This window comes from Erpetoichthys calabaricus, chromosome 8, assembly GCF_900747795.2.
Source record: "Erpetoichthys calabaricus chromosome 8, fErpCal1.3, whole genome shotgun sequence".
Classification (NCBI taxonomy): domain Eukaryota; kingdom Metazoa; phylum Chordata; class Cladistia; order Polypteriformes; family Polypteridae; genus Erpetoichthys; species Erpetoichthys calabaricus.
The window spans coordinates 41,179,797-41,251,885 of record NC_041401.2 but is presented as its reverse complement, the minus strand read 5'-3'; the positions used below and the strand labels follow the sequence as shown (position 1 = coordinate 41,251,885).

Sequence of the window (72,089 nt, the reverse complement as noted above, 5' to 3'; positions counted from 1 at the left end):
GTGGCTATCATAAGATAAGGATCTGAGTTGCTTTTGTGACATTGCAAGACCTTGGCATTACATCACTGAATTTTATTCTGATGTTCTAGAAACAGTAACATATACACTCTTGGCACATTGTGGCAGAGGGTGGCACAGTTTATAACCCTACTGTATCACAATTTCAGGAGCGCAAGATAGTTTTTTTTTCCTCAGCTACAACCTGTGCAGAATTTGCCTGTTCCCCATATGTCTGTGTTTGTTTTCACAGGAAACTCCTTTTGTCTCCCCTATCCCAGAAACAAGCATGTTACAATGAGTGGTGTATCAAAAATGACCTGGAGTCATAAGGCATAGTCATGTGAGCAAGTGTGCCCTGACATTGGCTGGGCATACTGTGCTATCTAGTTCTTGCTGTGTGTGTAACACTGCAATGATAGATAAGAACTAAGTGGGTTAAAAATGGATACTCATGGCACAGTTTACAAGTGTTCCACTACTAGGCCTACTGACAGGTTTTAATGCAGGATTGAAAAAAATGAATTCCATCTAACCTTTCTGCTTTTCTACTTTCTGTCCAAATGACCTTTGAGTTTCTACCCAGGTGCTTGACATATGATGAACAGAACAGTAGCACCTGCCACAAAGCTGTTTCCTCCACCTTCTCTAATAACCTCACTCTCCTGGATCCTGTATATGGCTTTCCTGTTAAATATTAAGCATGTCATAAATTATAAATTTAAAAAAGCAATAATAAGGTAATAATAAAACACATAAAAGATTCATTAAGTCCCTTTATGCTATGTAAAAGCCATTGCTCATAATAACTTTATAATTAAAAATATGAATATGATTCTCTGAAACAAAAAATACTATAGATAGATAGTGAAGCGTGTAGTAATAAAATATTACATTCCTCATTCCAACAGGAGTTGCATCACAAACATATGTAGTAATAAGATGCAATGCAGTTTTCATTCCAACAGAATGAAAACATTAGCACTACTTTTACAAATCCTATACCAATTGGCAAATAACAGAGACATAGCAACCAGATGGACACACATACACACACACAGACACTTGACCTTTTATTAAAGCAGATAGATAGATAGATAGATAGATAGATAGATAGATAGATAGATAGATAGATAGATAGATAGATAGATAGATAGATAGATAGATAGATAGATAGATAGATAGATAGATAGATAGATAGATAGATAGATAGATAGATAGATAGATAGATAGATAGAACAATCATTGTGGGTGAAACCAGAACCAAAACTGCAGTAGTTTGCTCATTGAGCTTTGAATCTGATGGCTAGATCAGCTACAATTTCCAATACACTTTATATTTCAGATCAATCAATTGGGGGAAAAAAAACTATAAAATCTATAAGATAACTGTCTTTAAAGCATGTAATATAACTTTAAAGTTATATACACCTGTAAGCCTTAATAAGAACCTAATTCATTGATTATGAGATTATGGAAAACTGTGGTAATCTCCCTGCCAGGCATTACCAATTTAAAAGAAAAGTTCTAAGAGAAGTGTAAAAAGGATTTACACATGGAGAGAAAAAAAGAGAAGCACCTACCTGTTTAAATCATTGAAGTGCAGGGGTGCGCTTTCACAATGATTTTAACTTTGACTTCGGCAGGTTTGTGCGATGCAACACTAGCGGTATGGCAGGCATGCATCTACTTTACGCCTGGTGGAGGCTGTGCTTGACCCGCCAAAAATGGCAAGCATCTCCTTAGCCATCTGCTATGCATAAAGTAAAAAATGTAATGTAATTACCATGTAATTACTTATATAATTACCGTGTAACTAGGTGTTATTACCTTATACTTACTGTGTAATACAGTGTAACACTATAATTAATTACTCAGTTATAATTGTTTTTCCACAATTTTTAAAAGTACGTATGTACATAAACTGTACAATAACAATTACAATAGAGTGCTCAACCAGAGTATTACATTGTGTTACACAGTAAATACAAGGTCATAACACCTAGTTACTCTGTAATTATACAGGTAATTACATGGTAAGTACAGCATTATTAGGGAAACCTAATCTAAATTGATGCCATAAAAATTAGGTTACATGCCCAAGTCATTGTAATTTCTATTTTGAACATATTAATTTGAAATATTTTATCATTCTAATGTCTAATACTGTTGTACTTACGGTAGTAGAGCTGCTTTTTCATAGCCCCATGATATTGTTTTCTGTTTGTCACTGTTATTGTGAGTCTATTTACTCCATCCATCCATTCTTCCACCAATCCATCCGCCCGTCCATTCTTCTGCTGCTTATCCTGGTCCAGCACAGAGGGCAGCAGTGTAAGCAAAGATGCCCAAACATCCCTTTTCCCCACCACATCCTCCAATTCCTCCTGGGGGATATCGAGGCATTCCCAGCAAGGCTGAGAGGTATAATCATATCATATTCATATTCAATTGATCTCTAAGAAAATTCAAAGCAAGAACTCAGTAAATTTGGAAAAGGGACACTGGGGCCCTGTCCTAGAACCAGGCCTGGGAGGAGATTTGTTAGTGAGTGCCATGTGGTTGTGCCCTAACCTGGCCAGGCACAGCCTGAAGGAGCAACATGGGAATTGCCCTCCAGTGGGCCCACCATCTGCAGGAAGAGCCATAAGGGTCTGGTGCATTGTGGCTTGGGTGCCTTGGTGGATGAATTCCCAGCTGCTAAAACTAATTTTATTTGCTCTAATTTTGGAATTATTAAACATTTCTTTTTTGTGTTTATATAATATCATTATTCTAATGATGCCTTCTTTTGTCTTGATTTTTGTATGGTCATTGCCATTTTGTGCAATTTTTTGTATGATCGTTCATGTTGCATCTACTATGTCTTTGCATGGTGGTGGAAATGCCTGTTGCCTTTGACATAAGAGAGAGAGATCATCATGTTCTGCCTATATAAGGTGGCAGCACCCAAAGTATATAAAGCTGGTGTAAACAGAGTCTGACAAAATGAGCTACTGATAAAACCTTTGACACTGGGCTGTTTCCTGACTATAATTTTGTTTGCTCCTAAAACATTTTCTGGGTATTCTTGCGTGTTGGGTTACTTGATGACTCTAACCTGATCTTGATATAGATGTCTGTGTGATGGACTGGCAAACTGCCCAGGACTGGTTACCACCTTATACCCAATGCTATTGATACAGGTGCCAGCATATATGACACTGATGTAGGTCAGGAAGGTCAGAAAATGAATAAAAGGAACAAAATTCTTCCTTTAGACCAGGAAAATTGTAATGACTCAAATTCAATCGACAAAACAAATGGAACATAACACAGGCAAAGCAAATGTAGCAGATGATTAGCAAAAGTTACATTAACTTAAATAAATGTTACAGCAAAGAACGAAGGACATAAAAATAAGACTTTGAACCGCAGGCAGGTAAGGAACCTGGACTGAGATATAAGAAAATCAAGGAAATTTCAGAGCCAAATATGTGATAAAGAATGAGAAGGAATAAGAAAAAGTAAAAGATGGAGCAAACAAACAAGAAAAAAGTAATTCTGAATATAGTGTAAGTGCCAGAATGAATGGACTGGCATCCTAGCTAGGATGGAGAGTAATGCCTTACTTGTCCGGCAAGCCATAAAGGATGGACAACATAATAGGAGAAGCAACCTGGCCAGGACGGCTAGCACTTCCAATCCCAGATGGGGCACTCAGGCTATAATGGATAGACTGGGACAATTTATCCTTCAACACGGAAGATGGCAATGCTTCTCTGGTCCAGTCCCAGTTTGGACACCCACAAGGTATCATGGGACCTGTTGTTTGCAAGAACAACAAGGCAACCCTATTGGGATTCTTGAGGCCACCAGAGGGTGCTGCCGAGGGAGGTTCTCCCTACTGTGGAGAGTTTCTGCCTACGGGCTGTGCTCACGGGATTTATATAAAAGGAGCTACTCTGTCATACCCAGGGAAGTCAGAATCAGGAGGCAGAGGGTAAAACTAAGCTGGAGGAACAGAAGGAGAGAGGAAAGGACAGTTTATTGTGGTAGTAGTTGGACCCTGTGATTAATAAAAGAAGTATTATCTGAACTTGGAACTGTGTCTGGCCTGATTGTGTTTGGGATTTGGGGCCCAGTGACACCCCCTACTGGTTACAATACATAGAGCAATTAAACAGCAGGCAAATGCGATGGCTCATAGGCATGCAAGACAAAGTCCAGGATACAGCATACAAAAATGCTCCAGAGGCAGGAAATTACTGTGACAATCGAGAAGATTGTCCAGTAGTCAAAAGTTCTGACCATATGAAGCATTACTTTAACATCTTTACAATAGTGGTCTGTGAGGACCACTGCTTATAAAATAATAAAATGCATTATAAATTCTAGAGGAACTGAAATAAGTAACTATTTAGAAAATATAAGTATCAATATCTGCTTATCTTTATAACTCGGTTTTTATTTGCAAAACTGACCACACACTAAAGCAAAAACAATTCAATAAAGCAAGTGATTTATTAATTCCAGATTGCTGATAATAAGAAAAATTACAGATAGTCCTGGTGCATTTTGACCAGGCTGTTTTTAGTATAACTTGGTTATCACGTTCTAGCTACATCACCGTCTGGTATTGTAAATGCAGTGGGGCAGATCATGAGACTCTGCAGTCAGAAAATTAAAAATGGTCTGGCTCATCTCACTGTTGTCCACATAAGACTTTTAGAACTAGATCTGCCTAAAGAAAGACCTGTCAGACCTCACAAACCCCAGCCACAAACTGTTAGTCTCCCCACATCCAGCAAGTGATATACAGGAGCTTAAGCATCTGATGCCATACCACTAGACTCACCAAAATTGGGGCCATTAAACTGATAACTCATGTAATCATAATCATCAGCTTGCCCTGCGACTGAGAGTCCATCGCACAAGCAACTGCACTCTCAATCAGTTTGCTCTATCAGTTAAAACATACCGGCCATCTTTAGCTTATTGACTTGTATTATCTGAGCATTAATTATTTTGTCTGAAATATGTTGTATTGTTGTCTATTTGTGAGGATTGATATTTGTATTGAAGTTGCTTTGTTTAGTAGTTTGTGCCTACTGTGTCTTCCAATCTCCACTCATTTGTTACAGAAATAAAACAAAATTGACTTTCAGCCTTGGCCACCAATATCTGCTTCTATATTTAAATGTTGTTTTTTAATTTTCAAGTATTTATTCTTTCGCCTCCCGGGTTCTCCCTGCATGGAGTTTGCATGTTCTCCCCGTGTCTGCACGGGTTTCCTCCGGGTACTCCGGTTTCCTCCTACAGTCCAAAGACATGCAGGTTAGGTGCATTGGCGATTCTAAATTGTCCCTACTGTGTCCTTGGTGTGTGGGTGTGTGTGTGTGTGCGTGTGCCCTGCGGTGGGCTGGCGCCCTACCCGGGGTTTGTTTCCTGCCTTGCGCCCTTTGTTGGCTGGGATTGGCTCCAGCAGACCCCCGTGACCCTGTAGTTAGGATGTAGCGGGTTGGATAATGGATGGATGGAAGTATTTATTCTGTAAAAAGAATCTGTTTCAAACAGTACTTATCTATTTTGACTAAAAGTTATTTTGTGAGGCTTATTGCCTCACAAATCCCAAATTAGGACCTTTCTGGATTTTACCAGACACTCCCGGCTTCCATTTCCCCTTCATGGCCATACCAGGGGTTACACACATTGAGTTCCTCCCAGTTTGGACAGCCTCCGAATGACCCAGGTTTTTCAATCCCCTTTTTATCCAATCCCCCTGCACAGAGCACTTTATGAGTGCAAAGGTTTTTGGGGGAAATATTTATGAATGTTTATGAAAACATTTACTTTGTGGTTGTACTTCTAGCGTGAGTGAGACTGGAGTATTCAGCTGAAAAACCCAAACATACATTAAACGTATTAACCTCTTATTATCTTAAAGGCCTATTCATTCACAAGAGATAATGCTTTTCTTTTTGAGACCGTTAAGACAAAAATGTTCTATGCTTTTAGATAAAATAGAAAAGTGCACGGTATAAGTTCTAACTTTTATAAGCTGAAACCTTGGCCACTTTTAAGGAGTATCTGCATGACACATTGGGGCAGCTTAGCTACTAGCTAAACAAATGAGCTTAATGGACTGAATGGTCTTCTAATGTTTATTAAATTTCTTATGTTTCTTGTTAGAAAATAATTCTGCATGCTGCATTTTGCTTCGCCTTGAGTTGGTCTCAATGAAACGATTTCAGAGCCAATATTGGCGATATACATTTCAGTTCTGAGTCAGTGTGACTTTAGTAATAACATTAAAAGATTTTCAGTAATGCAGGTCACTCTTGAAGATCTTAACCTATGATTACAGCTCATAACTTGGACTTATGATAACCTTGATTATGTCTGTGCACAAAATACTACTGTTCTGTAAAAGATTTTCATTAAAAAATGTCAATGCCTGCACTAAATTAGAGTACATGGCTTTGAAAAGACGTCTTTGTTCTTTTTACTCTGTGAGAAAAATGGCACTAAGAAAGGTCTAAACCTTTTTAATCTTTTTCCTTTACTGATTAAAAGTATTTTTTAAGAGTGGCCTTCATCTTTTCAGTAACATCATACTTTTCCTGAATTTAATAAAGCTGTCACTTATGCTTCTGTCAGTCTTGTTGCTAAAGAGAAGCCCTGGGTTGCTGAACCCTTTATACTGAAAGGAAATGAAAGATGGTTTTCTGACAGAGTAATTTTATTCCCTTGTTGATCTCAGGCTTCAGCCCTGGAAACACTAAATAACACTCATGAGGCAGTTTCCTTTAACTGAAAATGGTTTATACAATATTCTGCAACTGAAATTGAGGCATTTATAGTGCTTCTTCAAAGAAAGCGTTGTTACATTATTATTCAAAATCCACTTACAAGCGTGTTTCAGCTAAGAATCCATTTACTTTACACCATGCAAATGCTAATAAGCATCATCAAAATATGGTTTATGAAGTTTCCTCCATGTTTTTATTTAGTGGCTCACTTCAGATTTCTCAATTGAAAATTACACAGATCAACATTAGAAAAAAAAAAATACATCCCCAACTAAATCAGCAATTGACTTTGACCAGACACTTTAGTATAAAAATGAATATGTTTCATCAATTCAATTGAATGTAGTGGTAACAGAATGGCTGATAAATTATTATGAGAGCATGAGGAGAAAATAGAACAAGGCTGTAGTAGTCGACCTCAGTTATCGGGCTTTCTAGGTTTGGTAATCACCTTTACGGACTTCTTAACTAATAAAGACAGCAGCTAATTTAAGGGCTACAGGAACTGTCCATAAAGTGAATGATCGTTTACAAGGTTTAGAAGGCATTGCTGTGCATGTAGTTGTTTCTCAGTAGAAGCTTAATAAAGTGCTGATGTGTTACATATTGATTAGCACATGTAAGTATGAATGTCACTGTACTTTATATATGTTAAAATGCGGTTGGCCTAGTGTTCTGTGTTCTACATTAGAACATTAGAAAGCCATTCAGACCAACAAAGCTTGACAATCCTATCCACCTAACTCTTCCAGAGTTAATACCATCTCAAATTCTGAATGTCCTTAGAGTTCTACTGTTCACCACACTACTTAATAACTTATTCCATGTGTCTATAGGTCTCTGTTTGAAGTAAATCTTACTAATGATTGTGCAAAATGTACCCTTGACAAGTTTCCATCATGTCCCTTTTTTCTTGGTTAATTCATTTTAAAGTAACAGTCTTGATCCACTGTACTAACTGCTTTCATAACTTGAAGCACTCCAATCATGTCAGCTCTTAATCTCTGTTTACTTAAACCGAAAAGGTTCAGCTCCTTCAATCTCTCCTCATAACTCATACCCTGAAGTCCTGGAATTAGCCTAGTTTCTTTTCTCTGGGCTTTTTCTAGTGCTGCTTTGTCTTTTTTATAGCTTGAAGCCAAAGCTGCACACAGTACACCAGGTGAGGCCCTTACTAGTACATTATAAAGCTTAAACATAACCTTCTTTGATATGCATGTGAACACTAATGACCCTTTGAACCTATAATGAAAGAGAGACAGTTAAATATGTCTATGACAGTATGGATTAGACGGAACACAGAAAACTTTATGAAAAATACTTGTGTTTAGTTGTGAAAATTTTCTTTTGAACGGTATCTATCTATCTATCTATTGTTTCCAAGAAGAATGTCCTTTATTACAACAAGCTTGATAGAGTCGCAGAAAAGATTAGGTCAGTTTATTATGACAGACTAAGTAAGGATTTTCTTCTTCTTCTTTGTCTTCTGAGTTTTTGTGGTGTTTGGTAGAACAATGTAATGGTGCATTACTGTCACCTGCTGACCTGGGGCCTCATGTATAACGCCGTGCGTAGAACTCACACTATAACATGGCATAAGCACAAAAGCGGGATTGTGCGTACGCACAGAAAAATCCAGATGCAGGAATCTGTGCGCACGCATACTTTCACGTTCTTCTACTACATAAATCCCGATTTGCGTGAAAAGTAACGCACGTGCACGCGCCTTCTGTCCCGCCCCAATTCCTCCCAGAATTACGCCTCTTTGAATATGCAAATCAATATAAATAGCCTTCTGTGAAAAGACAATGGGAAAAGCACGGGAGAAAATATAAGAATTTCAGCGAATACCAAGTGGAGGCAAAGGAAAAACGTACTATTTGTTGGTTTAAACAGTGGTATAATCAACAAAAGGAAGCTGATCGAGTGACAGAGTGTCGGAGAAACTCGAAGGCTCAACTTCACAAAGTCGCACAATGCCCGAAATAAAAAAGAAATCACATATCAAAGTCGCCGTGAAAAGGCGAGTTGTAGCCCACCGTCTGAGTGTCATATGAAAGCTTACTAGGGTACAGACAAAAAAAAAGGCACACAGTGGGGAAAAAAGCACGAAATGTCAACTTTAATCTCGAAATTTCCACTTTAATCACGTAGTTTATTTTGCCATTAAAGTAGAACATCATAAACTTCATCTTAAAATCGTTTAATTTACTAGTTTCTCAAATCCCATTGTAACTAAAGTGGCATGTTAAATGCTTTGTTCTGTATTTGATCTTCTATGTGCTCTATGTGTATGAATCACTACCTGCTTTTTAAACGGGCTTTCTCTTTCTCCGACAGGACACATAATCCATTACATTCGTGATATTACAGCTCTCTGAATAATTAAAATACTGAGATGTATACGTGATATCTTTTTCATGATGATAGGAATGAAAGCATGTTATTAAACATGGGAACACGGTGGCGCAGTGCTTGTTCATGTCTCATGCAAGAGGCTTGCTGCGCCATGCGCAACCTTCAATGAAATAATTTATCACAGCAGTACTGTCTCTTTCAAATGTACTAACCTCCAATTCCTGTCCTTACTTTTCTTTCTCCAAAAACTCAATCGCCTCACAATCAGCTATGTAATAGACGTGAAGCCATCAGTAAGCTTAGAACTTCGATTCTTCAAAACTTTTAAGGAACATTGAAATATCTTAGTAGTACGTGTTTAATTATTATATCCGTCTATCCTTCCAGTGTCGCGTCAGCACCAGCAAGAATACAGCGCAAGGCAGGAACAATCCATGAACTAGCTAGCGCTGCGGCACCGTGTCCTCACATGTTTAATTATTAACAATACAGATTATTTAAATGAAGTTAAAGTTTTATCTGTATAATATAATCAACATGTTTTGCTGCATTTCGTCTTAGAAATGAATACCGTCATCACATGTAAATACGCGCTTTATAAAGTGGCGCAGGTTGTGCAATATTATAACTATAGTGCAAGTTTACAGTGGGGTAATTGTACTTATAAGTCCAAACATTTCTACAAGGAGCACTTGATGGACTGATTTAGTGTGTTTAGAGTTCTTGGGATGAAACTGTTTCTAAACCGCGAAGTCCGTACAGGGACTAAAGCGTTTGCTGTGGCTCAGGCAGCATCTGCTTCATGCTGTATACCGATAATTCTCTTTCCAATCAGCTGCTGCTGTGATTTCCCACTCAGATACAGTGATATAAATACTCCGAGTGGTGCAGTTAGAGTAATGTGGAAAAAGATGATCCGCTGTGGCAACCCTTAACGGGATCAGCTGAAAGAAGATGCAGTGAGAGTTACAACGCTAAAGCAGTTATGGTATTTGGAATACTATGGCTATTCCCTGGACCATTATATTGCTACAGGTTAATTACAATCAGATGCATTACACTAATAAACAATATGCAGTTAATTTCAGTGTATTTATAAAGCCGCGCCAGGAATGTGGATTTAAGAAAGAAAGGGTGATCACACAGGAACAGTAGCACTGCTTTGACGCTGGGTGCCGCCAGTCTGCAAAACCGGGCGGATAAATTGCGTACGCCAAGGTATGAGTTACCGTGGAAATGTGCGTGGCTTTACGCCAAGTTTAGGTTTTATACATCGCGATTTGAGCGTGGAAAGGTTCGTACGCAACATTTCTGTGCGTACGCACCGTTTATACATGAGGCCCCTGGAGTGTGGAGCAGAAACTCAAGAAGCATACCCTAACTGGTGGAAGTTGGGAGCGGTTCCATTTTTAAATGACAGGATAATATGCATAACACAGTTAAGAAATACATTAGTTTGCACCGATCAGCATACATATAAATGGTATAATCCATACCTCACCTTGTATCTTTGTAGATCCAAAAACAGTTAAGATAGATAGAAAGTCTTTGGCAAGCACCCTATTATTAAATAGGATGTTGTTACATATAACACTATAGTTAAAGCCTTAAATCATATGATCTTCATGGTAAATGACACAGAAAGTATAGAAAAGGCTCTCATAACACTTCACAAACTAACACAGAAAGTTTACCACAACAATATGCTTATAACTATAAACATATACAGTACACGTACCATATATTATTAAGTACTCACAGATAAGGATTTGGGATCTGATTGGCCTCATTTAACGATGGTCAGGACTGTCATGGTCCAGGTATAAGCCTTGTTAATTGAGGTGCAATTGTGAGGCACAAGGTATGTCACCATCAGTTGCAGGTTCAGTAATGAATGCTGACTGCTGATCTCTCCATTTCTTAAATTGTCGGTGGAGAAAGTGACATCAGTTCTTTCCCTTGAAGTTGTCCTCCATTCTACAATTAAGGGAAGGAAACTGCATCACCCCCATTCTCCCATAGCCTGGTATGTACGATGGAAAAACTATTACTGTATATGTTGTTTTTACAATTGCACTTAATAATTCTTGTTTATCATGGAGCCAGAGAGTGGTGAAGTGTTGAATGGTCAGACATGAAAATAAGAATTTCATTGAACTCTGTATATACAGTATGAGAGTACTATTACTACCACCACTACTACTAGAGATGGGATAATATGCTTTGATTTAAATTAAATATTTGGTCCATAACTTAAAATTTTTCCATGATACCAGTAATTATAAGAAAGCAACAACACCGCTAAACATGTCCTCTCTCCTCCCCTCAAACAACACCAGCAGGGACAGATCAAAAACAGGGTCTGACTATCATTCTAGACTGAACATCAGTCCAACATGGACACAGTCATTCACATGCTTGAGACTGGATAAGAAAACCAGGAAATTTAACTGAAGTACATCATGTCAAAAAGAAATCTTTATTGGAGTCAGGACAGTACATCTAAAATATTACACCTTTTTGGGAAAATTCTCTTTAAATAATAGCCTGGATAACCACTGTAGTGTTTCCAAGATGGATGTCCTTTATAGCAACAGTATTAAGGGAGCCAACATATGATCAGTTAGATCCATTACACTAGATTGAATAATGGGGAGCATTTGGTTTTATACCAATCAAGATATGGATAAATAGTATTATCCATAGCCCAGCCTATATCTTTATGGAGCTAAAGCTCCAGAATAGTTAGATAGATTAAAACTATATAGCAAACATGTTTTTATTAGTTAGGAATTTATTATATATAAATACTACTGTTAATACAAATGCCATATAATGTCCTCATCTTCATGGTGTATGTGCAGTAAATGATAGGTGAAAGAAATTTTGATTACATAGAATGACACACTTGGAAGCTTACATAGAAAGTGTGTATTTTTCATGATATAAAACACATTTACAAAAACTGACCATAAATGTGATACAATCCATTTCAGAGGCAGATATACCAAATTGTATTGTATTGATAGGAAAATGATGGCTTTGAGATGTCTGACAAGTGACATCAAAGTATGTCAAAGAAGTATCATATTGAAGGTTATTTAGGCCTATATTGGCTTATGATTTACAGTTCAAAATAGGGTGGTGCCATGAACTTTTATCATACTGAAATATTATATTCATAAAACTTTTCTATCCTCAGCTGGGTGCTTTTTTAGGGATACAGGAGTATTTTTCTGACAGCTGCAAGTAATTCTCAAAATGATGCTGTCAATTGATTTGCCTCCTATCATTGTATTTTCATATACCTTAAAATGTGTCAGATTTAAGATGGGGGATTTAGAAAGGGGGATACTCAAAATGTTTATATTAGAATCTTGCATAGGAATTTATCTTATTTTATCCTTTATTGATTTATTTTTTAATAATTGTTGCAGGCATTGATACAATGATAGTGAAAGTGTGCAATATAGATGATATGATGCTCAGGTTTTGATTAAGACCCCCCACAGGCCCCTGGGTGACTTAGTTCCTTAAACAGAGAGTTAATCAGCACAGAATCCCTCACTCTTGATTTTGTTGCAAGACTTGATTCCTTCATTGCCCCTTGGATGTTTCAACTAATGATTACTCGATCATTTCATGGTAGTTTTGGTAATTTTGACCTGATGGGAGGTACTGGTGAGAAGGCTGTTTGCCATTATGGTCTTTTGGGTGCACACCCTGAATGCCCTGATGGCAGATCTACCCAGTCATGTTTTAGTGCAATGTTTCTTTTGTGATTTTTCACATAGCATGCTGATCCAAAAATGGAAAGAGCTCTAGTCCAGGGATCGTCAAATTTACAGTATATCTGTGAAAGATAAGGTATCATCAAGCATATGCTGCTTTGAATCCATTCTAATGTTGTTATCATTCCAAACAAGCAAACTTAGTCACTTGAATTCATATTTCTTTTTCAAGATTATCTGCAATAGTTGTAGCCAATCATATAACTTTTTCTTATTAACCAGGAAGCAATGGTCAATATTTTCATGACAAGGTAGCTATCGAAATGTATTAGCTTGAAAAAATGCTTCTTGTCAAAATATCTTAAGAGGAAAATTGATATAAAGAATCATCATTTCAGTATGTCTTTTCAATGCAATCATTCTGAAATGCTCAACCAATCAGTCTGATCTGCAATGAAACAGTCACTGTCATAAAAGAGTACATCATTATATGTCAGGATCATCAAAATGCATTGCACTTTTGATTAATCTTCTCCAGCAGAGTCTGGGGTCTGACAGAAGAAAATTGAGGCCTTGAATGCATGCTACAATCACAGCAGGAAAATACTCACCCATTTAATAACTCAATGAGAAAAGGCATCATTGGTTCCCTCCAAGCTATTTGGATATTGTCTAAGCACAAGAAAAACTTTTACTGATGCAGAGGTATTAAAGGTGTATGTTACAGACATTTATTTGGAGCTTGCTAGTGATAAATTAATAGATAATCTGTGAAACAGGTACCTTTCAGTCAAGCTGATCATATATCCCTAGCCACTGGTGAATCAACAGACAACATAGACGTGGATGAACTGTGAATGTATGTGTATTATTTTGATAAAGATGAATTTACAGAGGAAGAGCAGTCACACTGGAGGTGGCTAGCAGTGCTGTGGGTGTGTTGCTTGTGCCTCTTGCTTTTGAAGGGGGTACACCTACCGCTTCATAGCCCCTCCTACCTCATCTTTTGGGTGCTGACTTTATAATTAAAGCCAGAACATGAAGTGAATTATATAAATTCATTATGAGTTTTCTCCTGTGTCCTGTGTGAATTCAGCACCAATGCAGCGACAGGGAGGGCCCATGAAACTGAAAATGAAAAGCTGGTTTTCTGAAGCTTTATGGCAGCCTTACCATGAAAGCTCAGGGACAGAAATCAGTGGCCATAATTTTAATATAATGCAACAAATAAATACATTACATACTTCTCTATATATATAAAATCCAATGTCTGTCTGTCTATCTGTCTGTCTGCTTTCACGACAGAACTACTTAACGGATTTAGATCAGGTTTTTTTCTATAACTTGCTTGAACATTCCGGTTGATTTTGCGACTTCTCTCATCACATTAAGTATCATTATTCGCTTGCAGCAGCGATTTATTCACACTATTCTGAGACAGAGGCTGCGGGCCAAGGGGAAAGGGAAGTGTGACATCAGGAGGGGGAAGCCGTGCAGGGCCCTCCTCACTCATGCGCCCGATCTACCTCTCACCGTGTTTTGGAGTGTACCTTGCCTCTTGCTTAGCTAGCGGTACCTGTTTGTTTATTGATTTTTAAAGTTTGTCCTGTTTCACCACTTGCAGGCAGAGCCACGGGGGACAGCTAGTTTTACATAAAATGCACATTTACTGGTGGCTCTATATGCTTTGGTGTGGCATTAGTTAACTTGTGTTCATTGTATCTTTGCTCGTTTTTTGAATTTTGAAATTCTACTTTGTTGGTTAGATTTTTTAGAGCTATCTAAACATGTTCTCAGTGGTGAAGCCAACCGAGTGGCTGGGGACCAACCAAATGACAGGTTCAAGGAAGTTGTCTCCCACAAAAGGAAAGCACTTCCATACTGCAGGAAACCAACACAATCGGCAACCTAATCCTCAGAACACTCATCCACTCATGAAACCTTCCTCCACAACCTCCTCCATAACCAGAAGACTTTCAGATCAACCAAAATGGCCCCCAATATATATTTATATAGGGAGGGGGGACTTGAGAGAGGACCCCACTAATAAGGGTGCCGTCACACTTAAAAAACTTTGCTCCACCACTGTATTTACTGCATGATTCTTATGGAGTTTTTACATTTGGTCTCTGTTGTTTGATTTAGGATTTTGGAGACTGGCTTAGTTATTGTTTGGATTTTTTATTGTTTTTGACCTTCTGATTTTATTGTTTGTGTTTTTGTTCATTTTTGTGTTTTCACTTTTTTCTGGTGATTTTGCATTTATTTTTATTATCTCCTTGTACTTGCGCTCCTTTCTATATTTTGATATTTTATTTATTTCGTATTTCTTGCTTCTTTTCTGAAATGTTTATCCTATTTGTATTATTTACCATTAGTTCATTGTTTTCTCTACCTTTGCACAGCTTCTATTTATTTATTACCTTTTGGTTCATTGTTTGGATTAGTAGTTTGATTTTTTAATTAAATTTCATTAATTATGTAGATTCTACAATTTAGTTCTTACATGGTTTCCCTCTCCTTTTTGCATTTTCTGGCAGTAAAACAATTTTGACTCGAGTGTGTATTGAGTTTAAGCCCATTGTTCTTCTCCAATTGTTCCTATAACTTAACTTTTCAAAGACCTCAATATGTCAACACCCACTCAGTCCTAACAATCCTTACTGTTTCTTTCCCTATTTATTCTCTGATATATTTTGCTTAATAAAATGAACTTTTCTCCTCTTACATTTCATAATGCTGTCTGTCTGATCATGACATCCACAAAACAGCAGTGAAAGGATTGCTGCTATTGGTACATCATTTTTAACCAATCACTTTCAACAATGGTTTGGATAAGTTTTGTTTTGTGCAATGCCTGCTTTATTTAGTGGAAATTGACATCACAAGTGCACTGGACTGTAGACAACATGCAAGCACTTATTGATGTCCACAAACAGAAAGTATGCAGATTAATAGCTAAGAAGCTGGAAGAAATGGGCACTGTAACACAATTTTAAAAAATACCATTTCATAAAAAGACAAACTTAAAGAAAAGTATTGATAGAAAACTAGAGCAGTCTGAAATGATTGGTCTTGATTTGAGATTTTGCATTATGAAAAGTTTATTTAATCTAATCTAATATAATCTAATGTATTATATATAGTTAGAGGTGTATACGAATATATATATATAAGGTGCTGGAAACATTCCTTTGGGAATTTGGCACATTTTGACATAATAGCATTACACAGTTGCTGCAGATTTGTTAGCTGCACATCCATGATGCAAATCTCCCGTTCCACCACATCCCAAAGGTGCTCATATGGATTGAGATCTGGTGACTGTAGGGTCCTTTTGAGCATCAGAAACTCATTGTCATGTTCAAGAAACCAGTTTGTGATGATTTGAGGTTTGTGGAGTGAGTTATTCTGCTGGAAGTAGCCATCAGAAGATGGGTACAATGCAATCATAAAGGGATAGACAAGGTCAGAAAAAATACTCAGGTAGGCTGTGGCATTTAAATGATGCTCAGTTGATAGTTAGGGGCCCAAAATGTGTCAAGAAAATATCCTCCACACTATTGCACCACCACCACCAGCCTGAACCGTTGATACAAGTCAAGATGGTTCCATGCTTTCATGTTGTTGATGCCAAATTCTGACCCTACCACCCAAGAGTCGCTGCAGAAAACGAGACTCATCAGACCAGGTAATGTTTTTCCAGTCTTTTATTGTCCAGTTTTGGAGAGCCCGTGCAAATTGTAGCCTCAATTGCTTGTTTTTAGCTGACAGGAGTGTCACCAGGTGTGGTTTCTGGCTACTGTAGCCCATCTGCTTCAAGGCTCAACGTGTTGTGCATTCAGAAATCACCTGGATTTGATCCCCACAAAGTCTCCTCTGCCAAACACAGTTTACTCCCTGTGCCTGTCAGAGTAGACATATCCTTAAGTACTGGGATGCACTTGGTTGCTCTTCTCTGCATGGCTCAAAGTGCTGTTACAGTATGTCCTTTCATGGTGACCAGAACTGCACAGATGCAGTCTCACTAGGGCATTATATTATCAAAGCATAACATTCCTTGATTTACATTTAACAGGTTTATTGAGATAACCTAACATGTTATTTGCCATTTAAGTTGATTCTGCGCGTTACTTAGATGATGTCAATTTTGGGTCAACATAAACCCATAAATACTTTTCTGTATGTGAATGAGTGCGATTAGTGAACGAGTGGCCTTCCATTCAGAAATAGTCCCCATCTTTTGCCAGGTGCTAGGCAAAAGGCGATTACAAAATTATTTATTGCTGTTTTACAACTGAAAATATCCGTATATTTAAAAAGTGAACTATTTGCGAACCAAAAAGAAACGTCCGCTTCCCGCATCAATTTAAAAAGATGTGGTCCGCGCTGGAAGGGTGGTGAGACAATGGCACAAAAAGGGATACGAATGTGATACTAAAACTAATACATTATTAGTAAGGCAGACGAGTTTTTCAATTCCCAGCATCCATAAATCACTCCGGTTTGATCTAAGAAACAACGTGGTTCTAACGCATTTGATTAATGTCTCACCACTGAGATAACTTTCTTTTATTCCGCTTTGGGCTAAGTAAATAAATAAATAAGGAAGAAGAAAGGAGAGAGGCTGATAACATATCGTTCCTTGTGCTGTCGACGTTAAACGAGAGCCGTGGCGATCTGACAAGCAGCTCACCACCACACATCCGAGCTGAGCAATCTCCGCGCAGCGAAGCGAATAAAAGGTAGTGGCGGTGGCGTGCGTCGCGCACGCGCTTGCGCATCCGGGCACCTCGAACTCAGGCAGCAGAGGCTCGCACCTACGAAAAGGGGCGGTATTTTTTGTTTCATTCCAGACCTCAAAGCAAAGCAAAGGCACGTTACTTTCATCCTTCTTTTACGGTGACTTGGACGGCTGTCAAGATGAAGACATCGCGTTAAAACCTCGAGGTTGAATCCAGTAGTGTGTCTTGCGTCTCATCCCTTCCCTGTGGACAGCGAGGTACTTCTCTTCTTATTCATGTTGCCGTCAAGCTCATTGAAACGTGCATACTACAGGTGTGAATAACTCTACTGGAATCGTAATGGAACTGCATGCTGTTTTTAAGTCTTTTTAAAACGTTCGGTAATGCAAAAGAATGCGTGCATAATTACATTAAAATGATAAAGAGGACTGCTTCAAGATCATTTAAACACACGGTAAAAGTTCATTTTAGCAGTTGCATTATTGTGTACCTGTTGCCAGTATACAGTATGTTAACAATATATAACATTTTATAAATGCACAGTTCATAGGTAGATAAGAAATGTGCAATGAACATACGGTAGATACTTTACTACTCACAAAGGCAAATTTCAGTATTAAAATAGGCGACCCACAAAATCTGCACAAAGTACCGTACACCAAAGATGAAACAGTATGATAAGTATGTCAATATAATAATATCAATATTCTTAACTTAAAACTAGCACACATGTTAATATGGAATAAAGGATGGTACAGTAAAGCATTGGATAGAACTGTCGCATTTGGGTTCAGATTTGTTTCCCTGGTCCTTGCCCTCGCCTGGATTTGCATTAAGAGTCCTGGTGTTGAGCTTATTGGCAGGTAGACACTGGATGAGTGGAATAGACCGCGGTTTAATGCAGCTGTTACGTGGCATCCCATCCATTCGTGTTAATATTTACTTATTAGGGAGACGCCTTTATCCAAACATTGGTTACATTTGCTTATCCAACTGAAGCGCACACAGGTGAAGTGGCTTCCTCATGGTCACATAGTGTCTGTAGCGGGATTTGAACCAACCACCATACGCTACAATACAGTACCCGTATTCAGATGCTGTTGGGATAGGCACCAGCGTTCCTCGACCCTTAAATCAGAAATGGAGGGTTTATACATTTTTAGCAATGCATATATTTTGTTTTACCAGTTATTTAAATTATGTTGGAAAAGCCTATTAACACGCGTCGTTTTATTATAAGATTTGCTGCCATCCCGTGTCAAAAGTCACCTTAATAGCATCTAAAGAAGGCCTTAAGGTAATTGTTAAGCCCTAGATGAAGTTTCTTAAGGTGTTCTCTGGTGTATGAAGGCTTAGCCCTAGAAACGAAACATTGTTCCCTTTGAGTGATTGGTTTATTTTTGAGGATTAACAAATTAGTAAAACCCAGTCCCTTGAAATGCCATTGTCGTTAATGTATAAAGTCTGTGCTTGCGTTGACTTTATTGACTGATGGTGATAATCAGTTTTCAATACGTAACACATCCTCAAGTGACAAAAAGGAAAGAGATCCAAAACAGACTCCTAAGAATAACTGCATACTTGAAAAAAAATACACACACATATATATATACTTCTTTAAAATTATCTTCTTCTTCTTCTTCTTCTTCTTCTTCTTCTTCTTCTTCTTCTTCTTATTATTATTATTATTATTATTATTATAAACATATTTAAATGCATGTAAGATTTCTGTACATCATTAACACTAATGAAGTTTTAAGTATCCCTTGATCAGTCCATTTCCTTGACCTGCGTATTCCAAATGCAGCAGTCTTGTTTAGATTATGTTTCAGAAAGGCTAAATAAATAAACAAATAAATAAAATATCAAAACGTTTTCCTTGTTCAGTGAATATAATTGAAGCATTAATTTGACCTGATTGGTTTGCTGTCAGTTCACTGAATGGAAGCTTTCAGTGATCATCAGTCACTTAGAACTGGCCTAGTTGGTCCCTATTGAGCTGGCTGGTAGGATTTACACACTTATTATCAAAGATTTAATGATTGATAGCAATGCCCATGTGCATTAGCATTTAGTTTATGAAAGAAAAAGAGAAACAACTTATGAAAACCAGGTACAATACATTCATTACTGAGTTTTTATTATCTATAGGGATACATCAGTGTTTAATAATAATAAAGTAATTAATTAGTAGTTAAGTAATTAGGCTTTATGACCATAGAAGATAAGTACATAAGAAATTTGATAAACGAGAGGAGGCCATTCAGTCCATCAGGCATGTTTGTTTAGCTAATAGCTAAGCTGTTCCAATATCCTAATCTAGATATTTGTTAAGTTAGTGCAGCATTTATACAGAGCTTGGCACTGGTTTATAAATAAAAATATTGTGTATGCTATTGATAGCTACAGTATATACTGTATAACATATCAAAGTAAGATATATAAACACATATAAAAAAATTCTTGATCAATGAATGAGCTTGGATATCATATGTTTTATATGCTTCTTCATGTTGTAAATACTCTACATTTATTGTTAATATTACACACTTTCTGAGTGCACACTTATCCATCCACCTTCCAAACCCGCTTTATACTAAGTAGGGTTGCTGGGAAAATGGCATCAATCCCAGCAAGTATAGGGCGAAAGGCAGGGACAATCCTTAGACAGGGCGAGTCCATTGCAGGGTAAACACAGACCCACACTCACACACACATACACGTGCACACACACTAAGGCCATTTTTTTGCATCACCAATACACCTAACCTGCATGTCTTTGGACTGGGAGAAAAGCGGAGCACCTGGAGAAAACTTACCAGGGGACATGGAGAACTTGCAAATTTTATGCAGGGAGGACCTGGGATGTGGATCCCAACCTCCTTGTTGCAAGGCAACAGCACTACCATGAAATGTTCAGTTATGCAAAATGTAGATTATGAGAAATATTAATGAATGTTTAAATTGCTTTAGTCCTAACTCCCATAAACAGTATATATGTATTGATTTACTGTTTATAATATTTAAACTCTTGAAAATAATAATACGTGTGCAAAATAAAAATAGACACATTGGTCAGTTTTTCCTGTGTTTTGTCTCAGTCTCTGTACCTATATAGTTAGAAGCAAGTCATGATACCTCCCTCAACCCAGGAGGTGTTAAAAGAAAAATACAATTCATGAATAAGCAAGGAAATTAAGAAATATTGTTTATGCACATACATACAAATAGTTTCAACCCCACTTAATCTAGTTCAAGGTTTACTGATAGACCAGAAAGAAAAAAATATGGACATTGGGAGAACATTTAAATTCTTCAAAATGGGTACATAAACTTGGATTTGAATTTGGGGCTTTATAGCTGCCAGGAAGCAGTGTTAAACACTGCACCACCTTATTGTTATATAAGAGAAATACATGGAGGTGATTTGCTTAAAAGTGAGAAACATTTTTAACTTGTTCTAATTAAATGGAAGATGCTTGGAAATGTTCCAATACTTTGGTCTAATAATGATCTGCCCGTTTAACATTGTAATGTAAATTCACAGAGAGAAGTGGATACATTATTACATTTGTTGTGAGATTTGAAAATGACTGTCTGGTACAATCTGTGCCAAGAATGTGCATTTTAATTCATTAAAGCATGCAAATTTTAAATTGCTTAATAGCAAAAAGCTTGTTGTGCCACTCATTGCTTGTCCATTTTAGCTTACATACAGTTCCTACTGTATTTTAAAATGCTGCAAGCACTCAGCTAAAGTGCACATTCTGTAATGATAGCTTTTCCTGCTCTTCCAACAAGAACTATATTAGTGTGAGTTATTACACATGCATAACTATATTTGAAATTACATTTCATATATCCATTTATAATATATATTTGTATATTTATAAAATATATGCTTTAAATGTTTGTATAATTTTAAAAATATATCCTTAACAATCTACAAAATTATTTTATGTTAGAAAACAATTAACAACTTGTACATTTCTTACATACTGAAAATTAGATGTCAGGCATCCATTAAAAGAACCATTGTTTTAGTTGTTTTATTGCCTTAAATAATGTTTTGTTTACAAGATATGCTATTGACCCATATCCCATCCTTTTGTGTGTTTATATTTAGAGAAAAACTTTAATAAAATTAATAAAGCCATGAATTGAATTCACACATGATGTATATGTTTTTGTTGCTTTGTATTTAACATTAAACTTTAGTTTTACTCAAATTATTTACAGTACATTAGTTGTGGTCATATGTTTTTTAATTTTTTAAAATTTTTCCTTTACTGTATACAGTTGTATTTAGATATGGTCCACCACTGCTGCAATGAAGATAGCAATCAGCAACCATGTAAAGAAAGTCCAAAGCCATTAAGAGAGATCACCGTTAACTTTTTGCAAAGCACAAAACTTCATGGCATCCGTTACATGTATCTGAGACAGAAGTCATGCAAAGGACGAACTTTTTGGATCCTAGCCTTTCTGGCCTCAGTCTGTCTCCTGTGTACATGGTCAAGTAACAGAATTCATTATCTGATGTCATTTCCTTTCCACACCAGGATTCATATGATGTGGGCAAATGTAATTAATTTTCCAGCAGTAACGTTTTGCAACAATAACATGGTTCGTTTTCATAAGCTTACTAAGTCGGACCTATATTTTGCTGGGCATTGGCTTGGCTTAACTTTGGAAAACAAATCTGTTGATACAAATGTTATGGAGTATTTAACTGAAGACAAAAGAAAGCAGTTATCAAGGTTGGCAAATTTCTCACGTTTTCTTCCACCTAAAGTTCCTGAAAATATGATGAACTTTTATTACCGTTTGGGGCATCAAATAGAGGATATGCTAGTGGAGTGTAAATTCCAAGGTGATCCCTGTGGACCTGCAGATTTTACTCCTGTAAGTGTATGTGAGACCTTTGTTCAATTCCTTCTCTCTACTTGCAGTCTTATTATACTACACAGGGCATATTCAGCTCTATAGGTTTTCATTAATGCCAATTTCTTAATCAGCTAAATTGTGTTTCATATTGAACTTATTTTTAAACAGAACTATTTATTTGTCAGTGGCTGTCCTCTTACTGAAGATTTGGAGATATACCACAGAATGTTTTACTTTTGTAACACATTTTACAAACCTCAATCACCTTTAAGTAATGTTCTTTACATAAATGAATGTTTAGTCTGCTTGTTAATTGTTCTCTACATGAAATGGGGAAGGGATGATGATTTATGTAAAAACAAAATTATAATGTTACCTAGAGGTCAGTGATGCTTTTATTCCCCCCTTATAACACAGTCTGCAAAGTGTCAGTTTGACAGCAGGTGAGGTCAAGGCAGGTTGGGGAGCATGCACTGGTACAGCGCATTGCCACACCCACCACATGACAAAACAGCTCGGGATCCTGGTTGGCAACCCCCCAGTCAGACACGCGGTCCAGTTCCACCTTCTGGAAATGACCATCAATCTGCTGCAGCCAAGTGTTAAATGTGAATGCTATTTAAAAAAAATAGTTGGATAGTAACATTATTCTCATGGGCTGACTTCTGACAATATTATGGTAATTTAACAGTCCTGGTTAAATCTAAATAAGTATAATGGAAGACAATATCAAACTAAGCTAGTAGTTACCAAGGAGGACTGCTCATGGGTTGCAGTGAAAGCATTTAGAAACTACAGTTCTCCATTGGCCAAAAAAAACAGTCATCTTTTTCTGGCCAGACAGAATTCACACACATACATATTCCCACACTGAACAACAAAAAGTACATCTGTTATCATTTATGGCTGTTTACCTATGGATGGATGACATCCTCAGTTAAAAACATGATAAATATTTATTTTATAGGATGTAAAGTTAACGAAAGGCAAAATAAGTGAATATTTTCACTTCATTTTTTTAAAACATAATTTCTAACATTACTGTATTAAAAGTTGCTAATAACAGGGTCATTTAAACACATTTCTGGAGATAATTGTCTAAAATATTAACAAAGAACATATCTGGCATGCTCAGCCCATAAGTCGGGTATGGTTTAACCAGTTAGTGAAAGAAACTCCTAAGTCACACAAAATTAAATATTGACGTGTGCCATTTTGTAACATCTCTGTGAGACAAAGAAAATCAAGATATGTTTATAAAGAGTTTAATAATGATGCCAAACTTTAAAAAAATCTAAAGCAGTTAATAAACCACATTATTTGTAATTATATGCTATATCTTTCCAAATGTGTGCACTTTCTAACTTTGTATGTGAAATGAGAGTCTGGAGTTTGCACATTCTCTTTGTGTTTATGTAGATCCAAATATATTCTGCTTTGTTGACTTGTGACACAGAGTCAGTGCCAATGTACTGTCACTAACTGTTGGTGTATTCCAGCACCTCCTCCAATGATGTGACATCCCATTCTGGGCTCTTTCCAAGATTATTAGAAAGTACATACAGTAAAATGATTGAATGTTATACTTTCAGAAAAGATGCACTCAAGTCTTATATTAAAAACATAACCACTGATAGACAAAACAGCACTGACAACGCAGAATTTTTTTTTTTAATGTGAAAATGGTTATTTAAATAACTTTTAGTTAATTTAAGAAGACTAGGGGGCTTTGCCCCCTGCTCACTTCGCTTGCCAAGCCCCCGGCCTGCACTAGGCACTAGCCCCTTTGCCATTGTGCCACTCATGTATGGGAATGCAGATGTACAATTTAAACAGATTTTTATTTTCATGGGAATTGTTACCTATGCATCAATGCAACGTATAACTGCCCATGATTGAATTTTGTTTCTTTCTCTCTATTAAATAAATGGACTTTTTTGAATGTTTGGCTCAGAGATTTGTTAATTGTCTTTGCAAAAGCTATTCTAACCGGAAACTGTTAATGTTTTAATATGAATGGCATATCAAGATCTCCTTTGTTGTCTAATGTTATCCGCGTAGGATGTACTACATTACCTTTTTTGGATACATCCTTCTTTCTACAGTAATTTGTGCATTGTAAGACCAGGCGTTGTTAACGGTTGTAGATATTCTTTGGGATATTGTAAGTTATTGTAACTTGTTGTGTAACTGTTCAACATTTTGGATGCATTTAACCAATTTGGTGTGTCACCGATCGACATTTTTGGCGTTAATTTGCTTGACTTCCTTGTTTCTCGGTGCTAGGATTTCGCGTGTACTCATTTTTTTTGTTGATAACCCTTTGTGATGAAATTCTTCAATAAGATTTCGACATAATACTTTTTCTTTAATTGGGAACTTAAAGTGGCGGCACGGTGGCGCGGTGGATAGCGCTGCTGCCTTGTAGTTAAGAGACCCGGGTTCGATTCCCAGGTTTGCCCTGCGTGGAGTTTGCATATTCTTCCCGTGTCTGGGTGGGTTTCCTCCGGGTACTCCAGCTTTTTCCCACAGTCCAAAGACATGCAGGTTAGGTGCATTGGTGATTCTAAATTGTCCCTATTGTGTGTTTGGTGTGTGTGTGTGTGCCCTGCGGTGGGCTGGCGCCCTGCCCGGTGTTTGTTTCCTGCCTTGTGCCCTGTGTTGGCTGGGATTGGCTCCAGCAGACCCCCGTGACCCTGTAGTTAGGATATAGCGGGTTGGATAATGGATGGATGGATGGGAACTTAAAGTGAGGAAAACGTTAAAATTTATAAGAGCTGAGAGCTAGGAAGTGTGTCTGACAAAAGCATTCACACGAATGAGAGTTGAGAGGACTGTGGTCTTGTTTGAAAATATTTGAGAGGAGGGTGTGACTTGAAAAAATCTCAAGGCAAAAGTCTCATCTTACACAACTTGAAAAAATCTCTCTTTCAAAAAGTCTCATCTCCTAAAAGTCTTGTCACTTCGAAAGACTTTTTTATACAAAAGAGAGGATCTTGTAATCCATTATGAGCACAAAAGGAACAATCTTGTTACCAAAAATGGTTAAAAGTGTCTTCAATAGTGTTGTAATGGTTGTGAACTCAGTGTGCTTTTTAAAAACGTATTAATGGTTTCTGTTTCAACACTAACACCATTTTATGTTACTGTCACTATGATGAAATGTGTCATGGGGGCTGTGGTGTGGTCATGTGGGCTGTCTTTTAAAGAAGGAGCTGGGGTCTCTGTAAGTGTCTGTGTTTTGTTTATTAAAATCAATGACTTATCTGTTAAGGAAGACTAGCTTATAGGGTAGTTTGTATAGTTTACTACATTTTCATTTGGCTTATCACGTTGGCTTCTGATCTTCTGACTTTTGATCCTGTCTTGTTTTTTTGGTTTATGTAACTATGTTGATTTATTGTTTTTTGACCTGTCTGGTCTGACTGCTATTTTAGAAATTCTGCTTTAAACAACTTCCCATCAATTACAAAATCTTTCAGTCGGTACATCGCTGCACAGATAGAGTAAGAACTTCAGTTTTGAAGATCTAGGCAGATTCACAGTTTTAATGTTTTTAATTTATGTAATGATTTTATAGCACTCTGCATATACCCTCTAACCTAGGTGTAACCTTCTAGAAAAAGATTTTTACTTACTATGACCGAAACCCACAAGTAGTTCATGGATTTTTACTGGATTTTTAGTGGTAGTTGCATGTGCATGTGGAGAACACTGACAAGGAATTTTCCAGAAATAAAGTTGGATAGAACATTAGGTTGGACGAAAACGGATTCTTTAACTTGACTTCAGGAAAAAAAATATTGTAAAAACAGTTAACCTTTATATTCACATTTGTTTATTCATTTTACATAAGAGTTTTTTGACAGATCAATTTCTTTTCTTGATATTTATTCATAATTTTATTCTTGGTGATTCATGAGTGCTGTTTTGTTTTACTTGTAACGTTGCATCTCTTTTTGTGTATGTTACTTCTTAATACCAAACATTTGCTTAATATTTAAAAGGCAAATCAGCCAGGATGTTGTAGAGTATTATCTGGCAATAAGATGTTATTATTAAATGACATACAGAAAGAATTATCTTTTATAATAATTTTTATACACACAGTCTCTCTAAAAATGTTATAGATATTGAATTAAATTTGTATGGACACAATTTAAATGCTTTTAGGGTAAAATAAATGCTTAAAAATAATTTATCAGGTATGTTATGCTGAAGCAGAGTACATAGTTGCAAAATAGTTCTAGTGAACTTCTCTGAATATTTTGATAAAGTACTGACAAATTTAAGGTGTACAACTTGTTTAAATGCAGCATCATGTGAATTTTAAGTGCAGTATACAAACAAAGTATCAGTAACACTTAATTTATGTCTAAAAGCTCAAGCCACTATATTTCCTGCAATGATTTTTCCATTTATTGCAAAACACAAAATTTTACATGGCATGCCACCATGGATCTGACATTAATTGTTCAGATGAAAAAAATCTATTACGTGGTTTTGCAAGGCAAAAAACTAATGGAATGTCTCGATTTGGGTTAGTAATTTACAAAGGGTACTTTATAGCTCAGAGAATTAGTGAATTACAGCAGTTTACTGCATGAGTTTAATGAAACATTTGTTATTTTCCATGAGATGAAAAAATAGATTGTTGAAATCTATCTAATTTATTTTGTATTTAGGTATATACAAGATATGGAAAATGCTACACCTTCAATGCAAATAAAAATTCCTCAAGGATAACTAAACAAAGTGGAATGGGAAATGGACTTGAAATAATGCTTGATATTCAGCAAGATGAATACCTGCCCATCTGGAAAGAAACAAGTAGGATTTAAGCATATAATTTGTTTGTTTAAATATTGGCGAATCAGCAGATGTCTGACATTTTATATATATATATCGATATATAAATACAGTATATATAAATATAAAACATAATGGGATAATATACATAAACATAATAGGATGTATCAGTATAAAACATTTATTCTTAGTCTGATTGAGTTGTTTTCTCATTTAATCGGAGCATAGAGTGTGAATTGTTCAGAGTAAGTTCGTAAGTTTTAGCACATATTAAATTATTGTATTTATAGTAAACCGATAAGGAATCAAATATAATCTGAAGCGTTCTTTGAAGTGCTATCATCCTTTGAGATGTATTGGAAAAAAAGAGATGGGGGAACAATTTTCAGGCTTTATGTCATTTGCTGTACCTGGTGTAATATATGTTGCAACATTCTTTCCCTCCTTGGGGAAATAAATATAAATAACTAAATAAAATTGGTGATGACATCTGGCACTGTTACACACTGCATATAAAACAGGAGTTGGTGTATTCAGCTTTCATTTTATAGATGATGAATATACTACACTGAAGAAGATTTGAAATTATGTATCTTCATTTTTAGCTGCTAATTCAAATAGGACAAATGGTTTGTCTACTACAGTATAGCTTTTAAAAAGAAGCTGATTTTAAATTTTGTGACATTTTTACTTACTTGCATATTTTTGTGTTATACATCAGATGAAACATCTCTAGAAGCCGGAATAAAAGTTCAGATCCACAGTCAAGATGAACCTCCTTATATCCATCAGCTTGGATTTGGAGTCTCACCTGGATTTCAGACGTTTGTTTCATGTCAAGAACAGCGGGTATGGAAATTCTTAGTTATACAGGGCAGTATTTACCTAGCTTAAAAACAGAGTCAGTGAAAAGAATCTGACAAAATTATTATAATCATTTTTAAGAATGATATATTCATATTAATGTGCTTATATTGTGCAGAATTCAGTTGGCAATTTAACAGTACTGGTGACACACCACAATTGCTGCATGCTGTTTTTTTTGCTTATTAGGAAGATTGCCAGCCCACCTACCGTGACCATTGGGAAAATAATACTTTAATGTGTTTGAAAAAGAAATGATTTCATGAGGATCAGCTCTGAAATGTTTAGAAACCTGGCAGGGACCTATCAATATTATACTTAACTAATTGAATGTGGTGAACCATTGCTAACTCTCTCAATATGTCAGTGCTTTTGAATGTCTAATTCTTATTCATTTTATCCCATTTGTATTCTCCTTTCATGGGCAGTGGAAAGAGTATTTCAATATTGGCTTTGAATTGAATTCTATAATTGATACATTGTGTGCCTTAATTGTCTGTAATATGTGCATTGTCATTACAGTTTGAAGGCAATAATATTAAAAAAATACATATTCTCCCAGTTTACCAGAATCATACTTTTCTTAAATATTCATGACTAGTTGTGCTACCCAACTAAGATAGGTTGAAATCGAAGTAATTAGAGAAGACTTCAGAATTAACATTTGCAGGCACCATGCAATGTACAGTATATGTCTCTGTTATATTCCTTTTGGTTTAAACGTTGTAAAAGTAGTGTTACTGTTGGTGATGTGCCATCTTTTGGAATGATTGAGGCATAACAACTGGAGATAGACAGACACACAGACACAGATGGATGTACTGTATTCACTTTAATCATGTTATTGACAAATTCAGTGCTTTAGTTTATGTGTTTTTGGTAGATCAAGCTTCTGTCCATCCATTTTCTAAACCCTATTATCAAGAGCAGTGTTGCAGCAGAGCTGGAGCCTAACCCAGCAAGCATCAGGTGTAAGGCAGGAATAGGGTGCCTGACCATTGCAAGGTAAAAACAATCAGACACACATCAGGGTCCAGTTTATTCACTCTATCACACCTGCAAGCCTTTGGACTGTGAGAAGAAATCGGAGCACTTAGAGGAAACCCAAGCAGACTCGAGGAGACCATGCATGTTCCACACACAGAACAAACGGGACATGAACACCTTGTTTCAAGTCAGCTACACTGCCACTGTACCATTCTTTATATATCACCTTTCCATAGTAAAAATGTTCACATTCATTTTGCAACTGTAATATGAACAGATCATGGGAGTTGCTAAGTTTCACAAAGAGTCGGAGCTGGTGATCAAACTAGTGACCTTATTTATGTGCATAAATACATTCTCAAAGCCATTTAATCTAAATTATGTTGGAATAAGGCTAGAATCTATCCCAGCAGCACTGGTTCAAGGTGGAAACCAGCACTGAATAGGTATCTGGGTCATCAGATGGCACAAATGCTTACATCCACTTTGGGGCCAGTTTGGTTTTGTCAGTTTACCTAACATATACATCTATTGGTGATGTGGGAGGAAAATTGAACAACCAGAAGGAAAACCCACACAGACCGAGAGAGCATCTGAAAAATCCACACAGAGAGCAAACAGTATGGAATTTGAACCCTGGATCATTGATATAAGATGAATCAGTTCTAGGTGCAACACCACTTTTTAGTATAATATTTTTATTTCCAAATCAACATTTTATCCTTTCATTGTTTGAGCGGTTGCAAGACAATATTTTCCATTTACGTTTGCAGACACTTGTTAGCATTATAAGAAAGTGGCCACTGAAAACATAACAGACACTCACAATTACTAACAAGTGAATAACAAAGTATTTTATCAAGCATTGTTGTACATCTTGTTTGTTTTAATTCTAAACTAATTTCATGCATTCAATATTTAAGAATAAGTTTAAACTATAACATATTCAGATTCTATACTGTAGTCTAATCATTCATGATATTGTTTTAGTGCAGTAGTGCTACTCTTGCCTAGTGGAGTAGGCATTGTTGTTTAAGTTAGTCTATTGAAGTAAGAGACCTGTTTTGACTAATTATGTTGTATTATAAACATATTATTTATATTTGTGTTTCATTTAAAAGAGAGAGCAAAGCAGGTTAGAGCTGCCTTCACTTATAGAGTACGGATAAATGAAGTTCTTGTATGGTGATAAGAAGGACCTTTTTATGTTTTAAATATGTTATGAAATGAAAGACCATTGCCTTCTTTGAAAAACATAGTAAAATAGTACTCAAAACAGGAAATGTATCTTGTTAATATATTTAAAGTTACTTTAGTGACAACACTTTTCCTTGTTAGTCATTTTTTCACACAATGTACACATTACTGTCATCTAATAGGTACATTTTTTGTGCTTATTACTGCCATGTAATTGTCACTCAGATAAGGTTGTTGGGTAACAAAACTGAATACAGTGTTTTGTATGTGATTGTAGGGTGGTGCAGTGGGTAGCACTGCTGCCTTGCAGTTAGGAGACCTGGGTTCGCTTCCCAGGTCCTCCCTGCGTAGATTTTGCATGTTCTCCCCGTGTCTGCGTGGGTTTCCTCCCATAGTCCAAAGACATGCAGGTTAGGTGCAATGGCGATTCTAACTTGTCCCTAGTGTGTGCTTGGTGTGTGTGTTTGTGCCCTGCGGTGGGCTGGTGCCCTGCCCAGGGTTTGTTTTCTACCTTGCGCCCTATGTTGGCTGGGATTGGCTCCAGCAGACCCCCATGACCCTGTAGTTGGGATATAGCGGGTTAGATAATGGATGGTTGGATATATGTGATTGTTCAAAAATATTCTACATATAAAATATTGTATTACGTCAATTATAATAAAATAAGGCAAACATTTGATTTTGTACAGATAGTAGCCTTTGCATATGCTTGATTTAATAACATTTTTTGTACTGTCCTATATTGGAGTAGACACGTGTACATAATGGACTTTCTTGATTGTGGAATGTCCACATTGTGAAGTTAAAATAAATGTATAGTGCATCTAAGACACTGCAGTGGGCTGGCACCCTGCCCGGGGTTCGTTTCCTGCCTAGCGCCCTGTGTTGGCTGGGATTGGCTCCAGCAGACCCCCGTGACCCTGTAGTTAGGATATAGCGGGTTGGATAATGGATGGATGGATGGATCTAAGACAAGTTGTTAATGTATGTTTTGTTTTCATATTAGTAGTAAATATAAATGTACTGTATACAGTGATGTAACTAGCGTAAAACTTTATTCTTCTACAAGAGTATTCAAAACCCTCCATATGAGTCTCACAGGACACTTGATGGTTTTATGATTTTTATGGACAACCTCTAGTTTCCACTTTTAAAGTTGGGGATTCTGATCTGCTGTTAAAAAAAGATTTGTAATGTAGCCTCCCACTACAGTGTCCATTTTAGGACATCCTCCTCCCTCCGAAAAAACTCCATCCTTCCTACTACCTTCGATAAAATATTCCTCCTCCCTGCGAGGAATCCCCAGTCACCCCTCCTCCCTCCTCCCTCCTCCCTCCTCCATCCGCTCTCAGTTCTCCGATGTCCGTTTTCCGCCATCCACCCTCCTATCTCTGTCATCCGCCTTCAGCTCTCCATCAAACCCCACACTCCCCCCCGCCCCCTCATCGACATTTTCGTTAATGAAGTGACGTAATACTTCAGCTCCACCTTCTTCACAAGTTCATTAACCAAATTATTTGTCAATTATATTTCACAGTAAGAATTTACAGCACGACTCAAACGTGGGAACGAAAGTAAATGACGTTAATTGTTGAGTGTCTTTTAATATTGTTTAAGCATACATATTAACACATGTGCAATTAAACATGTGCATTTACGGTGTGATTTTTCAGGCTTAAAAGCTCGCCTTTTATTAAAAAGGTAAATGCAAACTTTTTTCATTCTGAAGGGCACAAACCACGCAAAAATGTCGGTACACCAGATAAATAAGCGCAACATATTATCAGTTGTATTGTATGCTTACAATACATATAGAAATGTGTTAATCGTTAACTAATAGTATGGGATGGTGTTTTTCAACTCAGCTACAGATGCAGATGGAAACCAGAACTGCTTTGAAAAATACGAACGCCTTAGGACCGATCTGGAATAAGGTAGCACAGCGCCTTGATTTAAACGATTCCATGTCTTGGTGGGTTTGCGTTGCTTGTTGTCAATATCTTTACACCTGTTTTTAAGGCTTATTGACTGAAAGGGGCTTTCGTGAAAAAAGTTAGGGCTTTGCTACAGGATACACCCTCCACAAGTTAAGGAAGTTAAAAATAAAGGTATATATTTCTGTTTTATTTAAACCTTTTAAGTTTGTATGCGGGCGGCATGGTTAATGAACTTGTGAAGAAGGTGGAGCTGAACTATTACGTCACTTCATTAACGAAAATGTCGATGAGGGGGCGGGGGGAGTGTGGGGTTTGATGGAGAGCTGAAGGCGGATGACGGAGATAGGAGGGTGGATGGCGGAAAACGGACAGCGGAGAACTGAGAGCGGATGGAGGAGGGAGGAGGGAGGAGGGGTGACTGGGGATTCCTCGCAGGGAGGAGGAATATTTTGTCGAAGGTAGTATCCCACAGCCTCTCATGAGTTTCTGAATCATTATGCCAATTCCACTGTTAAACAGTAAAACATTTATAACTGTATATATACTGAATTATTTATAACTGAATCATTTATGGCACTTTTCCTAATGTTGGTGGAGGTACAAATGCAGGTAAATATTTGATACTCATTATGTACAGGACTTAGGTGATATCAGTATTATTTATTTTAATTTTGAATTTTTTTGGCCTGTTTTGTGCAGTTGACTTACCTACCACAGCCTTGGGGAAAATGTAGGCCAACTACAGAAAGAATGATCCCAGGGTATGATACCTACAGTATCAGTGCCTGTCGATTAAAGTGTGAGAAAGAGGAAGTTTTAAGTCGGTGTCAGTGCAGAATGGTTCATATGCCAGGTAATATTTCTAAAAAATATCCATGCTTTCAGTTTCAAATCTATGATTTGGTCTATTGTAGTATATCAGTTATTTTTTCTTAAACACATTGTATAGCTTTCTGTTGTTGTATAATATGAGTGACAAGTAGGTTGCACTCTATACTTTATACCTAACTGATATAGACTATGGTTGTCACTATTTTGTGACATCAGCATAATATCATTAACAATTTTTGTTTAAAATGGTATTACTACTAAAATTGGAAAGACTGCATTACCCATTTGGCAGTCATATACTGTATATGGATAATAATATGAATTTCTTACTAATAAATAATTAGTGTTCTCCATAGGAATATTTGTTTTTGTTTAAACTATAGATTAACACCAAATGCTAATTTCTAAGAACTTCATTAAAAGTCAAGTTTGAACAATCCTTGAATTAATTTTAGAGCATCACTTAAGGTGTTTAAATATGTGTAAATGTATGTCAAAAACATACTTTGGAAAAATTAATTATTTCTTTAATCCTTTGTAGATTTTTATATATTTGTATTATTTTCATATTCAGTTTACAAGTGTGTGCACTTTAAAAAATGTTTTTAAATAGAATGATTCATTTGCAATAGCAGTCATGCTTAGTTGCTATGGATTACTTTTTTGGCCTTCATTTACATGGAAAGCAGCTCTTTAATCCTTACTTCTGCCGGAACTAGTGCCAGCATATCTTTTCTGGCACACACAGTTATGACAGCTGTTTGTTGTCCCTGAAGGCACTTAAACTACCTCACATATATTGTATTTGCCTCCACTTGAGGTCTTTGAGTTGCTTACAAAAATACTTTTTTTTTGTTCAGCATGTCTCAATACAGCAGAGGAACAGTTTTTTGAATGTTACAATATATTAACTGCACAGTATACCTCTCATATATGTGCTGTATTTATTGAATAATGTTTGAATTCAATAATGTTTTAATGAGAGAAATGCAAAAATGTACTGTGCTATCTAATACCATTTTGTGATATGAATGCTCTTTTGTTACTTCCATTTCATGTTAAATTTGCTTAGTGATGTGATGTTTGCTTAGTTTTATGACATCTATTGTAAGAGACAAATGTATTTCTGTTTATTTGATTTCTGCCCCTTAGATCAGTTTGACAAGGCATCTCTATCAGGAGTACAATCCAATCAACAACAATGTTCCAAGAAGCTCTTAGGTACACTAAGGTCACAATCCTAGAAAAGTCAAATAATTATTTGAGGTCTGGTTTTCAATAGGAATAAACATGCTTGTAAAAATAGAAGAATTCTTATTACTTTTATAATATTTTTTCAGATGTTTTTTCCTAAATATAAAATAGTGTCAATATCATGCTTATGTTTAAGATGTTTAAGGCAAACCTCACAAGGTAGCATCATAATGAAAAATATATATCACTAGCTGTGTTACTCAGCTTCGCCCAGGAAATTTTGTAAGACAATGGGTGTCAGTTATAGCACCGTCTGTTAATCAGGTGTATCAGAAGTAATATGTAAATAAAACAAAGTGCTTTTCTATATACAATACCTGTAATTATTTTTTTTACAAAGGGCTAATGTTATGGGCACACAGTGTGGTGTAGTGGTTAAGACGTTGGAGCTAGATCTTCAAACCCTGAGGTTGTGGGCTCAAATCGTGCTACTGACACTGTGTGACCATGAGCAAGACACATCACCTACCTGTGCTCAAACAAAGAAAAGAAATGTAACTAACTGTATCTCAGATGTTGTAAGTCACCTTGAATAAAGATATCTGCCAAATTATAAGTAATAATATGATTAGGTCACTGGAGCTACTTATTGTTCAACACACTATCCAAAATTGTCCATAAGTAAAACATTTCTGCATTAGATCAATATCTGCTTTTCCAACAGTCCTTTTTAGGGCAACTCACCAGCAATCAACATAAGCAAGCTAATTTCATTCCTCTGTCTTCTGCATTCCCTGGGTTATTACAGTGTATATTGCTGTCATTATTAACACTAGAATTACCAGAGCCTACGAAAAAACTCATATATCCGGCCCACCTTAAATCGCTTCTTAAAACCTTTCTCACCTCTCCGCCAGCGTCTTTTGTCATCTAAATGTACTGATAAAGACAAGCTGCCAGCAGCCGGCTATTCCATCCCCTCAACGACTTAGAACGTAAACAGGCTTTTCCCAGCTCTTGCCTTGATTGATTACCTGGGAGTGAAGTGGAGTTTTAGAGTAGAAATAATAAGATTGTTATTTGAAACACACGCATTTCATATGTGTTGCATTTCTACAGTAATCTGTGTAAACACATTGTTAAAACAGAAACGTGTTATATATTCTAGTAGCAATTGACAAAATGTAGGCATAAACTATATAATGTATGAAGCCTGAAGTCCAAATATCAAAGAAACACTTTCACAAAAGGTACAAAAAAAAGCCACCGCCAAAAAAACCCGCCTTAGTGTGAGACATTGACATGACTTAACTATCACTGCTTCTGTGGCGCAACAGTATCAGCCGCTGACTGGGAATCAGAAGGTCATGAGTTCGGTCCTGCACAACTCCCATTTGAGAAGTGTTCTTATTTTCACTATTTTAGAATAAAAAAGATACATTCGATTTCAGTCTGTAACAGCTGGTGTAATTTATGATATTTGTAAAGGTTAGCTTTATTTTTTTAAAATTCACTTTTCATTGTCTCAGTCGCGTTCAGGATCCATCCCTACCGCCCCCCACCTGACACTGCTGTTTTTACATAAAGACGCGCTATAGTTCTGCAGTGTATCACGATACATACGACCGCGTGTTTTTTTCCCCCAGTATTGCCAGTCCCCACGTGTTGCCGTATGCTGTTTCTTTTGTACTCCAGGACATGCAGAGGAAAGCATAGTAAAGAGCAGTAACTTCAGCGCTATTAAATGCCTACATTTTGTCAATTGCTACTAGAATATATAACACGTTTCTGTTTTAACAATGTGTTTACACAGATTACTGTAGAAATGCAACACATATAAAATGCGTGTGTTTCAAATAACAATCTTATTATTTCTACTCTAAAACTCCACTTCACTCCCAGGTAATCAATCAAGGCATTAGCTGGGAAAAGCCTGTTTACGTTCTAAGTCGTTGGGGGGATGGAATAGCCGGCTGCTGGCAGCTTGTCTTTATCAGTACGTTTAGATGACAAAAGATGCTGGCGGAGAGGTGAGAAAGGTTTTAAGAAGCAATTTAAGGTGGGCCGGATATACGAGTTTTTTCGTAGGCTCTGGTAATTCTAGTGTTAAATGATTACAGTTTTCATTTGTTTATCCTTTTCACTCAAGTACAGTATTTCTTTTCATGTTTTTCATAATTGGTTGTAAGTCCTCCATTAAAGTCCACAGATGTGAATGAAGTGGATGTACATAAGTGCTGGTACACTAGGTGTTATACTGATGTATTAACGTGATGACTGAGAAGCATGGAAAATTTCCCCATTTCAGATTCAAGCGCCGCTATCTAAGACCCACATTTCTCCCTTGGAGTTTACAGCATTGTGATCGAAGAGTGGGGATTAGCTAAGGGGTTTCTCCTTCAATGTTTTAAGCATTGTCCAGGACACCACCCCATCTTAGTTCACCCATATTGCATACTGGTATTATTTGCATGGCTAGTCAATTATCTCTGTGGCGCCCTTCATTTGCTTAAAGCACACTTTTAGTACAGCGCAGATCATGTAAGCTACCGTTATGTTAATAAATAACAGAAAAAAATTATTGACATATAAAATACATGTGCTGCATAATTTTCTTTTTTCTATCATGTCACCAAATGTCAATAAAATTGGTCAAGGCATTTTGTGATTTTGGGGTATTTTGTTTTTCAGTTGTGGGAAGGTTATCCCAAAATACAGGTAAAATTCCATTACAATGAATATCTTTACAACGAAATTTTCATTACAACGAAGTATTTTTATGGTCCCGACAGTTTCCCCATATGACACGAGTCTATAGAAATCTCGTTACTACGAAGTAGATTCAGCAGATACTTTCATTACAATGAAGTGCCCAAAAGACTTTGAAATGCTTGAATGAATCAGCCACAGAACAGTTAGTTCTGTGGTCACAGCTCAGTCGTGCACAAAGCTTGCTGGAACAGAAACATTATAAAAAAAAATTTCTTTCTTCGGACTTTCCTCGTATTATTTTTTTTTGTTGTTGTTTTTTGTTTTTGCTGTTTTTGTTTTTGGTGGTTTTCAGTGATAGTTTTTGGTTTTTGCTCGTCAACTTTTGAAAAACATCCATTGGAATTTAACTCTATAGAAACGGCAGACACGAAAAAACGATAACAGTTCATGTTAGAAAAAAAAACTTTAAATTTTTGCAGTTCTCGATTGCGGCAAAAAGAAGAAAGACGTTGTCAGTGAATTTGGAATTTCACCATCAACACTGTCAACTTTCTTGAAAGACCGAGCAAAAAAAGATGAAAAATCTCGGGTTGCAAACGTATGCGAACTGCTGCATTTGAAGACGGCGAAAAAGGCGTTTTTATGTGGTTAAGTGATGCTCATTCAAGAAACATTCCTATTAATGCGGCACTCATTCAAGAAATTGTGAGGTTTCTAAACTCTCTTGGGACCTCCCTCAACTAGATGACACACCTCTGTGCTCAGCACTGAAGCAAACAGAAAAGATCTCGATGGATGATCCAAGGAACATTGTAAATGCAGGTAACAGGATTACTTGACCACTTATCTGGTCACAACCCTGCCTGACTGCTGTGTCTGTGTATAGCAGAGTGGCAGATCACGCTATAATTAATAACTGTGCTGTTCTTGTTTCAAGTACTGAGACTCAGCCTCGTGTTTTGGGGTGTAAGACAGGGACTTATAGCGTGACCACGATCTTTTAGGATTTGCTTCTATGGCGCCTCACTGCAGCTCTGTGTGTCTGCTGTTGTCCTGCCCCGGCAACGGACAAACCATCTTATGCAGACGCCACAATCTCGTTTCGGGACGCACTTCAGTATGTTGTTCCCATTGGGTGGGGAGTGGCAGGGATCCCAAAAGAGTTCAGAAACCTTACAATATGAAGAAGAAGAAAAGGATGATTTAGCTTTCTAATTGATAACTGTGCTGCCCACAATATGCTTCCGTATTTAGATAATGTTTGCATTGAATTCCTCCACCCAATAGCACAGCAGTACTTCAGCCATTGGATTTGGGCATCATTCGCACCCTGAAAGTGTATTATCGCAAGGAAATGCTAAGAAAAATTCTCGTCAGCATAACTTGTAGACAGGAGGAGTTTAAAATTAACGAGAAAGAAGCTATTGAAATGATTGCAAATGCCAGGACGCAAATTAAAGAAAGCACTATAGTGACAAATACAGAATCTCATTACAACAAAATATTTTTTAGGCCCCTGGCAGTTCATTGTAACAGAATTTTACCTGTATTGATATATAGAAATGTCCTTTCATAGTGGATGCCTACTGACATAGGTACCATCCTGCCAAATTTCAGTGAGTCAACTGTGCATTATATATATTATTGCACTAGAAAACTATATACTGTATGTATATATATATATATATATATATATATATATATATATATATATATATATATATATATATATATATATATGAGAGAGAGAGAGAGAGATTCTATATTATTTATTAAAAAAGAAAATCTTACAAAACACAAACTCCTATTCTGCTCCACAAAAGCCAACAAAAAATGTGTGACAATGCAAATTGCAGCTTAATTGTTTCCTTTTGATATTTCATATTGAACAAGTAGAAAGAACAAGTAATATGAGCAGACAAATACATCGGATGTAAATAAAGCTTGTGTAATAGTCAGATTATATTATTTTCTTCTTTGAAACAGTTGCCTGATGGACAACAATTATGCCTTGTACTTTCCATATGTGTTTATATGAATTACTTTTTTTCTCCTAATCCTTGCATTTGCCAGCATTGACAAGTTTTGCATCATGTTTCTGCATGCCAAAAAGTTATGTGGTGGATATTGTGTTTTCAGTGTTTTATTTGATGCATATAACCAAGATTATATCCTATGCAGGAGGGTCAATTTGAAGGAGATTGAAGTCTACAAAGTGGTGGCAGGGGAAAGTGTAGTTATTCAGCACAGTATGGCGTTCTGTAGGATGACGTTGGAGACGAAGAAGAGGAGGAGAGTGAGGGCAGAGCCAAGGATCATATGGTGGAGGCTGAAAAAGGAAGACTGTAAGGTTGAGTTCAGGGAGAAGGTAAGACAGGCACTGGGTGGCAGTGAAGAGTTACCATACAGATGGGCAACTACAGCAGGCATAGTAAGAATGACAGCCAGATGGGTGCTTGGCATGACATCTCGACAGAGGAAGGAGGAAAAGGAAACCTGATGGTGGAATGGGAAAATACATGAGAGTATACAGAGAAAGAGGTTGAAGAAGAAGAAGTGTCAGGGAGATGCAGAAAGTAGACCAAGAGTACAAGGAGATAAGACGTAAGGTGAAGACAGAGATGGTGAAGGCAAAAGAAAAGGCGTATGATGAGTTATATGAGAGGTTGGACACTAAGGAACGAGAAAAGGACCTGTACTGATTGGCTAGACAGAGGGACCAAGCTGGGAAAGATGTACAGCAGGTTAGGGTGTAAAGGATAAAGATGGAAACATACTCACAAGCGAGGAGGGTGTGTTGAGCAGATGGAAGGAGTATTTTGAGAGGCTGATGAATGAAGAGAATATGAGAGAGAGAGAGAGAGAGAGAAGGTTGGATGATGTGGTGATAGTGAATCAGGAAATGCAACGAATTAGCAAGGGGAAGTAAGGACAGCTATGAAGAAGATGAAGAATGGAAAGGCCCTGAGACCAGATGACATGCCTGTGGAAGCATGGAGGAGTTTAGGAGAGATGGCAATGGAGTTTTTTAGCCAGATTGTTTAATGTAATCTTGGAAAGTGAGAGGATGCCTGAGGAGTGGAGAAGAATGTTACTGGTACCAATTTTTAAGAATAAGGGGGATGTGCAGAGCTGTAGTAAGAACAGGGGGATACAATTGATGAGCCACTGTATGAAGTTATGGGAAAGAGTAGTTTAAGCTAGGCTAAGAAGGGAGGTGATGATTAGTGAGCAGCAGTATGGTTTCATGCCAAGAAAGAGCACCACAAATGCAAAGTGTGATCTGAGGGTATTGATGGACAAGTATAGAGAAGGCCAGAAGGAGTTGCATTGCGTCTTTGTGGACCTGGAGAAAGCATATGGCAGGGTTCCTCGAGAGGATGTAAGAGTTGTAAAGGATATGTACGTGGGATGTGTGACGGTGATGAAGACAGCGGTTGGAGTGATGGATGCATTCAACTTTGAGATGAGATTACATCAGGGATCGACTCTGAGCCCTTTCTTATTTGTAATGTTGATGGACAGGTTGACAGATGAGGTTAGACAGGAGTCCATGTGGACTGTGATGTTTGCTGATGACATTGTAATCTGTAGTGAGAGTAGGGAGCAGGTCGAGGAGACCCTGAAGAGGTGGAGATATGCTCTAGAGAGGAGAGGAGTGAAGGTCAGTAGGAACAAGAATGTGTGTAAATGAAAGAGAGGTCAGTGGAATGGTGAGGATGCAGGAAGTAGAATTGGTGAAGGTGGATGAGTTTAAATACTTGGGATCAACAGTAAAGAGTAATGGGGATGGTGGAAGAGAAGTGAAAAAGAGAGTGCAGGCAGAGTTGAATGGTTGGAGAAGAGTGTCAGGAGTAATTTATGACAGACAGGTATCAGCAAGAGTGAAAGGGAAGATCTACAGGATGGTAGTGAGATCAGCTTTGTTATATGGATTGGAGACAGTGGCACTGACCAGAAAACAGGAGACAGAGCTGGAGGTGGCAGAGTTAAAGATGTTAAGATTTGCATTGGGTGTGACGAGGATGGACAGGATTAGAAATGAGTACATTAGAGGGTCAGCTAAGGTTGGACGGTTGGGAGACAAAGTCAGAGAGGCGAGATTGCGTTGGTTTGGACATGTGCAGAGGAGAGATGCTGGGTATATTGGGAGGAGGATGTTAAGGATAGAGCTGCCAGGGAAGAGGAAAAAAGGAAGGCCTAAGAGAAGGTTTATGGATGTGGTGAGAGAGAACCTGCAGGTGATGGGTGTAACAGAACAAGATGCAGAAGACAGGAAGATATGGAAGAAGATGATCCACTGTGGCAACTCCTAATGGGAGAAGCTGAAAGAAGAAGATTTTTATGTTTAGTGTTTACATTGAAATTGAAAAGAAATCAGTTTTATCTCTCACTGCAAAGCTGTAAAATGTTACATTCACAAATAACTGGAATTGAAAAGTATTTTTTTTGTATTATTCAAATAGTCCTCTGAGAAATACAACTTGCTGCGGAAACATTTGTTAATTACTTACAGTCTGCCTTGGCATCTTGTGCACTGCTGCTTCCGTATTAGATGCAGCGATGCATGAAGTCAGTATAGTCTCAAACTGCATTTGTAGAAGTTACTGAGGAGGCAGAAGAATAAATAGTCTTTCTTTAGCCTTATCAAAAGTAAAGGTACTGCTGACCCCTCAACAAAATCAATGGTTTTAAGGGACCATGAATGGCCGTCAATAACGTGGAAACCTAGAACTTAAAGTTACTTACCGGTTCTAAAGCAACCCCACTAATATTAATAGGTACATAACCCCTAGTAAGTCCACTGGCGTCTAAAATCAGCTCCATTGTTTTTTGTTATTGAGGGACATGTTGTTATTGAGCCATTTAGTGAGACTTCAACCTCCTTCCAGTAGGCTTTTCTCATTATTGTCATCAGAAAACTTTTGAACAGTAGAACATTAGAAGAATCTTGATAAGAACTGGCCACTCAGCCCAATAAAACTCACCAGTTCTAACAGCCCAATAAAACTCACCAGTTCTAACTACTTTATTTCCCTAAAATAACATCAAGTTGAATTTGGAAGGTCTTTAAAGTTCTGCTTTCTATAACTGTTCTCCAACTGTGTCCTTGATATCTTTTTGAACTAATTTTAAGATAACAGCCTGTTCTGATGTACAAGTTCCTTTCAAAGTTTTAAAAAAGTAAATCATGTTACCTTTCAGTGTCCATTTTCTTAAACTTAAAAGGTTCAGCTCCTCTAATCTTTGCTATAGCTTATACCTCTCAGTCCCATAATTAGCCTTTTCTCTGGACTTTTTTTAACACTGCTATGTCTTTTATGGAGCCTGATGACCAAAACTGCACGTAGTACTCCAGGTGCGGTCTCAGTGGTATTTTAGAAAGTTTAAGAGCGTCTTTCTTTGACATGTATTCTGTTCATTGTGCTACTGTATATAACCTAATTCTGTTTCCTAATGGCTTTTGTACACTATCTAGATGTAGATGGTGACCAGTGCACTACAGTTCTAAAGTTCATTCCAATATAACATTTCTACTTCATACTTGTAATAATTTGCATTTACTTACTTTAAATTTCAACTGCCACAAATCTGCCCAAGCCTGTATTCCCACAGTAATTGTGGGTGAATTGAAAAAAAACTCCATGGGTTCTGCACTAATCCCAGATACAAGTTAATAAGTTCCAAAAGGTGCAAACGAATTAGTCATGTGCATTAAACAGAGTTTTTTTTAGTTAGAATTAGGAGAAATGTACAGCATGTTTTGATAGGTTCTTTGTTATTTTGTTTTTTAAGTGTCAGACACTTGATTCGATTTTTAGTTATACAAGGTTAAAGCCCTCATCTACACCTGATATGTGCCAATAGTATCTATAAGGCCCTTGGCTAAAACCCCAAATGTCAAATACATACAGATTGCACACAAAAAGGCTAAAAAAAGCATTTTGAGATGTAAAATCCAAGCAGTGTGTGATGCAATTTTGTTTTTTCAGAAAATATGAAATTAAGATTAAGCGATTCAAAGTATTAGTATAGCTTAATTAACAGTATAGCATTTGCATTGTTTTCTAAAACAGAGTTATATAAATGTATGGAGACCTAATAAAGTTCTAATTTTATGTAAAAATGTCTGTCTGTATGACCATCTATGCAACTCTTTTGTCACTTGTGTCAAGGAGAAAAACATACTTGACTACAAGCTAGGCAAGGTAGATCTAATTTCCAGCGTTTCCAGGAAGCATGTGATATATATTCACTTTACCATGTCCTTGGTCTGTGACAGCTATCATCCATCTGTCTTTGCTAGACATATCTACACTGGAAGTTACCTGGCACACAAACCACCTTGATCTGGACGCAAATGGTTTTTGGGTTGTCAAGCCTCTTACCCATACTTTTTGATTCTGTAGTCTGGGATCTTATCCTTCTGGTCACTACACAAATTTTGTAAAATTATTTGAGGATGGATATATACATATATATATATATTAGTACTAAGTGTTTCTTTCAAAAATGCAGAGTTCTGATTGATATCTACTGTATAAAGTGTTTGTCTCTAAATGGAATCTTTCTCAGATAGGCAGAGGAGTGTAATTTCTCAGGGTTGAAATGCTCTCTCTATCTCATAATTTTCCCTTTTTGTCTTTTAAATAAACAAATAATCACTGCACTCTGTATTGTAATCAAAAATAAATAAATATATTAATTCTTATTTGGCTGATGTGTTTATCCAAGGCGGCTTATAACATTTGAGATAAAATTGGTAACATTTCCTTTTGTTGTTTTCAGTTGAAACACAGGCAGACAAAGTGATTTGCTCATGGTCACGTAGTGTCGCTAGTGGGATTTGAAAGTCCAACAACAGCATTTAAACCATGCCATGCTGCCTATAGATACACATGACTTCTTTTGAGTGGAATGGATACTATAGGAACAGAGAAATCCATGAAATACTAATGACATACTTATGAGTAGAGGTGATCATTTTAAACTCCCAACCAAATAATTGTAAAGGAGCAAATCAGACATTTGAAATAATAAAGAACAATACAGGAGAGAGAGAGAGAGAGAGAAGGGCAGCGATGGTTCGGATTTTCTATGTGGTACTGGTAATGTAATCAAAAAGATAGCAATGACAAATTTAAAAGAAGTCAAAAGATGTTCACTTTTATTTTATTGTTTGGATGCATGATATAATTGCACATTTTAATACATAAGAAACAGATAGATGTATACCTTGAAAGTGTATCTTAATGTTTTTGGAACAATGTAAGAGATTGGAATTCAGGTACTCCATTTTTATATGACAAAATTTAATTTTATAGCATTAAATTATCAGTTTTTGTTTTTTTGATACCATGTAAGTGGTGCTGATAATTATTCTTTGTATATGATATATAAAGATCAAGATGAAAAGGGCTCATTTAGGAACTGAACCATTATGTCACTGGCTCACAGTCAGATGTGCTACCATTTATGCTATCAATTGCTACAAAGATCACTCTTTCCAATATTAACTTATGATACATCATTGCAGTTTTCTTCATTTTTATCATGACTAAATACAATTTTCAGTGAGGGTGGATTTTTGTTGCCTCAGGTAATGCAATTAATACATTAGTTAAAATGTTATTTCCTTATGTTTTCTGCAAACAGCCAAGCATTTTTGGTCAGCAAGTCAGTCAGGGACTTGTAGCTTTACAGTGTATACAGCGGAATACTGATGTATCAAGCCACTCAAGCAATTGTTACACTATTTGAACTTCACTAGACAATATACTTAGCCTATGCACAAAATTGTTTCTTTCATTGTATTGCTTTTACCCTTTCGCAGTATTTTGGAAAGCATAAGAAAATCATTGAATCAAACGTTTTTAGCATTCATCCGACAGAGTTATTTAACTACTTTGTGACTTGAAATAATTTTCACAGCTTTTAGCCAACTTAGTATTGTAAATGAGCACATGAGGAGAAATGATGCGAAATCAATCTCAATGCAAAGTTCATTCTAATTCTCAAGAATGCTCAATCTACCATTCAGTATTTATTTTATAGTAAACTTTCAAAAGCCCATTTCCATTTCCAAACAATGCTTTGTTGTTTACATTGTGCAACAAAGCAAGTGGTAGCAATCTGTCAGCAAGGGAGTGTTTAATTATACTAGACACAAATACAAGCCAGTAAATATTTACACTCTTCAACCTTCCAAAAATTAGTTTGCATTGTACACACAGTTTATGGGAAGAAAGAATGTAAAGATATTCTTGTCTCTAAGGAAATATCAGACAGAAAGAGAAGGCTTTAATATAGTAAGTGCAACTGCTCAGCTATGGATACTTCTGTTTTGTAATAACTGTTGTCCAATTTCTTTCTTAGAAATTCTGTATACCCAGTTATTTTGGTTGATACTCACAATCACAGTACATTCTTATTTTCACTCTGGAATGTTAATAGTAATTTTTGTATGTCAGCTCTCAGTTTAAATTATTGTATTTAAATTATGTTTATAGGAAATGAAACAATATGCTCTCCAAATTTCTACATTGAGTGTGCAGATGATGCCCTTGGTAAGCGATTTTGTTTTGATTTATAAAACTTTGTAAAAAAACACATTATTATATAAAAAAAAGTTTTAGTAATATAGAAATCATGATTATTTCAAATAGATATTGCCTTGTTTTTGCATCCTAAAACGTAATGTAAATATTTCTTTACATACTGTACAGACTTAATTGCAAATGATATATGTAATTTAATATTCTCGCCAAGGTGTAAGTAACATACATGTGAATTAGATTTCATAAGTATTTAACATTTATTAGTATTTTTATTATTAAATATATGACTAAGCAATGCAGTAAATTTAAATGAAAACATAGATTTTTGCTCAATACTTTATTTACTGTACCTATTTAAAAGGCTCAAATTAAAATTACAAGATATTTAGACCAAACTTTCTGTCATGTTGTTTTCTCTCAAGCTTATACAATTCCTAAAATGGAAAATGATAAATAATTAGTCTTTCTTGTAAACCTGTTGTCACGTTTTCTTTCTAAGAAGTGCAGTATACCCAATGTTTTAAGCTGATACTGAAGACTGAAACAGCTATAATACATCTGCCTTCTGGTGAGCCTATTTGGCTGGTTTGTTGGATATTTAGCTGCACATCTGTTCAAAACAATGTCAGTTGTTCAGGCTGCCAGTAAGAGAAATTTGCTGGAATCCAAATATCTATTCTAGTAGCTGTTTCATAGAGGCAAAGGTATATGCATCAAAATATTGTTCTGAAGAAAATGCCATGAAAGAATGATAGAGAAAAAAATGCAGCACTCTTCTTTATATTTTATATAAACTGTGAACTCTTGCAATAAGGAGACAAGGGTGCGCATCTTGGGTGTTCCCAGCATGAGGTTTGCCTGTTCTCCCTGTGCATGTGGGTTTCCTCCCACAGTCCAAAGAGATGCAGATTAGATGGATTTATGTTGCTAAATTGGCTTTAGTGTTGGTGTGTGTGTCTGTGTGTTTCCCTTAAATGATCTAGTTTTTATACCTTCAATATTTGTTACATTACAGCTGCCTTTCAAAAGAATTCTACAGATCCTTGTACTTGTGAGACTCCATGCAACCTAACACGTTATGGAAAAGAACTTTCCATGGTGAAAATTCCAAGCAGGGGATCAGTACATTACTTATCCAAAAAATATAACAAGTCAGAAGAACACATAAGGTATCTGTAATGATTACACGTATTTTATCTGTTTTATTATAGGTCTTCCACAAAGAATCATTTGAATGTATTGTAAACCTTGTTTCTAATAAGAAATGTATTTTATAATATCTGCGGTGGGTTGGCACCCTGCCCGGGATTGGTTCCTGCCTTGTGCCCTGTGTTGGCTGGGATTGGCTCCAGCAGACCCCCGTGACCCTGTGTTCGGATTCAGCGGGTTGGAAAATGGATGGATGGATGGATTTTATAATATGCTTTAATGTCTTGTACAGTTCGAACATGGTTATTTGAAAAGACAGTTTCAAAAACATCCACAAAGACCAATGATTTAAACACTGTATTCATTTATACAACAACGTACTATATTTTGTTTATTTAATGTGCATTTAACTTTAATTTACTCAATAAATCTAAATGCTGCAGTTACAGTTGTTTTCTTTTTTTTCCTCTTTATAATTATTTTGAAGTAGATCACTGATAAAAATCTAATCTCGTTTTCATGTATTTTTATAATATGGTTATAATGGTTACATCTTGTCTGTGTATACAGTAGGTGTGTAGTTTACAACTCATATAAACACTTCTAATAATACACATTTTCCCTCTGCAACATCTACTGTTTGTCATTTACTAAGAAAAGAAAATATCAGTTTAATTATATTGTTTTTCTGTGCAGGGAAAATTTTCTGGTTTTGGACGTTTTCTTTGAAGCTCTAAATTATGAGACAATTGAACAGAAACGAGCATATGATGTGGCAGGGTTACTGGGTAAGCATTCAGTTAATAGTTTTTGTACTACACATTGTTTTAATGCCTTTACTGTTACTCATGAATTTTTTTTCAATTAGGTGACATAGGAGGTCAGATGGGATTATTTATTGGAGCAAGTCTTCTCACTATTCTAGAAATTTTAGATTACATCTATGAAGTAAGTAAACATTCACAACTAAGAAAGTAATTAATCATAAATAAGCATAATCAGTATTTAAAAATGTATTTAAAAAAAGCTGTCACTTTTCATACTGTATAGTAAATAATAAATTACAAAACATTATTCTTTGTACTATTACAGACAAGGGTCATAATATTTTTTTGTCCACTGCATTCATATTGCAGTTACTCTGATTGATGAAGTCCCTACAGTACGGTTTCTTCTATTTTCTAAATCTCTTGTGATTTCTGAGTAGTGGCATCCATTTCTGCAATCACTCTTTCTGCATTCTTTAACATAAAGTAATAACCTACCGAATGGGTTTTACTATGTACACTGCTTAAAAATATTAAGAGAACACTTAATCTTCAATAGAAAGTAAATTCATCTTCAGGGATATCAACCTGTCCAGTTAGGAAGCCTAAGCGATTGTGAATCAACTTCACTTGCTATGGTGAAAATGAAAGTGACAACAGGTGTACTGCCAGAGCCTTACAAAATGGCTACTGACCAAACTGACAGAAACAGACTCTATGAGAATAGCATGAGGGCCCGACGTTCTCTAGTGGGACCCTTGCTAAAAGCCCATTTCTGAGTAGCTCGATTGCCATTTGCCAGAGAATACAATTGGCATTTCTGCCATTGGCACCTCGTTCCCTCCATAGATGAGAGCAGTTTCACACTGAACACATGGGACAGATGTGAAGGAGTGTGGAGATGCCATGGTGAATGTTATGCAGCCTTCAACATCACCCAGCATGACCAGTTCAGCGTTGGGTCGGTGATAATCTGGAGAGGCATATCCTTGGAGGGTCATACAGACTTCCACATTCTAGGCAACGGTATCCTGATTGCTTTTAGGTACTGGGATTAAATCCTCAGAGCAGTTGTCAGACCTTGAGCTGGTGCAGTAGGCCCTGGGTTCCTCCTGGTGCAGGACAATGCCCAGCTTCATGTGGCCAGAGTGTAGGCACTTCCTGGATGACAAAGGCGTGATTCCATTGACTGGCTCACACATTCCCCAGATCTGAATCCAGTTGAGAACTTCTTAGTCATTATGGTGCATTACTGGTGCATCTGATGCCACCAAGTAACACCACAGACTGTTCGGGAACTCACTTCTGCCCTGATCCAGGTCTGGGAGGAGATCCCCCAGGACACTATCCTCCGCCATCTTATCAGGAGCTTGCCCACACGGTGTCGGGAGTGCATACAGGCACGTGTCGGCATACACACTACTGAGTCACATTATGAGCTTCTGGGATGAAATTCACGCAAGCTGGATCAGTGTGATTTCAATTTTTGACTTTATTTTTCAGTGTGATGTTGAATCCAACCATTAATGGGTTGGTGATTTTGGTTTCTTTTGACTATTGTTACATCATTCTCTCAACAAATTACACAGTATTGATCAGTAAAGATTTTCTACTTAAATGTTTCTTTCATCAAGATCAATGTCAATGTCGCACCCTAACGCAGGTTCTTTTTCTGCAGTTATATTCTTGAATAGAAGCGCACTTGTTCTGTTATATTTGTACCTTTTGTGAAAGTGTTTATTTGATATTTGGAATTCAGGCTTAACACATTATACACTTCATGTCTACATTTTGTCAATTATTACTAAAATATGAAAAACGTTTCTGTTTTAACGATGTGTTTACTGTACATAGATTGTTGTAGACACGGAACACACGTGAAATGCATGTGTTCCAAATAACGATATAGTATTTATAAAAGGTGTCATTTTGCTTGACTTCTCACTCTATACAACTCCAAGCAACTGACACGCAGGTAAACAGACTTGAGCTGCGGGGTGGGGGATGTGATAGCAGACTGCTTACTGCTTATCGACACATTTACAGGACAAAAGACGCTGATGGAGAGGTGTGGAGCGACTTACGGTGGGACAGATCTACGAGTTTTTTCATAGGCTCTGGTAATTCTACTGTTGAAGAATTTATTTTTAATTAAACACTGGGATCCACTATACGAATTCCTTTCATAATTTTAAATGCTTTGGTCTAGTCACCTCTATTGTATTTTTTTTAAATTGGAAAAGTTCAGCTCCTTCCATGTTTTCTAATAAATCATACACCTTTGTCCCAGAATCCTCTGTGGACTTTCTCTAGCAGTGCTATATTTTTGATTGTACAAAGTACTCCAGGTGAGGCCTTGCTAGTTTGTTGTATGGCTTAAGCATAAATTCTTTTGACTTGTATTTCAAACATTGAGCTACTAGGGGGCTCCGCCCCCTGCTCGCTTCGCTCGCCAACCCCTGGTGTTGGGAATGACAAAGAGCGTGATGTATGAATGAGATATAGAATAATGTGACGGTGTAGATGATGCAAATAGAAAGCAAACAATAAAGTGTGTGTCACAGTGTAAAGGTTTATTTGAAAATTTCTTTGTACACGCCGTTTAAGTGTAAAAGGTAATTCCAGCTCAGAACTTGTAAGGTCATTTAAGATGGTTATTGTTGTGATCAGAGTCAAGTTTGTCAGAGCTTAGAAAGAGTTGTGTCTCTCCAGGAAGTAATGGAATGACTTGGGTATTAATGTTTTCCATATTAATATTTTTTGGACATAATATAGTGCGTTGTGTTAAAAGGGGCATTTGGTCTAATGAGATTGCTGTTCGAAATGTCTCTGTAACTAAGTTGTCGCAGATAAAGGCTTGAGGAATTGTAATAATATGTGCCTGAAGTCCAGCTGTATTGGTGAGTGTACCATCTCTCAGTTGTAATAAGCAATTGTTATGATCTGGTTCTGGACATCGTATCTTTTTTACTAACTGTATCTTTTGAAAGCAATGCCAATTGTCTGCGTATTTTAAGGTGCACTGAACAATAGCTGAGTGCATGGCATCTGGAAGAATAGCTAATCACTGTCTAAAATCTCCTCCTCATAAAAGTACCTTTCCTTCAAATCGAATATTATTATTCATAAACGTTTGTAGAAGTTTATGAATGGTGTTGAGTAAGTGACTTCATGCCATTGAACATTCATCAATAAACAACATTTTTTCAAGACGGATGTCACGTGCAGTGCCACCGTTAATGTTCATAGTGGATACCGATTTGTAGGATCTAATGTAGTTGATAAAGATTTCACTTTCAGGTACATCGTCAGTTATAAGCCTCTGTAGATATTCAGTATATGAATGTAAAGAAGGCAGTCTAATTTGACCCTTTTGACAACAACGTGTAAATGTATAACTTGTATGGCCAGTTGTTTCTTCAGGGAAGTGAACTGAATGACAATGATTGCAAATGACATTCATTAATCCAAATGAATTTTACTGGTGTATGTTTTTCTTGTGCCATTTGAGAGGCGCGTTGTTGCATGTGTAGTATTTGGGACGTGTTGTTTTGGAGCTGTAATCGATTTGCCTGTGCTGTGTGAGAAGCCCGTTGTAGCCTTCGCTGCCATTAACGTATGTCTGAGACGGGAGGTGTTTCGTTTTGAATCCGTGCCTGTTGCGATGCAGCACTTTGATTGATAGTTTGCGTCATGTGGATCTAGGATGTAGATTTGTGCATATTTGCGTTGTTGATTTGTTTCAGGGTGCACTGTTCCAATGCGATGCAGTATTTGTGCACATATGCGAAAGTAGTATGGGCCATTGCCTTTTGGTGGCCTGATATTTACTCCGGTATATGCAAAAGCAAATGAACCATTGTAGGATCTAATGCAGTTCATAAAGTTTTTACTTTTAGGTACATCGTTAGTTAGAAGCTTTAGTTGAGCTTTGCGTTTTTGGAGTCGAGACATTGTTTCTTTTAGAAATATGGATAAGTAATAAGGAGAATTGCACTCACTGTTAATATGGAGCCTTTTCTGCGGTTGAACGGTTAATAGTGCCTTATTGTAATGAGATCCACCTATGCTGCATAGCCGTCTATTTTGTTGTTTCTTTCGTGTTCGTTTGTTTGTTCCTGTTATCCTTTCCTTTTCGTTTTGTACCCGTGACCGTGTATTCATGACTTGTTTCTTTCTCAGCATCCGAAATATGGATAAGTAATAAGGTGGGTCGCAGTCACTGTTAATATGTTTCCTTTTCTGCAGTTGAACGGTTAATAGTGCTTTATTGTAAGGAGATCCACCAATGCTGACACCTATGCTGTCTAGTGTGAAGGTGTTGATGTTCACTTTAGAATATGTGGCTTTGGGTGTCACTTCTTATGGATGTGTGTGTGTGTTTGTGTGTGTGTGGGGGGGGGTTGAGGATTGTTGTCGCGCGAGCGTCTTCTTTCTTTTTGTGTTCCTGTGTTTTGTTGAATCCCCCTCTTTGTGTGTGTCCCGTCCCTTGCTTGTAGGGTCTGTGGGGTGGTTTTGTGTTCTTTTTTTTGTGTTCCATGGGCTTGTTGAATCCCCCTCTTGGTGTGTGTCCCGTCCGGTGCCTGTAGGGGGGGGGGGGGGGGGGGGTGCCTTGCTGTTGTGCACGAGCCTCTTTTTTTTTTTTTTTTTTTTTTTTTTGGGTCTAGTTTCGTGTGCAATGTGTTTCGTGCTTTGCTTGCGTTTGAATACTTTTTTATGTGCCGTTTCCTTTTTTCGGTGCTCTTTGCGCCTCATTTCTCAATTTTTCCTGTGCTCACTCCTTTTTTCTGTGGTCTTGTCCGCCTCTCGCGGCCCCTCATCCGCCTCTCTCGCCCTCTTCTATCCGCCTTTCTCGGCTCCTCAGCCGACCCTCGCGGACTCTTTTTGCGCCTGCGCAGTACGTCTTTTTGCAGCTACGGCCCATTGCCGGATGTGCCTGCGTCCATCATCCGGTTTAGCATTCTCGGTTAGTAATATGGATGTGACCTAACATTATGTACACTATCTTAATGCAGATAGTAACAAGTGCATTATGACTCCAAGATTTCTGTAGATGAGTGTACTTTCAGCATTCAGACTTCCCACTGTGTGTTCAAATCTATTACAATATTAAAAAATCTTCAAATTTCTACTTCCTATTTATAATAATCTACATTTTCTTGTAATACCTTAGCTTCGTTAGTAAACAATTTAAACACTTGATAGAGTTAGAACATCCAGTATTAATTTACAAAATGATTTTCATAAAGTACTCCACAGGAGGCTAAAAATTCAACAACAGGTAGCAGCGATTCAGGGCATGCTGTTCAGATTTATGCAGGGTTGTTTTAAACAAAGCACAATGATGGATTTTGATAAAAGATAATTTTCTAAATGTAGTTAAGTCAAACATAGTCCACAGTAAGGATCTGTTAAATCTGGTTAAATTTACAAGTGATACTATATTGGGTGGATCAGCATATACTTCGCAAAATGCTTTACAACAGATATACTTGGCCAAATTCCAATTTAGGTGACTAGATTTCAGGGTAAACAAATGTAAAGTTTTACTAATAGCTTATTATAATCAGAGCAAAATATGAATCCAAAACTAGAGTGTGTCTTCAAAGATCAAAAATTTTCCAGTATCAATTATAAGCGTAATAGAATGATGTTGTAGTTTTAGTCACTTTATTAAAAGATGGACTACAGCACTACAGAAAAGTTGAAAAGAACCGTACCATTTCACTGCCATTATATTGTACAGTTGTGTCATGGGAGAGATGTATGAAATTATAAAGGTGGATACAGACTGCTGTTTTAATAAAAGGAATGTTCTTCGGGAGGAACATAAGGGAACAGATGTAAGAGAATTATTCTAAAATATTTTACATGATATTTTTTTCAAAAGGGAGTGAAAATTGTGGGACCATTTTGACTGAAAGTTTAGTTAAAAGTAGTGCCTTGTGGGACTTCATATCTCAACTTAGCTTTATTTTAGAAAAATTACTAGAGTAGAAATTAGCCATGTTTGGCAGAAAGTCATGTTCATAGGTTATCTTTTATGTTTTGTTTAGAGGTAATAAAATAACTAAAAGATGCTTGTAAATATTTACAATTTGATCTGTCCTAATTACAAAAAATGTAACTAAAAAAATATCAAAAACAAATTTAGTAGTATGATTTCACTATAGCTGTCATAGCTGCCAAAGAATTACTGTACATCACAGTCTATTATAAGAATAATGAAACTGAATGGTGATTAAGAAATAAATAAATAAAATTTAATCAGAAACGCACACATACTGAAATAAAAATAAAAAGTTTTTGCTATCTAAGTGTCTACTTTCAGTATAAGGAATTAAGATTTAAAGACAACAGTTGTGCATAAGAGACAGTTGAAATCATGCACTGCATATGATTCAGACTGGAATCTAAGAGTGAAATACAGTATTGATTAATTAATGTGTCAATATAGATAAGAGTGAATTATGTTCATTGCTGTAGAACAAGTCACTGAGACAGCTACTGAGCTCATTAGCAGTAGTTGAATGCTTTTAACCAGCCTTGTCTAGTCATATTGTTTTATTGCTACCATGATCATTAACTTTTTTTGTCCTCCTCAGGTGATCAAGGACAAAATTCACAGACTACTGAAACCTCAGAAAGAACAGAACAAGAGACAGTCAAGCAGTGTAGCTACATTACGACTGGAAGATATGAAACCCCAGGTTATTTATTTATTTATTTATTTTAGATTTTGACAGAATGAAAAATAATTATTGAATAGCTTAAAGTAAATAAAAAGAATACAACTTTCACTGCTAGATAGTTATCCATTTTCTTAAACTGTCTGTACATTATTCAGAAAAGGGGGGGGGAGTAAAAAATAGAAAAACAAATGGATAAGACTGGCTAAAAACAAGTCTTGTAAATGTGAATTTTGTAAGTTTGGTATTCTGAGGTGGATAAATTAAATCCATCTGTCATAAAGGCAAGGAATGCCACAGGCTATGCTGTCAGCATCAGGAGCAAGACAGGTAAACACCCTGGATGGGATTCTGGTGCATCAAGAGACAAACACATTTACACACCTACACATTCATCCATACAATAGTTTAGGGACTTGGCAGTCACATTTTAGGAATTAGAAGGAAAATGAATTACCTGGAGAAAATGCATAGACATGGGAAGAACAGAGTATCTGGATATAAATAATTACCAATGTGGCAAACAAACTAAAGTTTTTATGTGTGGAGATGCGGGTTCAACCCTCCCTATACTCACTGTCACAGCGAGTCTTAGAAAATATAACTGCAAACATTCCATGGGTGCAGGTTGAAGAATTGCCTTACATCTAAAGTAATAAAATAGGAGGAACCTGCCAAAAATTGAGGTAGAAATGATTTTTTAAAACATTCTGTAATTCATGCAATTAAATTCTTAAAAGATTATGAGGGGCGCTGTTTTCAGATTGGCGTGATTCCAGCCTAGTGCCACTTTATGATGAAAAAAGGAATATTCAAGTGTACAAGTCAGCAGCCATGCCACATGCACTTAAGAACAGGTCATCCACCTGAAGTGAAGCATACTTGGATGGGAGACCATCTTGGAAAGGGTTGGGTTGCTGCTGGAAGAGGTGTTAGTGAAGCCAGCAGGGGGCGTTCATCCTGTGGTCTGAATGTGGATCCCAATGCCCCAGTGCAATGATGGAGACACTGTGCTGTAAAAATGGTGCCATCCTTCGGATGAAATGTAAAAAAACTGTGTGGTCATAAAAGATCCCTGGGCATCCTTCGTAAAGAGTAGGGTGTAACTCAATGCCCAGGCTAAATTGCCCACCATGGCCTAGTCATTCTGGCCCCCTGATTTTCCCCTGTCTCTAAATCTCCTTTACCACCTAATAGCTAATGTATGGTGAGTGTACTGGCACAAAAATGGCTGCAATTGCCTCATCCAGGTGGATGCTACACATCAGTGGTGGATGAAGTGGCTCCACTGTCAATGAAGCGCTATGAATAGTGAGGAATGTGCCATATAAATGTAAGGAATTATTATTATTACTATATCTGGTAAAAGTGAAACACATCTGCATATCATTTGGAAAAAATAAGTGTGGGAGAAAGCTTTTAAGGGCTTTGTTATGTGTTCACTGTGTAATAACATTTTAAAGTGGAAATCACAAGACAGTAGGCATAACTTAAGGACAAATCATTAGCTGTGTGGCCTCATTTTTGGCCATCATCGGTTTTGTTTATCAAACACCAAGAACCAACAATTTGACTGTTGATAAAGTCAGTGATAAAAAATGGTGTGTCTGTTGCATAAGGTAAAATAATTTTTTGTTTAATTTTATTAATGTGTAAAAGCAGTTAAATTATAGAATTGCAGATTTCAAGTAAAAGTTTGTTATTTAGTCTTCACTGTAGTAATATTTTTACTATTACCTTTTTATTATATATATTTTTTTAATTGTTGTGTGGCAGCTGTGAGCATGCACTTCTAGCAGGGTATGAAAACGAGTAATAAAAGTGGTGGTGTCTTCCCATTTGAGCTAAAGATAAATTTCTTCCTTGTAGAGACACTGACCATCAATTGATGATGGCACATTTATAATGCATTAACACGTTTTACTTACTTGAGTCTTTGGCATCATGTATTTTGTCTTCATTTTGTCAGCGACAAATAGCTCTGGGGTAACAGGTCAGCGTAAATTTGTTGCATCCAGCACTTGGTTTCAGTGACAGGATTTTTCTGCCAGGCATGTTTCTTAACCGTTACATGCATGTTTACCTTTGATACTGCAAATTCTGATTGCAACAAGTGATGTTACCCCAAAGTGTCATGGAAAAAACTTTCTCTGTATTCAAAGAAGGCAGTTACGCAGTCCAGATTAGAATGCAGAGCAATACTGAGAGCAATACCGAGTTTTGCACAAATGTCTCAGTCCATGGAGTAAGCAATTAATTAAAGAATTCATCTGCTTTAATACTTTTTCTAATTATTATTACCTCATCTAATGCATCATGTCATCTGACTCTTAATATGCAGAACTTTATTACCCCCTCCAATCAACTAACGACACCAGTAATTTCTGACTCATGTCGATTCTCCCATTATTCTGAATGCCAGTTTGTCAACAGATGTATTCAATGGATCTTTTCATTGATTTTACCACTGCTTCATAGGATGGGTGTATGGGTTTTCCTATCAGTTTGTCCCTGCTTTCTGAAGGCATGGTTGTTACTCATTTACCTCATTCTAACCTAGGAGAATTACATTGCTTGGTTTCTCTGAGATGAGACAGAGACCTCATGTACTTAAGCATTAAGCTATATTTAGTTAACCCTTGAGTTACATTCAATCCTTTTCCTTATGTTAATTTATTCTGTTATAGCTTCATATATACTTGCAATAGTGTATAAAAGATTATTATATATTAACTAAAATTCCATAAAAGTAGGGTTGCAGAAATCAGGGCTTCATAGTAAACTAGCTTTAAGCATTAACGTCAAAGAGCAACGTCACCTGTGTACTTTTAAACAAACTCACTCACGTTAAAGCTATTTTTAGGTATGACGAAATGTGCAAACACACATTATGCTGCACAATTCAACCAAATGTTTGCAATTAGTGACTTTTATTTTTGTTTGCAGTAAATCCAGAACCTTGAGTGCAGAATCCCCATGTATTTGAGTGTTTTCACCTAGACACTGCAATTTCTTCCCACGGTACAAAGCATGCATATGGTTATTTTCAGGTTACACTAAAAATGCTCTCTGTGTGTATGTGTTTGATATTATCCAGTCTTAGATGGGACTCTAAACTTGGTGTGTAATCTGATTTTACTAATTTTAACAGAACTTCTCATATTCAAATGCAGGGAAGACTTTTTAAGGATTGAAAGGGATTGGCTAATTTTTGAGGGATGCATTTCTGGAGTTTTATTTTCTTGAGTGTACTCTTTGAAAGGGGGAAATATGTTGTCATTATTATATTTACTTTTGTTTGTTTTCTTTATATCTACCTTTCGTCCAGTGCAGGTATGCAGAAAACAGGGCCAATATTAGGCTCCATGCAGGAAGCAGTTCTAGATGAGTTACCAGTCTAAAGTGCACTCTCTTATCACAAGTCAGTTTAGAGTCACCATTCACCCCTAACACGTATGTCTGTAGGATGTGAGAGGAAACTTATATGAACCCATAGGAATTTACCTTTCTAAATCCATACGGTCAGTGGCAGGCTGGGATCTCTTGCATGTATAATTCTTGAGTTGTTGAAAATAAAATCAATTTGGAAACAACCATCTGTACTTCACTGAGGACTGTTATTTTGTTAAGTAACAAGAAACAGTTTTACAGCATCAGAAAATGTGAACAGGTGTTGGATTAATTAATGTAAAAAAGCAAAGTGACACAGGTATGGCTGGGTTTGGCTACAAACTGCTGTGGATAAGGGTGTTTTTGAATTGAACTGAATGGTTGTGAGCTGGTTTGGGTTTGATTTTCAGTACTCATTGAATTATTTAAAACAAACCCACATATCTGTAGCTGTTAGACAAAAACATTAGCCTCTGAGGCTATACTGTGAATCAGCTCTGGGCTGCAAAGGTCCACATCTTAAATTAAGATTGCATTAGTTTATTAAGGTTTATTAGAAATTTACTGGTAAACAGACAATCATGTGAAAAGCACTTGTGTATAATGTCTAATCTTCCAATGTACAGTATATAGGAATATTGTTACAGGCTGCCAATGGTAATCTCTTCAACCTGTCTTGTTGCAGAAAAAAAATAAATGTTTCCAAAAATTTGTAATATAATTGCAGCAGTAAAAAATTATAAACAGAGAATTTAGAATAATAAAATCTGTACTGGTTCTTGGTTAGATAGGTATAAGATGCTAAGTTTATTAATTGTGTATGCCAGACGTGTACCTGCTTTTCTCATATCATAACATAACCTTTCTTCCATTCAAATTGTGATTAATGGTGATAGTTGGAGCTAAAATCCAGTCCTAGACTGAACTTCTCGCTTATTTAGATTTATGCTTATTTCTACTTGTTATGCCAAATGGCCAGAATATGGTATATATTTTATTGTGCTGTTTCTTATCTTCCCCAATCAACAATTCCCTTCTCACAATAAAATGTCAATTTTAAAAGAGCATGAACACAAAAAGCATAGTGCGGACCGCAGAAACACCATGCAGCCTTATTTCTCTGATTTTCTTGGTAATCCGTCTAACATGGTAGGAGACGTTTGTGCTTCTGTCTTTAAAGTGCTTTTTCCTTTGTCTGACATTGTTAGTTACCTTGCAGGTGTCTACAAGTGTGCATTGTCAAGAGTGAATTTTCTTTACAAGAAATTCAATCAGTGCAATTTTTTAAATCAATATTTCTTTTCAGCCATTTTCTCTGAGCTATGAACATATAACTGTGGCAGGTGGCATCATTTACATTCAGGTGTTAAAAGATTTATGCAGTTACTATTTGCAGTATTGCACATTTCAGTATTATCAAGCATTGCACGTTTTCTAAACTGAAGTAAGCAGGTTTTAGAAAGACACATGCCATGTTTCTTGAGTGTCTTGCTCTCACTAGCTTTCCTGAAAAGAAACATACAAGTGCTCATGCATAGAAATCTTTTTTTTTTTCTTCCCTTCAAGCGTTTCAAACTGTTTAATCTATACAGTTCTCATCATGTTGTCAGACAGAAAATGGATGCTTCACTATACTCTGTATTTTGACACACTGAAATAGTCTTCAACAGATATGAAGACACAGCAGAGAAAGTGAATGAATGACAAAGAAGTGTAGAACATATATGTGACAGAATGACAAAGCAATAGTAAAACATGTAAGGTAACAAGTTAGAAAATGTGTGCATGGTGTAACATTCAGGAGCTTTCGAAGATTGCACAGGCGCCGTATCTGTCAATGGACTGAGTTCAGTAGGTAGAATCCCAACTCAATCTAGTTCAGGGTTTGGCAAAAGGCTGAAAATAGGCCTGGTCAGGACTCTAGTCTATCACAGAGACCACATTCACATGCACACATACATACATGCAGCACAATTTGCAATTAACAGTTTAAAAAAAACCTGTTGAAAATAAAAAAAAAAACATTTGTAATGAATTCCTTCTGTGCTAGAGCATGTCTGGCCATTATAATTTTTACGAAATGGGACTTGCAAAGCTGTTCAGTTGAGACAAATGTTAAGGAATAACAGAAGTGAACGGCAAATTTTATTACAGTGAATAGCCATTATGAATATCAGATGAATGTGGCACTCTGATGGTAAATTATAAGGTGATCAGATTTTCAAAGTTCCAAGCCTGGACACTTGTGTAGCATGTATGCCCATGCATAAATCCCATGCACATTTGTTTTAATGCCTGCTTTATGTCATCAAAGAGGGATCAGGGGATGGGAAAAAATAGCACTATCACATATGAAGACATGATTCCACCTAGTGGTTGATGTGGAAAAAAGTAAATGCCTGTACTCTGTTTTGTCTGGGTGTTGGTCCTCGCTGTGATGCATTTCAAATTTAGCACAAGTTCTTATTTAACCTTTCCTCCTCAGGAGTGTTGACTGTGCTATTACACATATATTACATTGAAGGATGGTGCCCTGAGTATGTGGGAGGGGATTGGGCCTTGACGTTTCATATGCGCTGTTCTAAATATACTGTTTGTTTCTACAAAGTACCCTAAGTTCTTGTCTATAAGCCGCGGCTTATCTAAGGAAAAAAGTTGTGAAAATGAAAAAATAGAATATCGGCTTATACATAAATCCGGCTTATACAGTAATCCCTCCTCCATCGCGGGGGTTGCGTTCCAGAGCCACCCGCGAAATAAGAAAATCCGCGAAGTAGAAACCATATGTTTATATGGTTATTTTTATATTGTCATGCTTGGGTCACAGATTTGCGCAGAAACACAGGAGGTTGTAGAGAGACAGGAACGTTATTCAAACACTGCAAACAAACATTTGTCTCTTTTTCAAAAGTTTAAACTGTGCTCCATGACAAGACAGAGATGACAGTTCTGTCTCACAATTAAAAGAATGCAAACATATCTTCCTCTTCAAAGGAGTGTGCGTCAGGAGCAGTGACTGTCATAAAGACAGAGAAAGCAAACAAATCAATAGGCTTTTAAGTATGCGAAGCACCGCGGCACAAAGCTGTTGAAGGCGGCAGCTCACACCCCCTCCGTCAGGAGCAGGGAGAGAGAGAGAGAGAGAGACAGAGTTTGTTTTTCAGTCAAAAATCAATACGTGCCCTTCGAGCTTTTAAGTATGCGAAGCACTGTGCAGCATGTCTTTTCAGGAATCAGCTTTACAAAAGGTAGCAACGTGAAGATAATCTTTCAGCATTTTTAGACGAGCGTCCGTATCGTCTAGGTGTGCGAACAGCCCCCCTGATCAATCCCCATACGTCAGGATCACAGATAGTCAGCGCAAGAGTGAGAGAAAAGTAAGCAATCTAGCTTCTCAGCCATCTGCCAATAGCGTCCCTTGTATGAAATCAACTGGGCAAACCAACTGAGGAAGCACGTACCAGAAATTAAAAGACCCATTGTCCGCAGAAATCCGCGAACCAGCAAAAAATCCGCGATATATATTTAAATATGCTTACATATAAAATCACAATTTAAATGGCCGCTACGCGCGCGTGTTGACTCGGCGACGCCCAGAGCAGAAAGAACGCGCTCCGGCCGCTCCAACCGTGCCATGCGGGGAGTGAGAGAGACGCCAATATCTCACACTCTCTCCCCCCTTAAAGAAATTAAATGGGTGCGAGTGAGACCACTGACCTCCCTCCCTTCTATTAGTTATAGGTTATAGTACGTTCGGCTTATCCATGAGTCCGGCTTATCTATGATACGATTTTATTTTAAAAATTCGTATGATTTTTGGTCTCCGGTTTATACATGAGTCCGGCTTATAGACAAGAACCTAGGGTAATTAGATGGGCAGCCTGTTAAGACTGGGACATTTTGATATTCTTCGGTTATTCATCAGGCATCTTAGCCTGAAATTAGGACTGTCCCTGTCACCACTATGTCCTGTCACCCTAGTAAATTTTACTTACAGTGAAATAGTGAATTATTGTACCGTGCAGATAATTGATGAATTAAAGTTGGTTTAGTGTAAAGTTAATACTGAATAAATGTTTTTTTTAGTCTTGCGCATCATACCTCAGGGCATATCATTCATAGCTAGATAACCTTTTCTTTTCTTTGCTTGCATCTTATACTTTTATAACTAGAAAGATCATTTAACTTACTTGTTATAACTTAAGGCATTGGAAGGCCTAAAGTGCTGATGCTCTTCCTCTCCTTGCCTTGTTATCAAGCTGCTGAGAAGACCTCATAAAGCAAAATCAATTTGCTAATCCAGAGGTTTCCATGCATTCCTCAATGGACTTGCAGACAGAGCATTGCTATCCTGTGTGTGCTCGAGTTGCCAGTAGCAGCGAGTAACGTCTTTCCCATGCACGCAGTCTGGGTGTTTTATTAACTTGTGCTGGAGGTCTGTTTGCTGTCAGTAGTGGCTACAGGAGGTGAAAAAGAGGAAAATCTACAAAATATGCAAGATAGTGTCACCACTGTCAAGGTAAAACTGAAACAGTAAACTAATTATTTGTTGAAGTCACACTGAATGTTTCTTCATTTTAAGATAGATGACGAATTTGCCATTGGTTTTTAATGGAAGATTTTGAAATTCCAAAACTGTACAGAATGATTTGTTCAAGATATCTCAACAAAAGTTGAACTGTCTTAACAAATTTCCTTGAAGAATAAGTGTGCCACATTTCACCAAAATTCTTCCATGGTGGACCAAGTCATGCAGACAGACAGACATATAGACAAGGCTATTGCGATAGCTGCTTCAGTAATATGCAAATGCACATAAAAAAGACATTTATGATGACAGTCTCCCATTGATGATAAAAATATCCATCCATCCATCCACTTTCCAACCCGCAGAATCCGAACAGGGTCACGGGGGTCTGCTGGAGCCAATCCCAGCCAACACAGGGCACAAGGCAGGAAACAATCCTGGGCAGGGTGCCAACCCACCGCAGGACTGATAAAAATATGTGCGTAGAAAAGGATATCCTTCCTTAAATGTGCAGATCATCTGTGGCAGTAAGCTCATTATAAGGAACATTATGGCAAAGAGCTACAGTTGATTGAGCAATATGGGCAAACTGCAGTGCTAAGCTTCATCAAGATAAAGGTGAGTTTCATGAGGTATAGCATTTGGGAGACATCGCATAATCCCTGTCCCCCTGTGTGTTTTTATTTGTGACATACCCATCATCACTGGAAAAATAGAGATACAAAATGGACCCTGCATACACAAGACAAGTCATTGAGAGATGTAATATTTAATAGAAAGTCACTACTAAGCTTTGCTTCAGTCAAGTGCTGCCTTACAGTATTCTCCCAAAAAGTGTGTGAAGACGATCATTGCAGTCTGTGTGCTATGTAGCATTTGCTAAGCTCAGCAACACACACTTTGAGGAAATGAACTTGCAGGATGATCAGATCAGAAATAGTGAAGTGGACAAAAAAAAACTGTGCAATCAGAAACACTCATATTCAATGTTCCCTCTAAGCTGAGCGCGTGAGCAATCGCTCACACGAATTCAGAGCGTCGCTCATACTTCCCGCACGATCGCTCATTCCGACGGCATCGCTCGTACTTATCGCTCGATCGCTCACTCTGACCGTTGGAGTTGGTGCTCATAAATTTTTGGCTTAAACAAAATGTCGCTCATAAACAATGTTTTTTGCTCACTATATGCTACTCCTTAGAGGGAACATTGCTCATATCCAATAAATACGATTCATTTCAAGCCCTAAATCTAACCCTAGAGTCTTTCTGAATAAACACCCTATTCCTGGTTTAAGAATGCCCTCTCTGTATGTGGCCCACCACCTGTGTTCCCACACTCTCTTTTCCATCACATTCATTTTCTTTTAACAGCACTGCTCTAACATGATGACAACTAACCTGTCTGGTACACCACCAGCCACAGTCACTTTCTACTGTTTCTGCCCACAGACACCCCTTCATTGACACCACATTTTTTAATCTAGTTAATAAGAAGGTTTAGAGTTTTATCACTTCTGTCTCTAGTTTAGAAATTACCGGTTCCTCATATAGTTGTCTTTTTTTTTATTTATTATTATTTTTCTTCTCCCATACTGGAATATACAAGTTATCAACTGTCATTATTGCAGTATTTTAAAATAGTTGGTTCTTTTTTAATGCTGATTTATGTCTACCGAAGGTGTGTTTCTTGCAATACATTTTGTGTATACTTCATTTATTTTATTATTTCCTATACTTTTATTGTAAACATTTTCATCATTTGAATATTTAATGCGTAATGCTTTACATTGGGCATCTACTTTGATCTGCTACACACGTACATCAAAGCTACAGATGACCATGTCCCTTAAAGAAAACGTTTTTGTTTCACCCATGTGAGTTTCTCTAATGTCGCTGATCTATTTGCAAACTATAAAGAAACTGGACAAAGAGCTTGGTGGGAATCTAATGTGAACAGTAATAGTGACTCTCTCACCATATGTTATCAGGCAACCTGGCCATATTCCATTAGATAAGCATATGGCTGGGCAGTCCAGTGGTGTTTTTGAATTTGTGCTTCTCTTTGTCATTGTATGAATAAGGACAGCCAATATTCAGTATGCAGTAGGTTGGGGAAACCTTTCTAGCCATTAGGTATAACAGCCTGCTTGCTATGGGTTAACAATTTCACTTCACTTCTAGCTAGAACATGGGCTGGCACCAATTTAAATTTCACTTTTGTATCTGAGATCATACAATGCATGGAATAAATGAGGTTAGCTGTATCTGTATTTGCAAGCTGCCTGGGGAATTATGGGTAATTTGATTACTCTCAGCAGGCTGTCTACTTTTCATGTGTTCAAGGGAAAACAGCATTGGAGGCATTATTCTTCTATCTCTTTGGACTGGAATGGCCAGATGAAAGTGTATTCTGTGCTTTTAAAACGTATTTTATAAGATTTTAAATGTCTGTCATTGTCATTAAAATGTATTTGCTCTTTAGCTTTCTGGAGTACGTACATAAAGATAACTTGGTCTGAACTGAGGTGGGCAGCACTGTGGCCCTGTGGTTAGTACTGCTGCCTTACAGCTCCAGAGCCCTTGGTTTGATGCGTACTCTGAATACGATGTGCATGGACTTCCTACATTCTCACTGTTTGTTTTTGTTTTTTGTGAGGGGTTTTCTCCGGCCTTCCTGTTTTTCCTACCACTCATGTGTTAAGTTTCTTGGCAACTCTAAACTTGCCCTGTGTGACAGAGTGTGTGAATGTCCCTGTGATAGACTGGTGCTCCTCTGTGTGCTTGTTGGTACCATGCTTGTGTTCATTGCTGACATGATGGACTTCAGCCGAAAAATCCAGGCTGAATAATGAATGGATAAATGAAATGTACTGAATACAAACACAATCCAGAATGTTTTTTATATATCATAATCAATATAGAAATGTTTTATAATTCCATTTTATACAATCCCAGACTGGGAAGATATGCAAGCATGACTTTTAAAGATAAATCTGTATATGTAAGATCTGTTCTTATTTCCTTAGGAATCTTGTGAAATGATGAGAAGCCATCCAGAAGGAGCTTATTCGACGAATATCCTTCCTAATCACCCCATTCATCACTCACATCATGGTGTCTTTGAGGATTTTGCCTGCTGAAACTTCAGGATTATGGCCTGATCTTGCACTGTTTCCATACTGTATTTGGGCCATTTTATAAAACTCTGGACTTTTAAAGACGTTTGATTTTTTTTTTCTTTTCTTCTGCTGTCATGAGTGAAAGCTGCAGCCAAAGCCAAGCACCAAGACTGTGCAAAAGATATCAGTGATACAAAGGCATCAACTGGATGACATTAAATGATCAACAGAAGAATTGCGTCTCCCTGCCCTCCCCTCTTCTTGAAGAATATTCGGAATTAATTTGTCATTTCGACACAATATTACAGGGGTCAGCATAGATTACAATGAGGACTGTGCTTTGTCTAGGAACAGTTTGTACGTTAAGTTATTCCTTGACATATTTTTAAATATTATTCTCAGACTGTGGTTGTAATAAATCAATTTTTGCACATATATGAATTTTTAAACACAGTATTAAACTGAGGTAACTTTTTCATAGATGTTCATGTAAAGTATAAACTTTTCCTGTGCTTTTGTGTGTGTAACACAAGAAGATATTTTAAACATGTTAGAGGTGGCGCTTTAGCCAGGAAAGTAATGCTGATATTAAAAAGAAACACTGTTTTGTGGAAATAAACACCAAAAACAGATATCTTCGTAATAGTTCATGAATCCTGTTAGTAGAAAGGTGTTATTTGCATAACAAAGGAAGTCATCACTCTAGTCATTATACCACGATTTGTGTCTTCATAAAATAGGACATCCATCCATCCATCCATTTTCCAACCCGCTGAATCCGAACACAGGGGTCTGCTGGAGCCAATCCCAGCCAACACAGGGCACAAGGCAGGAAACAATCCCGGGCAGGGTGCCAACCCACCGCAGGACACAGACAAACACACCCACACACCAAGCACACACCAGGGCCAATTTAGAATCGCCAATCCACCTAACCTGCATGTCTTTGGACTGTGGGAGGAAACCGGAGCGCCCGGAGGAAACCCACGCAGACACGGGGAGAACATGCAAACTCCACGCAGGGAGGACCCAGGAATCAAACCCAGGTCCCCAGATCTCCCACTGCGCCACCGTGCCACCCATAAAATAGGACAGATTTAAATAAAAAAAAATCCATTACTTTGAAGTCTTCTATTACATTGATGATGACCACTTTACAAATCTCAGTCAGCACACGTCTCAGTCAATCGAGGAGTCCGCAAAATTGACAGCTAATTCAGTGAGCTTGGATGGAAGCCATAGCACTTAAAAAATAAGTTGAATATTTATATAATCTTTTAAAAGGAAAGGTAGTTTTTAAGCAGTATGGCAGGAAAAAAAGGAACTGAAGATGTCTTGATGAATGAGAAAATAGAACTGAAGGTGTAAAAAATAACTGCCTTTATATCAGAGAAATTCTACAAGCTAAGTGTGTTAAGTAACATCAGTAACCATCACCTCAACCATCAACTTCTTTCTTTCTGTGTTGTGTGCTTAGTTTCTGTGAGACAGGCAGATTAGTAAAAGTTATAATGGTTATCATATACTGGCTGTTCATTTTATTTAGCATCTCTTCTGTTTTCTTTAGCTTGTGTGCAGAATTTAATATTTTTTAAATATTTCAAATTTATATTTATATTAATGTGTCCTTTATTAAAAAAAAAAAGAAATATTAAGGATGTTTCTATATACAGTATATCTATGGGTCAGTATTTCTGATAAATAGATATACTGTACATATTAAGGACACTGTTGATTTTATTAAAAAAATAATAATAGTAAATAATTGCTTAAATTACCAACTGGCAATGCCCAGTTTCAAAAAATGAAAACTGTTAAATATTTGTTGTTTTTTTTTTAAAGTGTATTAATCTTAATGATTTTTAAAACATTTCCTATATTATTTTTAAAGATATAACTTGCTCTTTTGTATAGAGTTCAAAACAAAGCAGCCCATACACATCTAAACCTCATGTACTGCACCCGTGATATTTTGTACCTTAATACTTTTATTTTGGATATTTTCTACACTACAGCTTTAAACCATCTATGTAACTTTAAAGCCTCCATCATCCATGGAAGAGCCTAATAAAGAAAGGCTGAAGCAGAACACGACCTTTGTCTGGCCATTAGACCGCCCCACATGTTAAATGAAACACAAAGCTAGTCTTCAAATAATTCAGTTGGAACAGATAACACACATTCACAGATTTTTGCTTATGTTTCTTTGTGATTTCTCTTACTATCGGATGGCATTGCTGGAGATTCATTCCCTCTCATCTTCTCGAGTCATAAGGTATAGAGCAGAGCGCTGACTGGGCTAATGTAGCAACAACATTGCCATTTTTCATTTTAAATGAGTAGTCAAACATTTCAGATTTCTTCAGCATTGTTTAGTTTTTCAAAGAAAAAAAAAACCTAATGATGGTCTTTATTCACAGTACAACCTTCTCCTGTTGATCATTAGTAGAGGGTCACTAAAAATGTTGATATAAACTGAGCAACAGATTCCGTCGTGACGTGTTAGCTCTCACTTTAAATCTGAAAATTGATACCACACTCAGACACCTGTGCACTTTGCTTTTATTTTTACTTACATTTTGTACTCTCAAAATCTATCACTACTAATCCAGCGTTTAGTAGTAACTTAATTTCATAATGAGAATTGCTCTTCACTCATCAGTGAAGAGCTTCACATGCTCAGTGAGTTGGAGGAGCCGAATGTCATCGTGATTTGTCTGCACTCCATAGTGAACTGCTCAGGTGTGCTTAGAAGATGCTTTCACTTAGACAGCATCATGCTAATATCTCTTAAAATGGTCATTGTACACCATCGTGGTTGTGAGTCTCCTCGATATTCCACTTTCTTCAGCTCTTTCAATTAAGCCATCCTTGACACAGCGACTCCTCTGATGTCCTGTCTACACTACTGCATTTTCAATAAAACACACAGACATTGGTCTCCATTTTCACCTTTCGTCCACACTACCCCAGGAGTTTTCAAACCCCAAAAACGCAAACTTTTAAAAATCCTCTCCCTTCTGAAAACACAACCTCAGCATTCGAATGTGGATGTATGGAGATTTGTTTGGATGAGCAGGATCCAATTGGGGAAAGGCTACATGATGAGCACTAACATCTCATTTCCTGATTGGTCTCCCTTCACATATTCCAATTTAGTGGACACAGAAGAGTTGCTTTGCATGGCACTTGTTGTGTTGCTTACCTGTATGCATCTAAATTGCGTTTTTATTGTAGGGCTGCGTCAGCGTGCATCTGCAAAGGATAAAAAGGTTAAAAAGTATTTCAAAGCTGAAAAGGAAAAAAGGTTAGCTAAGGTTGTCTTTAACATTTGTTCTTTTTCAGCGTGGAAATAACTTAAGTGTACAATTTGAAAAATGCATACCTGAGCACAAAGCAAATAATTTAGCAGTCACCAGAGTTTTGCAGTAAATCCCATGGCTGGTTGTGTTACTGTCCGTCCGTTCAAGAAGTTTTTCCACCGATGCACATGTGCTAAGTGAAGGTGAAAGTCTACGTCATATGTGTTTTCAGTCATTTTGTGGACTTTCGTAAACAATGTGAGAATGCTAGTATGGACGGAGATCATTTCAGTTTCAAAATGTTCTGTTTTTAAATGAAAAAAATGGTAGAGCGGACATAGCCTTAGCTTGGTCAGTGGTCCTCAGTAAAAAGAGGGAAGTTAAAATGTTAACTAGACTGTGTCTGTTTAGCTTAACTACACACTTCATTATCTTAATGTACCTACCATGAAAGACTTCAGCAATCTTAAATGCATAGGTTGTGCTTAGGGTCTAAGTTAAAAAGTTAGAATTGTTGCAGTAAAACAGAGATCATTCTGATTCAGGGCTAGAACTGTAACGCACCACTACTGCAAATACTACTAAGCTTTATCCTCAAGTTTATTAGGCCTCTACTCATTCCTCCCAGGATCAAAGGTGTCAGCACTGGATGCAAGCTAAGAAGCAGTCCAAACAGGACACTAGCGTGTCACAGAAAGCATGCACCCGGCTTAAGGAAACCAAGTAAAATGCATGGCATGGAAGGAAAAGGGTGTAGCCACACATACTTGGAAAGGCCTAGTTGACAGGCCACAGTACCAAATGTGCCACTGTCACCCTACACAAAATCAAGAAATGCTGGTTTTGGAAACCATACAGTTAAGGCTGCATAATTAGCCTTGATAGTCAAGGCCTTTTCAGTCATTTATCCCAGTTACATTTTCTTATATGGTCTAGACGTGGTAATTATACCCGATGTGTAAACTGCATTGTTCAATTCCTTGTGAAAGAGTCCATAGCTCATAACCATAGACCAGACGATAGAATCGTTAAGTTACTCATTGACGTTTGTCAGGTTTGTGTTGATATTGCAACATTAGTTCATCTCCAAGTGTCGTTTGTCTCAATCGCACTGAATTTTTGATGTCTGTCTTTCTATAACAGTAGTAGTTTATCGTCAGATTTAAAATCCAAGAACAACAAATTATTTGATCTGCTGCTGCTCATGAGTCATGTTTTTTACGTGAAACTTACATTGAGGACAGTAAAAAACAAACAAATATGCTGCTACTGCCATTGAACCTTCTGACTAAGGATGTAGTTCCTTGTGGATCATCTTATGAGAAGATTACCGCACTTCTAAGCTATCTCATTGTCATCTACTAAAAAGCAAAACTGACACAGTGGCAGATCAGGGCTTGGACCCTGGACCAGTTCTTCACTGGGATGCTTTATGTGTGAACTTTCCAATTTTTCCCAGCAGCCCCAGGACGCCAGTCTTTTTATATTGTGCAGTGATTTTCTATTTGATCAGCTCCCCACTATTCATTGTTCTGATGTGAACAGTCTTGGCTCCTGTCAGCACTGGCTGATGCCACGTTGGCTTCAGGTTCTCAGAGTATTGGAAAATGTGGATTCAGAAGACAGAGAGATGTTCTGTTGTATTTTTCCATATTTATATTTACAAAAAATGGTCATCTGTCATCTAAGTATTCTTATGTGATTCTGGCACAAGGACACTGGACTGACTTAGCAGACGCAAAACAGTAAAATTTTCACTTCCCTAGTTAGCATATCATAAATATTCATCAATCATGGCAATCAAATCAAACAGCAATGCCAATGTACAGTAAACAAAAGATCAATCGTTAATAAATATAAAATGGCACATAATTTTGGTGAAAGCTAAGTCAATGATGAAAATAGCAAAACAACATTTTGGCTGCAAAGCTGTCATCAGACATTTATTTGCTTGTGTTATCATCTGCATACTGATCTGTAAACTGTAACTTTCATGTTTCATTCATAATAAAAATATACTACACTTAGCATGTTATTAGAGTTCATGTACACTGCATGCCTTTTTGATTATTTATAATTATCATGAATATCTTTTAAACACTTAATCCTCATATTTAATTATATAATCACAAAATGCATTCGCTTTTCATGTTGCAATATGAAATACGAAAATAATGTGTATTATCACGTCGGTGAAATATCAGAACAATGATGGTGAAAATACATGAACGAAAATATTAAGAGTTTAAGTTTAAGATAAAATGTACTCTAAACGCTCATTCATTATCCTCTTCTTGACGGTTACTCTGGGCATCGACAAGTAGTCTTCTTTTAAATTTACACTGAGGGGGTTTTTATTGAACTGCTTATGGACGTCACTTCCTTTTCTTTGTGAATGAGATGTGGTGAGAAGTTAAGCAAAATGACATATTTTATTGGCTACCTAGAAAGACTACAATATGCAAGAGAAAACTTGCATATTGTAATCTTTCTAGTTAGCCAATGAAATGTGTCATTTTGCTTATCTTCTTACCACATCTGTAATGGCTAACACGGTACAACACCCTAGTACTTTGTGAATGAGAAAAACGCAAATGCGTTACGTTTTTGAGGAAAGATTTCATCGGTAGCCCCAGAAGTCAAACGCTTGAAGTAACAAACATACATTCTCATTTTAGCCATACATTTCATTCACAAATCGTCATTTCCACCATCAGATGTGTTCTAACTTTTGACATATAAGATGTTTTTAAATCAGATTGACAATTCTGAAATGTCCACATAAACTGTCTTTGCAAATTTCCTTTTTCTCAAACAAACACGTGGATAAATTTGACATATTGGATGCCACAATTGTATTCGGAATTGCATAATTCACCAACAGTTCGCTAGTTTTTAAACCTTTTACAAATCAAGCTACACACAACTAAGCTTATGTCTTTTCATTTGACTTACACTTATCATGCGTTATCAAAAGATATCACAAATATGACATTTTCCACATACACTATTTTATTTTTTTAACTGGACTCTGACTTTACAAAATTTTGAAATTCACAGTAGGAACTGAATGTCTCCACTGAATTTCACTCATCTGCATGTGCATCAACTGCACTATGAACAGATGTCAGAATTACAATTCTGAAATATTCGATATCTTCAACATTGTTGTTTTTCTTTTTACTAGACTGTCTCTTGACTAAATTGAGAAATCGAAATGGTAAGAATTTATTAAGAATTAGCTGTGTTATCCATCAAGTCCCAGCTGTTATTCCAAAAGCTTACGGTAATTTTTATTGTCTTCAGACTAAATACAACCAGGGATAGCAAACTGTCATGCGAATTGACTCGGCTTTGGGGTTACGACTGCTTAAAGTTTTAACAAAATACGACTTCAAATATGACAGAGAAGAAGCGCCGGGAGATTTGTGATGGCGGTGTAATTGTGAGAGATTGCAACCTCAAATTGTAATGAATACCTCTGGTGATGAAAATAGTGAGGGGAATTCTGACTAAAGAAAAAGTTCATTGTGATGGGAAGATATTA

The 72,089-nt window shown here is 37.0% G+C and overlaps 1 protein-coding gene across 2 annotated transcripts; it reads left to right on the top strand.

Annotated features, from left to right (window-relative positions):
• Positions 1 to 17,647: 17,647 nt before the first annotated feature.
• LOC114656489 (acid-sensing ion channel 4-A-like) lies at positions 17,648 to 66,992 on the top strand. Of its 2 annotated transcripts, none has more exons than XM_051931010.1 (11): positions 17,648 to 17,879; positions 21,922 to 22,527; positions 27,195 to 27,339; positions 28,040 to 28,167; positions 33,003 to 33,156; positions 45,551 to 45,607; positions 46,614 to 46,767; positions 47,444 to 47,535; positions 47,616 to 47,695; positions 54,120 to 54,224; positions 65,148 to 66,992. In XM_051931010.1, the coding sequence occupies exons 2-11, from the start codon at positions 21,934 to 21,936 to the stop codon at positions 65,259 to 65,261; spliced, it is 1,623 nt and encodes a 540-aa protein (XP_051786970.1). In that variant the 5' UTR covers positions 17,648 to 17,879; positions 21,922 to 21,933; the 3' UTR covers positions 65,262 to 66,992. The 2 variants fall into 2 exon arrangements, with proteins under 2 accessions (XP_051786970.1, XP_028663984.2); XM_028808151.2 differs by having other exon boundaries at positions 17,648 to 17,935.
• The last annotated feature ends 5,097 nt before the right edge of the window (positions 66,993 to 72,089 follow it).

Excerpts from the sequence above, each read along its gene's own strand:
- LOC114656489 (XM_051931010.1), top strand. The coding sequence starts at position 21,934 with ATGGTCCACCACTGCTGCAATGAAGATAGCAATCAGCAACCATGTAAA. Across the intron at positions 22,528-27,194 it reads GACCTGCAGATTTTACTCCT|GTATATACAAGATATGGAAA; the intron begins GTAAGTGTATGT and ends TTTTGTATTTAG. Across the intron at positions 47,696-54,119 it reads TTTTAGATTACATCTATGAA|GTGATCAAGGACAAAATTCA; the intron begins GTAAGTAAACAT and ends TGTCCTCCTCAG.